Source organism: Triticum urartu, chromosome 2A (genome assembly GCF_056163025.1).
Source record: "Triticum urartu cultivar PI428250 chromosome 2A, HENAU_Tu73, whole genome shotgun sequence".
Taxonomy (NCBI): domain Eukaryota; kingdom Viridiplantae; phylum Streptophyta; class Magnoliopsida; order Poales; family Poaceae; genus Triticum; species Triticum urartu.
In genome coordinates this window covers 448,455,477-448,527,565 of record NC_141874.1, presented here as the reverse complement: position 1 = coordinate 448,527,565, position 72,089 = coordinate 448,455,477, and positions in this window count along the sequence as shown.

Here is a 72,089-nt window from a genome sequence, read left to right as displayed (position 1 = left end):
CGGTGAGTTGACCTAGGTAGGTAGCTCTTCGGATGATAGTAGGAAGATCAAATCTCATCCTAGAGTGTGACGTCGTGCCTAGCCGACCCTTATAAGTTTGGAACAAAAGAGCTTCTTTTGCCAGGTGTTCATCAATTTTTTTTCCATCCTCATCATGGAGGCAGGCAATGTTGTTTCTACGGTACCTCTCGATGGCCACTGCTTGAAAGAACTTAGTGTTATCGTCTCCAAACTTGATCCAACGAATTGTACATCATTTTTTCCAGTATTGGTTCTGGTACTGAATGATACGTAACAAGTGTTTCTTGAGAATTCTTCTGAAGTTGGCCTCAGGGTTAGTCGAAGCACACTTATTCTCCAGTTCATCCAGATTAGCCAGGGTTTTATTAGAGTTTTCAATGGCAATGGAGAGACGAGAGATGTGTTTGCTCCAGTTTTTCAACGCGTATTTGTCGGTGTACAAAAGTAGGGGCCCTTCTGTACCCCTTTACTTGTGCACGGGCAGTCGTAGCCACACCCGCGGCCGGGCTTGGCAGGGCAGAGGAAGAGAAGATACAAGGCTGTCGAGGCAGCACCCAAGCCAGAAGCATAAAGAACAAAGGGACAAGATGGGCTTCCCTCGGCAAGAGCCTTGCTGGGGCGGCCTGCATGGCCCCGGTAAGAGCCTTGCCGAGGAAACTTGCCCAACACCAGCAAGACTGCCACCCTTGAGCCTGAGAGTTATGACACCATCGACAACGTCAGGACCAAGGCTCGGGAGCGCCTGCATGGTGGCATGCAGATCTTTGAGAAAACCAAAGGCGTGCAGGCCTAGATGAGAACCAGAAGATGAAGACCTCCGGCAAGATCTTGTCGGGGACGACCGAAGACCCCCGGCAAGGCCCTTGTCGGGGACGCTCGCAAGCCCTCGGCAAGACCCTTGCCAGGATGCCCACGAGATCCCGGCAAGGCCCTTGCCAAGGGCGTCTGTGGGGCCGAGGCCAGGCCCGCACTTGCCAAAGCTTCGCTGCCCCGCACCCGTTCTGACGTGGCAACCAGCCTACCAACTAGGCATGCACTTGTGTGGCAGCATGCAGCTTCTAGGCCAACCAGCCAAGCACCTGCGTGGTGACATGTAGATCTTCGTGAAGACCCTGCCACCGCACCAGCTCAGCAGCCAGCCAGCCGGTGTGGTACTGCATGCCTCGTCACCTTGGATGCGTGTCGAAGCAAGGCGAGGCGGCGGTGGATGAGATGAGCTTCTTTACCGTCCCCGATAAAGCAAGAGTACACATAGGCGGCGCATTAAATGCGTTTGTCCTATGATGTCAGGAGATAAACTTGTACACTATACATACCTTTCCACCTCCCGTGTGCCTGTGGCAACCCCTTTGACATATAAAAGGAGGCCCAAGGCATACTGGGAGAGGATTCAGACTTTTTGGACTAGGCATGCACCGCAGCTAGTTCAAGAGCTCAAGAACACTAAATACACACAAAGCAGGATTAGGGTTTTACGCATCGCTTGCGGCCCGAACCTGGGTAAAAATCCCACCGAGTTGATCTTCTAGACCCGCTCTTTGCACAGCCCCACGCCCCGCAACCATAGAAGGGATTCCGTCGAGGGATCCCATAGGTGTCATTCCAGAACCCTGACATCTTTGGCACGCCAGGCAGGGGCGCTGAGGCTGTGAAAATTTGGTTTTGAAGCCAACTCATCGACTCCTTCGTCGTGATGGCTCCCAAGAAGAAGGCGATCACGGCGATCGGCTCGTCTGGGGCCGAACCACCCGTCCCAGCATGGGCAGGCGATGGAGCAGTCGCGGATGGTGGCGGAGACGTGGCCCGCGAGCATCCATGACACTCTAGCAATCGAAGCTAGGCGAGCGGCGTCGTGCGTGCCCGAGACGACGAGCCGCGCGCCGCTGGGCCCGGGGGCGGGGCTGTGCTGCCCACGGGCGGTGCGACGACCTCCTGGACACCCCAGCAGGTGCCCGCTCCGCGACCTTCCCAGGCCGCGCGTGATGAGCAATGCCACGACGTCGGTGCCTCCGGACATCGCCACAGGAAGAGCCCTTTGCGTCACTCTCAAGACGTACCAGGCCGGCATGCGCGCCCCAGACGCTGGTGTAAACGGTGCATGACAGCGAGACCATGATAGAGCTCCTTCTAACGTGGTTAGAAGTCAGGGTGTGTCACCGTGCACACAACTTTCGCCTCCACCCATGCCACCGGAAGCGTTGGCACACGTGCAACTACTCCTCGACTTCCCTCCAGCAGCGGAGAAGCTCGACGAGTGGAGGGCCACCATTCGAAGCCTCGTCAGCTTCGCCAACAAAGATGAGCCGCGCCTAGTGGGACCCTCGTGCTGGCGTTCTATCGAGCCGGCTCATGCCGACGGTGGGGGGACCGGGGACGCTGCGACCATGGTGCACTCCCCTCCCCCACGACCGCGATAGCAGCCGCCGGCTCGCGGGCCGATGCCCTCGACAACGTTTCTACAATGTCGTCTAACCCGCGAGCCCACCGCGACCAACGTCAAGTCCTTCAGGAGCGAGCTCAGGAAGACGCTCAGACCACTATCGAGCAGCAGCGAGACACGCGCCATCAGTTAGATAGGCATGCGGGACCCACTGTGGACCTTCTAGCGTCGAGGGGTGCCGGTGACCTACCTTATGAGGTGGGTTGTCCAGCCTTCACCTGTGAGCTACGACATTTCTAGTGGCCCACCCACCGCATGTTCAAGCCTGAGGTCGGAGAAAAATACAAAGGCAAGACTCACCCGTCGGAGTTCCTCAGCATCTACACCATCGTGATGCAAGCTGCCGGTGCTCGCGGCGATAAGGTGCTTGCCAATTATTTCCCGTTGGCACTTAAGCCCAACGTCATGTCATCGTGGATGCACCTGCCAGTGGATTCCATCTCTTCTTGGTCAGATCTGTGCCACGAGTTTGTTGGTGCCTTTACCGGAGGCCACCAAGCTCCTGGCCAGGCGACTGATTTGCATGTCATCCCCCAGAAGGATGGCGAGTCCTTGCACAAGTACATAAAAAGGTTCAACCATGTGCAGTACAACATCCCAGATGTTCATCCCACCGCTGTCATCAGTGCATTCCATCAAAATGTGCGCAACTGCAACATGCGCGAGGAGCTGGCGATGAACAAGGTTAAGGATGTAGCCGAGCTGTATGTTCTGGCCGATAGGTGTGCTCGGGCTGAAGAAGGAAGGAAGTACCCCCGTGAAGATGCCGGTGCGGAAACCGACTCCACAGATGAAGACGCTGTCGCCCCGGCAAAGAAGGGCCGATGCCAGAACATGAAGCGCAAGGGCAAGACCATGCTTGTCGTCGAGGAATCCGGCAACCCCGGCGCCGCCAAGAAGACCAAGGTTGACGACCCCGGGAAGGAAGTTGCCGGGTGCGCCACCTGCCGGGCTTGGTGGCTGCCGAGAAGCCAGGAGGCTCCGACAAGCAGTATTGCAAGATCCACCGCACCAAAGGCCATGATCTCCAGAATTGCTGGCAGGTTGAGCTGCTTGCAGAGAAGCAGAAAGCTGAATATGAGAGGCGTGACAAGGAGAAGGGCCAGGATGGTTCTGAGGGGTCCGGCAAGAAGCGTGGCGGTTGAGGAGGCCGCCGCGACAAGGATAATCAACAAGCGAGGCCCGCTCGGGGCTGTGACAAGAAGGAGGAAGATGATGATCATGATGAGGACAACGAGTCCGGCGAGCACGAGTTCCAGAAAGCAACGGAGGTCATGTGCGTCGACGGTGGTGCCTCGCTGCACACGTCTCACTGCCAACTGAAGCAGCGGGCGCATGAAGTCACTGTGACGGAGCCATCGTTCGACGCCCAGAGGCCACTGAAGTGGTCCAACACGCCTATTATGTTTGACACCGAGGATCACCCTGACTGCACAAAGTGCGGTCGGGTGTTTGCCATTGTTGGTTTCCCCAACAATACGCAACCTCAAGGTGACGAAAATACTAGTTGACGGTGGGGCCGGTCTGAACTTGATCTCGCCTGCTATGATCGAAAGGCTGCAGATCCCCAATGGAGATCTCAAGGAGACGGGCATGTTTTAAGGGGTCAATCCGGGGAGGAGTCGGCCGAAGGGAAAAGTCACGTTGCCCGTCACATTTGGGGGCGAGCTGAACTATCAGACAGAGAAGATCATTTTTGATGTTGCCAAGATCCCCTTGCCTTATAATGGGATCCTTGGCCGCCCAACACGGGCCAAGTTTATGGCGACATCACATTACGCTTACAACACGTTGAAGATGCCCGGGCCGATGAGCATCATCACCATCCCCTCTGACAAGAAGGACGCGCTTATCTGCGCCGACCAACTCTACCGGTAGGCAGTTGCAGCGGCTGCCGCCAAGACCTCTACCTCTTCCGGCAAGGCCCCATCCGGCAAGACTTCCGACCGCGACAAGGAATCCTACACCTCCTCTGGCAAACACGCCTCTTCGGAGCACTGCGTTACCGTTGAGGACATGCCAGAGAGCTCCGCCAGTGGGAGCAAGAGGTCCAAGGCAGCCCTGCTAGAAACTAAGAAGGTGCCCGTCAAGGAGGATGGCACGGGTAGATCTTTTACCATAAGCCCCACCCTCGAAAGCAAATAGGAAAGCGCGCTCGTCACCTTCCCACAGGCGAATGTCGACGTGTTTGCATGGCAAGCATCCGACATCCCCGGCGTTCCCAAGGAGGTGATTGAGCACCACCTTGCTGTCTGTCCCCATGTGTAGCCCATCAAGCAGAAGGTCAGAAAGCAAGCTTTGGAGCGACAAGAGTTCATCATCGAAGAGATCAGGAAGTTTGAGGCGGCATGCTTGGTCAAAGGAGTGCTCCACCCCACGTGGTTGGCCAATCCAGTGATAGTGCGTAAGGCAAATGGGAAGTGGAGGCTGTGTACTGACTACACAAATATCAATAAGGCCTGTCCAAAGGATCCTTTCCCTTTACCACACATTGACCAGATAGTGGACTCCACTGCCGGGTGTGACCTGCTGTCATTCCTTGACGCCTACTCAGGGTACCACCAGATCATCATGATGAAGGAAGACGAAGAGAAAACTACGTTCATCACCCCATGTGGTACATACTATTTCGTATAGATGCCTTTCGGGTTGAAGAGCGCGGGTTTGACATTTTCCCGGGCGGTCCAAATTGGTTTTGAGCCCCAGCAGCATAGAAATATGGAAGCCTATATGGATGATATAGTAGTCAAAACCAAAGACAAGGCCACGCTCGTGCAAGATCTGTACGAAACATTTGCCAACCTACGCAAGATCAACCTCAAGCTCAACCCGGAGAAGTGTGTGTTTGGCGTCCCATCCAGCAAACTTCTTGGGTTCTTTGTGTATCAACGTGGAATCGAGGCAAATCCTGACAAGATCAAAGCAATTGAGCAAATTGAGGTGCCAAGACGAGTCAAAGATGTCCGTAGGCTTGCCGTCTGCGTTGCTGCTCTAAGTAGGTTCATCTCCAAATCTGCTGAGCACGCCCTCCCCTTCTTAAAAGTTTTGAATAAGGCAGGTCCAATGAAATGGACTCCGGAGGCAGAGGCAACACTGCAAGATTTGAAGATGTACCTCTCCTCCACGCCAATACTAGTCGCACCTAAACCGCAAGAGCCTTTGCTGCTATATCTAGTGGAAATGAATCAAGTGGTTAGTGTTGTGCTAGTGGCACAGAGAGAATTTGAGGAAGAAGCAATGGTAGTAGCAGAGCCTTCGGATGATAAGCCGGAGCTCTCCCCGGCAGGGCCTGATGCCGGCAAGGCAGGACCCCTGGCAGAGTCTGGTCCCAGCAAGATGGAGTCCGCGCAAGCAGGCGAAGTCGAACAGAAGAAGAAGGTGGTGCAGCACCCGGTTTATTTTGTCAGTTCCCTCTTACAAGGGGCTAGATCAAGATATTATGGCATACAGAAGCTACTTTTCGGCCTTCTTATGGCCTTGAGAAAGTTGCGTCACTACTTCCAAGTGCACGAGATCATCGTCGTCACACGCCTCCCTTTGCAACGAATCTTGCACAATCCGGATGCCACTGGGAGGATTGTGGAGTGGGCATTGGAACTGTCAAGCTTCGGCCTCAAATTTGAAAGCACTTAACAATCAAGAGCCGAGCCTTGGCAGAGTTCATAGCGGAATGGACTTCAATGCCAGATGAAGAAGTTCGAGAGACCGCCCTTCCTGGCAAGGAGACGAGCCATGATTGGATCATGTACTTTGATGGAGCTTTCTCGCTGCAAGGTGCTGGTGCCGGCGTGCTGCTCGTCGCACCCATTGGAGAACGTATCAAGTACGTGGTCTAGATGCACTTTCCCCGAGAAAAGTCAATGAACAACACGACGGAGTACGAGGGATTACTTGCCGGTCTTAGGATCGCAGCAGACCTCAGAATTAGGAAGCTTATCATCAGAGGTGATTCGCAGCTCATCATCAGAGGTGATTCACAGCTCATCGTCAAGCAAGTCAACAAGGATTACCAGAGCCCGTTGATGGAGGCTTATGTCGATGAGGTGAGGAATTTGGAAGAGCGTTTTGACGGTCTAGAAGCGGAGCATGTTCTCCGAGCAGAGAACAGCATTGCCGATGACTTGTCGAAACATGCTGCCCTCAAGTTGCCTGTGGAACCAGGTACCTTTGTGCTTCAATTGACCCATCCATCCATTGAGCCATCAGCAGGACATAACAAGTGAAGGAAGGCAGGCCCCGGCAAGTACTTTCCCGCCGAGCTCCCAGGAGCCGCCGGCAAAGACGTTGCCGGATGCCCCAAGCTTGCCGGCTTGCCAATGGTTCTTTGGTCGATCAGAACTGTAATGCCCCGGACACACCCGCCGGTGGTCGTTACTCCTGGCGGGATCTAGACTGGCCCCACAAATCAATACTAGTCTTTTCTGCGCACTTTGTCCTCACTCGTGCGCACCCGGGAGCAACTTCCCGGTCGGTCACCCATCCTGACACTACTCCAAGCTGAGCACGCTTAACTTTGGAGTTCTGTCCAAATGGGCTCCCGGAAAAGAAGGAATTCCTTATTGATATGAGTAGTCTATCATCCTTAATAAGCCAGGCCATCACATACACCCCCACTTAGAGGAACCGACGTCCTCGTCGGGCCACAAGAACGTTCCCTCTTGGCACATACGTCTGTGCATCCAGTCCGGTACATGTGCCATGCCGGGTGCCACGACGGGTCACAAACGTCATGAACAACACGACCGCGCACCTGTCCGCAAACATCCGTGTAACCACGAGGGTCGACTCTGATACCAACTTGTAACGCCCCAGACACACCCGCCGGTGGTCGTTACTCCTGGCAGAATCTAGACTGGCCCCACAGATCAATACTAGTCTTTTCTGCGCACTTTGTCCTCACTCGTGCGCACCCGGGAGCAACTTCCCGGTCGGTCACCCATCCTGACACTACTCCAAGCTGAGCACGCTTAACTTTGGAGTTCTGTCCGAATGGGCTCCCGGAAAAGAAGGAATTCCTTACTGATATGAGTAGTCTATCATCCCTAATAAGCCAGGCCATCACAAGAACAACACCAAATTGAGCCACTGGCCAGACACCCTTTGCCCAGGTATACGGGGCAGAAGCAGTTCTCCCCACAGAACTCATATATGGGTCACCTTGAGTGCTTGCTTACGATGAGCTTGAGCAAGAGCAGTTGCGCCAAGATGATGCGACGCTCCTTGAGGAAGATCGTCTTCAGGATGTTGTGCGAGCCGCTCATTACCAGCAAGCCTCGCGGCGCTACCATAGCCACAAGGTTCACGCCCGAAGCCTTGAGGAAGGCGAACTTGTTCTTCGGTGGATCTAATCCACCAAGAATTGAAACAAGTTTATGCCAAAGTGGGAAGGCCCTTATCGGGTAACACGAGTCACCAGCCCCGGCGCGGTCCGCCAGGAGACCGAGGATGGCATTCCGGTGAGTAATTCCTGGAACATCGAACATCTTCACAAGCTTTACCCCTAAGGCGTGGTTGCCGGGAGCCCTGGCAACCCCCTTTTGTACTAGCCTTGCCAGCAAGGCATGTCCCTATGTACAAAGCCAGACGCAGACCCTGCATGCAGTCAGGGAAAGAAACCCTTAGTATGTACAGTTTCCTGTTGATTTCCATGATTATGTGTATACGTATATGCATGCTTATCCAGGGTATTGTACCACTTTTTGATTCCAACAAATATTAACGGACTGCCAGGGGTCCATGCTCTTTCCCTCTTTTCCTTCCAGCCATGACAAGGATGCCCGATCCCGCCAAGGACCCGGCTCCGGCAAGAAGTTGAGAAGACTGCCCGGCACGACGATCACTGGCAAACCAAACATGTAAAGTTTACCTCTTGCCCATCCATGTTCGTAACCTGTGACTTGTGCATTAGAAACCCTCGCCACTCTCTTTTGAAAGACTCGGGTACTCCCATTCCCGGCCCGAACGATGTTTCGGTCGGAGTGGTCGTAGTAGCCCTTTCTAAAAGGAGATGGACGGGGGGCTAGACCCTCTGTCTGTAACCTAGCATATGTGATTCTCCGGCAGGCGCAGAGGGCACCGTCAAGACGGCTTGCCGAGAGAACTTGTTTATTTGCGTTAAAGAGGCATTTTGCCTCTGCATAAACGTATCCGTGCACGGGTTCCCGGTAGGACTAGTCTTTTTCATTAAAATGCTGATACAAGTACGGATGTTGCGGAACATAAGTATGGGCTCGAGAGATTACATTACTTAGAAATTAAAATCCGGCAAATGCCTACAAGTTTAGGAAAAAAAGATAAGTGCCCCGTGATCTCCATTCTTGCCCCTTTCCTCCCAGGTGCGGCAGGTGAAGGCAAAGAAGGGGCGATAAGGAACGCGCCCATGGAGAGCATGGCGGGGATGTCCCTCGGCAAGGCGCGAGGCCGAGTGATAACCCACAAGTATAGGGAATCACAACAGTTTTCGAGGGTAAAGTATTCAACCCAAATTTATTGATTTGACACAAGGGGAGCCAAAGAATATTCTCAAGTATTAGCAGCTGAGTTGTCAATTCAACCACACCTGGAAACTTAGTATCTGCAGCAAAGTGTTTAGTAGCAAAGTAATATGATAGTAGTGGTAACGGTAGCAAAAGGCAACAATAGTAAAAGTAATGTTTTTGGTATTTTGTAGTGATGATAGCAATAGCAACAGAAAAGTAAATAAGCGAAGAACAATATATGGAAAGCTCGTAGGCAATGGATCGGTGATGGAGAATTATGCCGGATGCGGTTCATCATGTAACAGTCATAACCTAGGGTGACACAGAACTAGCTCCAGTTCATCAATGTAATGTAGGCATGTATTCCGAATATAGTCATACGTGCTTATGGAAAAGAACTTGCATGCCATCTTTTGTCCTACCCTCCCGTGGCAGCGGGGTCCTTACGGAAACTAAGGGATATTAAGGCCTCCTTTTAATAGAGTACCGGAACAAAGAATTAACACATAGTGAATACATGAACTCCTCAAATTACGGTCATCACCGGTAAGTATCCCGATTATTGTCACTTCGGGGTTAACGGATCATAACACATAATAGGTGACTATAGACTTGCAAGATAGGATCAAGAACTCTCATATATTGATGAAAACATAATAGGTTCAGATCTGAAATCATGGCACTCGGGCCCTAGTGACAAGCATTAAGCATAGCAAAGTCATAGCAACATCAATCTCAGAACATAGTGGACACTAGGGATCAAACCCTAACAAAACTAACTTGATTACATGATAGATCCCATCCAACCCATCACCGTCCAGCAAGCCTATGATGGAATTACTCACGCAAGGTGGTGAGCATCATGAAATTGGTGATGGAGGATGGTTGATGATGACGATGGCGACGGATTCCCCTCTCCGGAGCCCCGAACGGACTCCAGATCAGCCCTCCTGAGAGCTTTTAGGGCTTGGCGGTGGCTCCGTATCGTAAGACATGATGAATTCTTCTCTCTGATTTTTTTCTCCCCGAAACCAAATATATAGAGTTGGAGTTGAGGTCGGAGGAGCTCCAGGGGGCCCACGAGGTAGGGAGCGCGCCCTAGGGGGCAGGCACGCCCCCACCCTTGTGAACAGGTGGTGGGCCCCTGGCCTTCATCTTTTGCAAGGATTTTTTATATTTTCCGAAAAGTTGTTCCATGAAGTTTCAGGTCATTCCGAGAACTTTTGTTTCTGCACATAAATAACACCATGGTAATTCTGCTGAAAACAACGTCAGTCCGGGTTAGTTCCATTCAAATCATGCAAGTTAGAGTCCAAAACAAGGGCAAAAGTGTTTAGAAAAGTAGATAGGACGGAGACGTATCAACTCCCCCAAGCTTAAACCTTTGCTTGTCCTCAAGCAATTCAGTTAATAAACTGAAAGTGATAAATAAAAACGTTTACAAACTCTGTTTGCTCTTGTTGTTGTAAATATGTAAAGCTAGCATTCAAGTTTTCAGCAAATATTATGACTAACCACATTCACAATAACGCTTAGGTCTCAAGTTTACTCATATTAATGGCATAATCAACTAGCAAGCAATAATAATAAATCTTGGATGACAACACTTTCTCAAAACAATCATAATATGATATAACAAGATGGTATCTCGCTAGCCCTTTCTGAGACCACAAAACATAAATGCAGAGCACCTTTAAAGATCAAGGATTGACTAGACATTGTAATTCATGGTAAAAGAGATCCAGTCAAGTCATACTCAATGTAAACTAACAGTAATGAATGCAAATGACAGCGGTGCTCTCCAACTGGTGCTTTTTTAATAAGAGGATGATGACTCAGCATAAAAGTAAATAGATAGGCCCTTCGCAAAGGGAAGCAGGGATTTGTAGAGGTGCCAGAGCTCGGTTTTGAAATAGAGATGAATAATATTTTGAGCGGTATACTTTCATTGTCAACATAACAACCAAGAGATGGCGATATCTTCCATGCTACACACATTATAGGCAGTTCCCAAACAGAATGGTAAAGTTTATACTCCCCCTTCCACCAACAAGCATCAATCCATGGCTTGCTCGAAACAACGAGTGCCTCCAACTAACAAGAGTCCCAGGGGGAGTTTTGTTTGCAATTATTTTGATTTAGTTTGCATAAAGCATGGGACTGGGAATCCCAGTGACCAGCCATTTTCTCGTGAGTGAGGAGCGGAGTCCACTCCTCTTGAGAATAACCCGCCTAACATGGAAGATACGGACAACCCTAGTTGATACATGAGCTATTCGAGCATACAAAACAGGATATTTATTTGAAGGTTTAGAGTTTGGCACATACAAATTTACTTGGAACGGCAGGTAGATACCGTATATAGGTAGGTATGGTGGACTCATATGGAATAACTTTGGGGTTTAGGGAGTTAGATGCACAAGCAGTATTCCCGCTTAGTATAGGTGAAGGCTAGCAAAAGACTGGGAAGCGACCAGCTAGAGAGCGACAACAGTCATGAACATGCATTAAAATTAATCAACACCGAATGCAAGCATGAGTAGGATATAATCCACCATGAACATAAATACCGTGAAGGTTATGTTGATCTTGTTTCAACTACATGCGTGAACATGCACCAAGTCAAGTCACTTAGATCATTCAGAGGAGGATACCACCCTATCAAAGCACATCACAACCATTTAATAGCATGTTGGCATGCAAGGTAAACCATTATAAGCTCCTAGCTAATCAAGCATGGCACAAGGACCATGATCTCTAGTTGTTATTGCAAACATGTTTATTCATAATAGGCTGAATCAGGAACGATGAACTAAACATATTTACAAAAACAAAAGAGGTCAAGTTCATACCAGCTTTTCTCATCTCAATAAGTTCATCATATAATCATCATTATTGCCTTTCACTTGCACGAACAAATGATGTGAATAATAATAGTGCGCGTGCGTTGGACTAACCTGGAATCTGCAAGCATTCAATAAACAGGAGAAGACGAGGCAATATGGGCTCTTTTTGTCAGATCAACAATAATGCATATAAGAGCCACTTCAACAATTTAATTATGGTCTTCTCCTATCGACCCCCAAAGAAAAGAAAAGAAATAAAACTATTTACACGGGAGAGCTCCCAACAAGTAAAAGAAGAACATGAAATGTTTTTGGGTTTTCTTTTTAATTACTACTACAAGCATGGAAAGTAAACTAATTAAAAGCTACAACTAATTTTTTTGGTTTTTCTTAAGGTTTATCAAACTCACAAGAAGAAAGCATAAAAAGGGAAATAAACTAGCATGGATGATACAATGAAACAGTATGAGCACCGACATCTAGCAATGAGTGTGTGAACATAAATGTAATGTCGGTGAGAAATACGTACTCCCCCAAGCTTAGGCTTTTGGCCTAAGTTGGTCTATGGCCACGGTTGGCCTGGCTGATATCCATAGTAGAAGTTGGGGTCGTACTGAGATGCAGCGGCTACTGCCTCCTGAGCTGCAGCGTGGCGACGAGCGGCCTCCGCCCTTCTCTCGTACTCATCTGCCTCCTCTCTGGTAATAACATATCTTAGTTTGCCTGATAATCAAAGAAGGCAGGAGTAGGGAGAGTAATATGGACAGCACAGCGTCTGTCAAAGATTAGTCGATACTGGAGAGGTGATTCATTCCTCTCGACAAACTGGTGGTGAACCATAGCATTAAAGTCTAGGTAAGCAGGGGGTAATTCAATATCATCTTCGCGTATGGCTACACCAAGAAAATTAGCTATGCGGGTTGCATAAATTCCACCAAAGAAATCTCCATTAAATCTATTAAGATGCAACCTACGTGCAACAATGGCTCCCAAATTATAAGTTTTATCTCCTAACACAGCACTCCTAAGAATACTGAGGTCAGGGACACACATGTGACATGCCTCATCTTTACCATTAATGCATCTACATATGAAGAGAGCAAAATAATGTATAGCAGGAAAGTGAATGCTCCCTATGGTAGCTTGTGTTATATCTCTAGATTCCCCCACAGTTATACTAGAAAGAAAATCTCTAAATTCAGATTTGCGAGGATCCCTGATACTACCCCATTGTGGAAGTTTGCAAGCAGTGGTAAAATCCTCTAACTCCATAGTGTAAGAATTTTCATAAAGATCAAACAGGACAGTTGGAGAATTACGTGAAGATGAAAATTCAAACCTCCTCACAAAGGAACTAGTGAGATAGTGATACTGGCTGCACTTTTCTTCCTCGAAGCTCACAAGATCAGCGTTACGCAAATATGCGTTAAATTCTTCTTTAATTCCCACTCGATCCATAAAATTTTCCGAAGGCCATTCACAAGGACGCACTGGAGCGTCTCTTGGTGGCTCTTCATCAGCATCACGCATTGTAAGCCTGGCTCCTTGCTTCCTTGAAGAACCACCTTGGAACATTTTCCTAAGCATATATCTTCCTCTGAAAAATTTCTAAAATTTTTAGTAACTTCAAAATAAAAGTAAACCAAACTCAATAATATTGATAGCAACTACTCCTACAAGTGCCTAGGGCCTATATCATGCATCAAAACTACTTTTTGTTGGAAATATGCCCTAGAGGCAATAATAAATTGATTATTATTATATTTCCTTGTTCATGATAATCGTTTATTATCCATGCTATAATTGTATTGATAGGAAACTCAGATACATGTGTGGATACATAGACAACACCATGTTCCTAGTGTGCCTCTAGTTGACTAGCTTGTTGATCAAGAGATGGTTATGGTTTCCTAACCATGGACATTGGATGTCGTTGATAACGGGATCACATCATTAGGAGAATGATGTGATGGACAAGACCCAATCCTAAGCATAGCACTAGATCGTGTAGTTCGTATGCTGAAGCTTTTCTAATGTCAAGTATCATTTCCTTAGACCATGAGATTGTGCAACTCCCGGATACCGTAGGAGTGCTTTGGGTGTATCAAACGTCACAACGTAACTGGGTGACTATAAAGGTGCACTACAGGTATCTCCGAAAGTGTCTGTTGGGTTGGCACGAATCGAGACTGGGATTTGTCACTCCGTGTAAACGGAGAGGTATCTCTGGGCCCACTCGGTAGGACATCATCATAATGTGCACAATGTGATCAAGGAGTTGATCACGGGATGATGTGTTACGGAACGAGTAAAGAGACTTGCCGGTAACGAGATTGAACAAGGTATCAGGATACCGACGATCGAATCTCGGGCAAGTATCGTACCGCTAGACAAAGGGAATTGAATACGGGATTGATTAAGTCCTTGACATCGTGGTTCATCCGATGAGATCATCGTGGAACATGTGGGAGCCAACATGGGTATCCAGATCCCGCTGTTGGTTATTGACCGGAGAACGTCTCGGTCATGTCTGCATGTCTCCCGAACCCGTAGGGTCTACACACTTAAGGTTCGATGACGCTAGGGTTGTAAAGGAAGTTTGTATGTGGTTACCGAATGTTGTTCGGAGTCCCAGATGAGATCCCGGACGTCACGAGGAGTTCCGGAATGGTCCGGAGGTAAAGATTTATATATGGGAAGTCCTGTTTTGGTCACCGAAAGAGTTTCGGGATTTATCGGTAACGTACCGGGACCACCGGGAGGGTCCCGGGGGTCCACCAAGTGGGGCCACCAACCCCGGAGGCTAGCATGGGCCAAGAGTGGTGAGGGACCAGCCCCTTAGTGGGTTGGTGCGCCTCCCACAAGGGCCCATGGCGCCTAAGAGGTGGGAAGGGGGCAAACCCTAAAGGGGATGGGCCTTAGGGCCCATCTAGCTGCGCCTCCCTCCCCTCTCCCCTCTTGGCCGCCACCCCTTTGCCATCTAGGGCTGCCGCCCCCCCTAGGGGTGGGAACCCTAGAGGGGTCGCACCCTCCTCCCTCTTCCCTATATATAGTGAGGCATAGGGCTGCCCATAACGCGCGATTCGATCTCTCGTTGGTGCAGCCCTGCATCTCTCTCTCCCTCCTCTTCTGTGGTGCTTGGCGAAGCCCTGCAGGATTGCCACGCTCCTCTATCACCACCACGCCGTTGTGCTGCTGCTGGATGGAGTCTTCCTCAACCTCTCCCTCTCTCCTTGCTGGATCAAGGCGTGGGAGACGTCACCGGGCTGCACGTGTGTTGAACGCGGAGGTGCCGTGCGTTCGGCACTTGGTCATCGGTGATTTGAATCACGACGAGTACGACTCCATCAACCCCGTTCACTTGAACGCTTCCGCTTAGTGATCTACAAGGGTATGTAGATGCTCTCTCCTTCCCCTCGTTGCTGGTCTCTCCATAGATAGATCTTGGTGACACGTAGGAAAATTTTGAATTTCTGCTACGTTCCCCAACAGTGGCATCATGAGCTAGGTCTATTGCGTAGATTCTATGCACGAGTAGAACACAAAGTAGTTGTGGGAGTTGATTTTGTTCAATATGCTTGCCGTTACTAGTCTTATCTTGATTCGGCGGCATCGTGGGATGAAGCGGCCCGGACCGACCTTACACGTACTCTTACGTGAGACTGGTTCCACCGACTGACATGCACTAGTTGCATAAGGTGGCTAGCGGGTGTCTATCTCTCCTACTTTAGTCGGATCGGATTCGATGAAAAGGGTCCTTATGAAGGGTAAATAGCAATTGGCATATCACGTTGTGGTTTTGCGTAGGTAAGAAACGTTCTTGCTAGAAACCCATAGCAGCCACGTAAAACATGCAAACAACAATTAGAGGACGTCTAACTTGTTTTTGCAGGGTATGCTATGTGATGTGATATGGCCAAAAGGATGTGATGAATGATATATGTGATGTATGAGATTGATCATGTTCTTGTAATAGGAATCACGACTTGCATGTCGATGAGTATGACAACCGGCAGGAGCCATAGGAGTTGTCTTAATTTATTTATGACCCGCGTGTCAACATAAACGTCATGTAATTACTTTACTTTATTGCTAACCGTTAGCTATAGTAGTAGAAGTAATAGATGACGTGACAACTTCATGGAGACACGATGATGGAGATCATGGTGTCATGCCGGTGACAAGATGATCATGGAGCCCCAAGATGGAGATCAAAGGAGCTATATGATATTGGCCATATCATGTCACTATTTGATTGCATGTGATGTTTATCATGTTTATGCATCTTGTTTACTTAGAACAACGGTAGTAAATAAGATGATCCCTCATTAAAATTTCAAGAAGTGTTCCCCCTAACTGTGCACCGTTGCGACAGTTCGCTGTTTCAAAACACCACGTGATGATCGGGTGTTTTATTCAGACGTTCACATACAACGGGTGTAAGAAAGATTTACACATGCAAACACTTAGGTTGACTTGACGAGCCTAGCATGTACAAACATGGCCTCGGAACACAGAAGACCGAAAGGTCGAGCATGAGTCGTATAGAAGATACGATCAACATGAAGATGTTCACCGATGTTGACTAGTCCGTCTCACGTGATGATCGGACACGGCCTAGTTGACTCGGATCATGTAATCACTTAGATGACTAGAGGGATGTCTATCTGAGTGGGAGTTCATAAGATGAACTTAATTATCCTGAACATAGTCAAAAGGATTTTGCAAATTATGTCGTAGCTCGCGCTTCAGTTCTACTGTTTAATTATGTTCCTAGAGAAAATTTAGTTGAAAGTTGATAGTAGCAATTATGCGGACTAGGTCCGTAAACCGAGGATTGTCCTCATTGCTTCATAGAAGGCTTATGTCCTTAATGCACCGCTCAGTGTGCTGAACCTCGAACGTTGTCTGTGGATGTTGCGAACATCTGACATACACGTTTTGATAACTACGTGATAGTTCAGTTAAACGGTTTAGAGTTGAGGCACCGAAGACGGTTTTTGAAACGTCGCGAAACATATGAGATGTTTCGAGGGCTGAAATTGGGATTTCAGGCTCGTGCCCACGTCAAGAGGTATAAGACCTCCGACGTTTTTTCTTAGCCTACAAACTAAGGGAGAAAAGCTCAATTGTTGTGCTTGTGCTCAGATTGTCTAAGTACAACAATCATTTGAATCGAGTGGGAGTTGATCTTCCAGATGAAATAGTGATGGTTCTCCGAAGTCATTACCACCAAGCTGCTAGAGCTTCGTGATGAACTATGATATATCAGGGACATATATGATGATCCTTGAGATATTCGCGATGTTTGACACCACAAAAGTAGAAATCAAGAAGGAGCATCAATCGTTGATGGTTGGTGAAACCACTAGTTTCAAGAAGGGCAAGGGAACAAAGGGATACTTCATGAAACGGCAATTCAGCTGCTGCTCTAGTGAAGAAACCCAAGGTTGAACCCAAACCCGAGACTGAGTGCTTCTATAATAAGGGGAACAGCCACTGGAGCAGAATTACCCTAGATACTTGGTAGATGAGAAGGCTGGCAAGGTCGATAGAAGTATATTGGATATACATTGTGTTGATGTGTACTTCACTAGTACTCCTAGTAGCACCAGGGTATTAGATACCGGTTCGGTTGCTAAGGGTTAGTAACTCGAAATAAAAGCTACGGAATAAACGGAGACTAGCTAAAGGTGAGCTGACGATATGTGTTGGAAGTATTTCTAATGTTGATATGATCAAGCATCGCACGCTCCCTCTACCATCGAGATTGGTGTTTGCGTTGAGCATAGACATGATTGGATTATGTCTATCGCAATACGGTTATTCATTTAAGGAGAATAACGGTTACTCTGTTTATTTGAATAATACCTTCAATGGTCTTGCACCTAAAATGAATGGTTTATTGAATCTCGATCGTAGTGATACACGTGTTCATGTCAAAAGATAGTAATGATAGTACCACCTACTTGTGGCACTGCCACGTAAGTCATATCGGTATAAAACGCATGAAGAAGCTCCATGTTGATGGATCTTTGGACTCACTCATTTTTGAAAGGATTGAGACATGCGAACCATGTTTGTTGGTAGATATGCATGAAGAAACTCTATACAGATGGACCGTTTGGACTCACTTGATTTTGAATCACTTGAGACATGCAAATCATACCACATGGGCAAGATGACTGAAAACCTCATTTTCAGTAAAATGGAACTAGAAAGCAACTTGTTGGAAGTAACACATTTTGATGTGTGCAGTCCAATGAGTGCTGAGGCATGTAGTGGATATCGTTATGTTTTACTTCACAGATGATTTGAGTAGATGTAGAGTATATTTACTTGATGAATCACGAGTCTGAATTATTGAAAGGTTCAAGTAATTTCAGTGTGAAGTTGAAAGATCATCGTGACAAGAGGATAAAAGATCTATGATATGATCATAGAGATGAATATCTGAATTGCGAGTTTGGCACGGAATTAAGACATTGTGGAAATTGTTTCACAACTAATACAGCCTGGAACACCATAGTGTGATGGTGTGTCCGAACATCATAACTGCACCCTATTGGATATGATGCATACCATGATGTTTCTTATCGAATTACCATGATAGTTTATGGGTTAGGCATTAGAGACAACCACATTCACTTTAAATAGGGCACCACGTAATTCCGATGAGATGACACCGTATGAACTATGGTTTAGAGAAACCTAAGCTGTCATTTCTTAAAAGTTTGGGGCTGCGACGCTTATGCGAAAAAGTTTCAGGTTGATAAGCTCGAACCCAAAGCGGATAAATGCATCTTCATAGGACACCCAAAACAGTTGGTTATACCTCCTATCTCAGATTCGAAAGCAATAAGGGATTGTTTCTAGAATCAGGTCCTTTCTCGAGGAAAAGTTTCTCTCGAAAGAATTGAGTGGGAGGATGGTGGAGACTTGATGAGGTTATTGAACCTTCACTTCAACTAGTGTGTAGCAGGGCACAGGAAGTTGTTCCTGTGGCACCTACACCAACTGAAGTGGAAGCTTATGATAGTGATCACGAAACTTCAGATCAAGTCGCTCCCAAACCTCGTAGGATGACAAGGATGCGTACTACTTCAGAGTGGTATGTGATCCTGTCTTGGAAGTCATGTTGCTAGACAACAATGAACCTACGAGCTATGGAGAAGCGATGGTGGGCCCGGATTCCGATAAATGGCTCGAGGCCATAAAATCCGAGATAGGATCCATGTATGAAAACAAAGTGTAGACTTTGGAAGAACTACTTGATGGTCGTAAGGCTGTTAGGTACATATGGATTTTTAAAAGGAAGACGGACAATGATGGTAAATGTCACCATTAAGAAAGCTCGACTTGTCGTTAAGATGTTTTTCGACAAGTTCAAGGAGTTGACTATGATGAGACTTTCTCACTCGTAGCGATGCTAAGAGTCTGTTGGAATTATATTAGCGATTACTACATTATTTATGAAATCTTGCAGATAGGATGTCAAAACATTGTTTCCTCGACGATTTTCTTGAGGAAAGGTTGTATGTGATACAACCGGAAGGTTTTGTCAATCCTGAAAGATGCTAATAAGTATGCAAAGCTCCAGCAATCCTTCTGAGGACTGGAGTGAGCATCTCGGAGTTGGAATGTACACTTTGATGAGATGATCAAAGATTTTGGGTTTATACAAAGTTTATGAGAAACTTGTATTTCCAAAGAAGTGAGTGGGAGCACTATAGAATTTCTGATGAGTATATGTTTTAACATATTGTTGATCGGAAATGACATAGAATTTCTGGAAAGCATATAGGGTTATTTGGAAAGTGTTTTCAATGGAAAACCTGGATTAAGCTACTTGAGCATTGAGCATCAAGATCTATAAGGATAGATCAAAACGCTTAATGGTACTTTCAAATGAGCACATACCTTGACATGATCTTGAAGTTGTTCAAGATGGATCAGTCAAAGAAGGAGTTCTTGCCTGAGTTGTAAGGTATGAAGTTAAGACTTAAAGCTCGACCACGGCAGAGTAGAGAGAAAGGACGAAGGTCGTCCCCTATGCTTAAGACATAGGCTCTACAGTATGCTATGCTGTGTACCGCACCTGAAACGTGCCTTGCCATGAGTCAGTCAAGGGGTACAAGAGTGATCCAAGTATGGATCACAGGACAACGGTCAAAGTTATCCTTAGTAACTAGTGGACTAAGGAATTTTCTCGATTATGGAGGTGGTAAAAGAGTTCGTCGTAAAGGGTTACGCCGATGCAAACTTTGACACTAATCCAGATTATTCTGAGTAGTAAACTGGATTCGTATAGTAGAACAGTTATTTGGAATAGCTCCAAATAGAACGTGGTAGCTACATCTAGGAGATGACATAGAGATTTGTGAAGCACACACGGATCTGAAAGGTTCAGACCCGTTGACTAAAACCTCTCTCACAAGCAACATGATCAAACCCAGAACTCTTTGGGTGTTAGTCACATGGCGATGTGACCTGTGAGTGTTAATCACATGGCGATGTGAACTAGATTATTGGCTCTAGTGCAAGTGGGAGACTGTTGGAAATATGCCCTAGAGGCAATAATAAATTGATTATTATTATATTTCCTTGTTCATGATAATCGTTTATTATCCATGCTATAATTGTATTGATAGGAAACTCAGATACATGTGTGGATACATAGACAACACCATGTTCCTAGTGTGCCTCTAGTTGACTAGCTCGTTGATCAAGAGATGGTTATGGTTTCCTAACCATGGACATTGGATGTCATTGATAACGGGATCACATCATTAGGAGAATGATGTGATGGACAAGACCCAATCCTAAGCATAGCACTAGATCGTGTAGTTCGTATGCTGAAGCTTTTCTAATGTCAAGTATCATTTCCTTAGACCATGAGATTGTGCAACTCCCGGATATCGTAGGAGTGCTTTGGGTGTATCAAACGTCACAACGTAACTGGGTGACTATAAAGGTGCACTACAGGTATCTCCGAAAGTGTCTGTTGGGTTGGCACGAATCGAGACTGGGATTTGTCACTCCGTGTAAACGGAGAGGTATCTCTGGGCCCACTCGGTAGGACATCATCATAATGTGCACAATGTGATCAAGGAGTTGATCACGGGATGATGTGTTACGGAACGAGTAAAGAGACTTGCCGGTAACGAGATTGAACAAGGTATCAGGATACCGACGATCGAATCTCGGGCAAGTATCGTACCGCTAGACAAAGGGAATTGAATACGGGATTGATTAAGTCCTTGACATCGTGGTTCATCCGATGAGATCATCGTGGAACATGTGGGAGCCAACATGGGTATCCAGATCCCGCTGTTGGTTATTGACCGGAGAACGTCTCGGTCATGTCTGCATGTCTCCCGAACCCGTAGGGTCTACACACTTAAGGTTCGATGACGCTAGGGTTGTAAAGGAAGTTTGTATGTGGTTACTGAATGTTGTTCGGAGTCCCGGATGAGATCCCGGACGTCATGAGGAGTTCCGGAATGGTCCGGAGGTAAAGATTTATATATGGGAAGTCCTGTTTTGGTCACCGAAAGAGTTTCGGGATTTATCGGTAACGTACCGGGACCACCGGGAGGGTCCCGGGGGTCCACCAAGTGGGGCCACCAACCCCGGAGGCTAGCATGGGCCAAGAGTGGTGAGGGACCAGCCCCTTAGTGGGCTGGTGCGCCTCCCACAAGGGCCCATGGCGCCTAAGAGGTGGGAAGGGGGCAAACCCTAAAGGGGATGGGCCTTAGGGCCCATTTAGCTGCGCCTCCCTCCCCTCTCCCCTCTTGGCCGCCACCCCTTTGCCATCTAGGGCTGCCGCCCCCCCTAGGGGTGGGAACCCTAGAGGGGGCGCACCCTCCTCCCTCTTCCCTATATATAGTGAGGCATAGGGCTGCCCATAACACGCGATTCGATCTCTCGTTGGTGTAGCCCTGCATCTCTCTCTCCCTCCTCTTCTATGGTGCTTGGCGAAGCCCTGCAGGATTGCCACGCTCCTCCATCACCACCACGCCGTTGTGCTGCTGCTGGATGGAGTCTTCCTCAACCTCTCCCTCTCTCCTTGCTGGATCAAGGCGTGGGAGACATCACCGGGCTGCACGTGTGTTGAACGCGGAGGTGCCATGCGTTCGGCACTTGGTCATCGGCGATTTGAATCACGACGAGTACGACTCCATCAACCCTGTTCACTTGAACGCTTCCGCTTAGCGATCTACAAGGGTATGTAGATGCACTCTCCTTCCCCTCGTTGCTGGTCTCTCCATAGATAGATCTTGGTGACACGTAGGAAAATTTTGAATTTCTGCTACGTTCCCCAACACTTTTGACCATATAAATTTGACATGCAAGCTCAAGAACATGGTCGCCTAGTCAGCAAAAATTTGCAATGAATAAAGCACTAGAACAAAGACTAATTGGACCAATGGAGGAGTCACATACCAAGGAACAATCTCCCCAAGCAGTTTTGTGAGAGGTGCTTTGAGCAAGGAGATCGAAAATGGCAGCAAGATGAGCTAGAACTCGTGCTTGAGCTGGATATTCATGTTCGTGGGAGGAAGAAGTGTGTGGGTGCAGGAATAAGTGGAGGAGGGCCACCGTGGGCCCACGAGGCAGGGGGCACGCCCTCCACCCTCGTGGGCAGGTGGGTGACCCCCCTGCTGTGTTCTTAGTGCCAAATATTCTCAAATATTCTAGAAAAAGTCATATTTAAATTTCGGGGCATTTGGAGAACTTTTATTTTTGGGGTATTTTTATATTGCACGGATAATCAGATAACAGACAGAAAAATACTATTTTTATTTATTTTATATAAATAACAGAAAGTAAAAGGAAGGTACAGAAGGTCGTGCCTTCTAGTTTCATCCATCTCATGATCATAAAAATGAATCCACTAACAAGGTTGATTAGGTCTTGTTAACAAACTCATTCCGAATAACATGGAACCGGAGAAATTTCGAATAACACTATGTTACCTCAATGGGGATATGCACATCCCCAATAATAAGAATATCATATTTCTTCTTGACAGTAGGAAGAGGAAATTCAAAACCTCCAAATATAATCGATGGAATTTTTCCAATAGAGTTGATACTATGAACTTGAGGTTGTTTCCTCAGAAAGTGTACCCAATGCTCGTTACCATTAACATGAAAAGTGACATTGCCTTTAGTGCAATCAATAATAGACCCTACAGTATTCAAAAAGGGTCTTCCAAGAATAATAGACATACTATCGTCCTCAGGAATATCAAGAATAACAAAGTCCGTTAAAATAGTAACATTTGCAACTACAACATGCACATCCTCACAAATACCGACAGGTATAGCAGTTGATTTATCAGCGATTTGCAAAGATATTTCAGTAGGTGTCAACGTATTCAAATCAAGTCTACGATATAAAGAGAGAGGCATAACACTAACACCGGCTCCAAGATCACATAAAGCAGTTTTAACATAGTTTCTTTTAATGGAGCATGGTATAGTTGGTACACCGGGATCTCCAAGTTTCTTTGGTATTCCACCCTTAAAAGTATAATTAGCAAGCATGGTGGAAATTTCAGCTTCCGGTATCTTTCTTTTAATAGTAACAATTTCTTGCATATACTTAGCATAAGGATTCATTTTGAGCATATCAGTTAATCGCATACGCAAAAAGATAGGTCTAATCATTTCAGCAAAGCGCTCAAAATCCTCATCATCCTTTTTATTGGATGGTTTGGGAGGAAAAGGCATAGGTTTCTGAACCCATGGTTCTCTTTCTTTACCGTGTTTCCTAGCAACAAATTCTTTCTTATCATAACGTTGATTCTTTGACTGTGGGTTATCAAGATCAACAACAGGTTCAATTTCTATATCGTTATCATTACTAGGTTGAGCATCATCATGAACATTATCATTATATTATCACTAGTTTCAGGTTCATTACCAGATTGTGTTTCAGCATCAGAGATAGAAATATCGTTTGGGTTCTCAGGTGTTTCAATAACAGGTTCACTAGAAGCATGCAAAGTCCTATCATTTTTCTTTTTCTTCCTTTTAGAAGGACTAGGTGCATCTATATTATTTCTTTGAGAATCTTGCTCAATTCTCTTAGGGTGGCCTTCAGGATACAGAGGTTCCTGAGTCATTTTACCACCTCTAGTCATAACTCTAACAACATTATCATTATTCTTACTATTCAATTCATTGAGCAAATCATTTTGAGCTTTAAGTACTTGTTCTACTTGAGTGGTAACCATAGAAGCATGTTTACTAATAATTTTAAGTTGACCTTTGACATTTGCTATATAATCACCCGAGTGTTCAAGCATATTTGAATTGTATTTCAATTGTCTACCAAAATAAGCATTAAAATTTTCTTGTTTAACAATGAAATTGTCAAACTCATCTAAGCATTGTCTAGTAGACTTATAACGAGGGATGTCACCTTCATCAAATCTATAGAGAGAATTTACCTTTACTACTTGTGTCGGGTTATCAAGACCACGAGGTTCTTCAATAGGTGAAGGATTAAGATCATATGTTTCTTCAACAGGCGGTAAATTAAGACCATGTATTTCTTCAATAGGAGGTAAATTCTTAACATCTTTAGCTTTAATACCTTTTTTCTTTCATAGATTTCTTTGCCTCTTGCATATCTTCAGGACTGAGAAATAGTATACCCCTCTTCTTCGGAGTTGGTTTAGGAATAGGCTTAGGAATTGGCTCCGGAGGTGTCCAATTATTTTCATTTGTCAACATATTATTCAATAGAATTTCAGCTTCATCCAGTGTTCTTTCCCTGAAAACAGAACCAGCACAACTATCCAGGTAATCTCTGGAGGCATCGGTTAGTCCATTATAAAAGATATCAAGTATTTCATTTTTCTTAAGAGGATGATCAGGCAAAGCATTAAGTAACTTGAGAAGCCTCCCCCAAGTTTGTGGGAGACTCTCTTCTTCAATTTGCACAAAATTATATATATCCCTCAAAGCAGCTTGTTTCTTATGAGCGGGGAAATATTTAGCAGAGAAGTAGTAAATCATATCCTGGGGACTACGCACACAACCAGGATCAAGAGAATTAAACCATATCTTAGCATCACCCTTTAATGAGAACAGAAATATTTTAAGGATATAAAAGTAGCGAGTTCTCTCATCTTTAGTGAACAGGGTGGCAATATCATTTAATTTAGTAAGATGTGCCACAACAGTTTCAGATTCATAGCCATGAAAAGGATCAGATTCAACCAAAGTAATAATATCAGGATCAACAGAGAATTCATAATCCTTATCAATAACACAGATAGGTGAAGTAGCAAAAGCAGGGTGAGGTTTAATTCTAGCATTAAGAGATTGCTGATTCCATTTAGCTAATAACCTCTTGAGTTCGTATCTATCTTTGCAAGCTAAAATAGCTAAAGAAGCTTCTTTATCAAAAACATAACCCTTAGGAATAACAGGCAATTCTTCATCATCACTTTCATCAGTATTATCAGATTCAATATTTTCATTCTCTCTAGCCCTAGCAAGTTGTTCATCAAGAAATTCACCAAGTGGCACAGTAGTATCAGGCATAGAAGTAGTTTCATCATAAATATCATGCATAGCAGAAGTGGCATCATCAATAACATGCGACATATCAGAACAAATAGCAGAAGCAAGTTTAGGTGTCGCAAGCTTACTCAAAACAGAAGGTGAATCAAGTGCAGAGCTAGATGGCAATTCCTTACCTCCCCTCGTAGTTGAGGGATAAATCTTGGTTCTTGGATCTTTTAAGTTCTTCATAATGATAAGCAGATATAAATCCCAAGTGACTCAAAGAATAGAGCTATGCTCCCCGGCAACGGCGCCAGAAAATAGTCTTGATAACCCACAAGTATAGGGGACCGCAACAGTTTTCGAGGGTAAAGTATTCAACCCAAATTTATTGATTCGACACAAGGGGAGCCAAAGAATATTCTCAAGTATTAGTAGCTGAGTTGTCAATTCAACCACACCTAGAAACTTAGTATCTGCAGCAAAGTGTTTAGTAGCAAAGTAATATGATAGTAGTGGTAACGGTAGCAAAAGGCAACAATAGTAAAAGTAATGTTTTTGGTATTTTGTAGTGATGATAGCAATAGCAATGGAAAAGTAAACAAGCGAAGAACAATATATGGAAAGCTCGTAGGCAATGAATCGGTGATGGAGAATTATGCCGGATGCGGTTCATCATGTAATAGTCATAACCTAGGGTGACACAGAACTAGCTCCAGTTCATCAATGTAATGTAGGCATGTATTCCGAATATAGTCATACGTGCTTATGGAAAAGAACTTGCATGACATCTTTTGTCCTACCCTCCCGTGGCAGCGGGGTCCTTACGGAAACTAAGGGATATTAAGGCCTCCTTTTAATAGAGTACCAGAACAAAGCATTAACACATAGTGAATACATGAACTCCTCAAATTACGGTCATCACCGGTAAGTATCCCGATTATTGTCACTTCGGGGTTAACGGATCATAACACATAATAGGTGACTATAGACTTGCAAGATAGGATCAAGAACTCTCATATATTGATGAAAACATAATAGGTTCAGATCTGAAATCATGGCACTCGGGCCCTAGTGACAAGCATTAAGCATAGCAAAGTCATAGCAACATCAATCTCAGAACATAGTGGACACTAGGGATCAAACCCTAACAAAACTAACTCGATTACATGATAGATCCCATCCAACCCATCACCGTCCAGCAAGCTTATGATGGAATTACTCACGCAAGGCGGTGAGCATCATGAAATTGGTGATGGAGGATGGTTGATGATGACGATGGCGACGGATTCCCCTCTCCGGAACCCCGAACGGACTCCAGATCAGCCCTCCCGAGAGGTTTTAGGGCTTGGCGGCGGCTCCGTATCGTAAAACGCGATGAATTCTTCTCTCTGATTTTTTCTCCCCGAAACCAAATATATAGAGTTGGAGTTGTGGTCGGAGGAGCTCCAGGGGGCCCACGAGGTAGGGGGGCGCGCCCCCACCCTCGTGGACAGGTGGTGGGCCCCCTGGCCTTCATCTTTTGCAAGGATTTTTTATATTTTCCGAAAAGTTGTTCCGTGAAGTTTCAGGTCATTCCGAGAACTTTTGTTTCTGCACATAAATAACACCATGGTAACTCTGCTGAAAACAGCGTCAGTCCGGGTTAGTTCCATTCAAATCATGCAAGTTAGAGTCCAAAACAAGGGCAAAAGTGTTTGGAAAAGTAGATACGACGGAGACGTATCACCGAGGGAGGAGGGCGATGCAGATGACAACGCTGCCACCGACGATCATCCGGAGTTGGAATCGGCGTCCTCCCGCTCGATCCCCTTCTCGTCGCCGTCACTCGAGGAGGAGCTCTCGTCGTTGGTCAAGCTCTCCGCGCAGCACCCTAACCTATGTCCCTAGCGCCCAAAGACCTTGACGGAGAGCAGGTCGCTCTCCACTAATTTGAAGTGGAGAACGTGCCCCTTCATCAAGCAGTGGCGCGTGCGAAGGTTTTCCAACCCCGGCGAAGAAGCATTACATGAGGGACGGGGAACCTTGTGTTCGCCCATATGTCGCCATTGTACCACCCCTTCATGTGAAGCCTCAGCCTCGGTGGCTAGTCGATCTCCAGCACCCTCGCGAACGCCTCGGGGAGGCAAAGGTGGCTACGCGGCGGCTCGCGCAACTGCAAGATGAACTCCAGTGCCGTGTCCCCGACATGTCCGCTCGACGAAGCAGGAGGAGATGGTGGTGGAGATGGTGGCGGAGATAGTGATGTCGCAGGTGTCCCCCTTCCGCGCCCACCTCTGCCTCGACCGCCTCGCCGACCGCGCCCCCGTCCGGTGCCTCCACCTTGGGCTTCTGGCTCTTCCTTAACCGCCGTGGCTCTCTGACGAGAGGAAGATCTAGTCGCCTCCGCAGAAGGATGGCCGCGGCCGCGCCCTCTCGACATGGTGGTGGATGGAGAATGGAGGCGATGTGAGGGGATGCCTCTCCTCCTCCTCATGGGTCCCCTTTTTATAGCCAAGCAGGAAGGCAGAAGATTGGCTTTACTCCTGTGAAGATCCCTTTCAAGTCTGGCTCATTAAGTTGGCGATGAGTGAGGTTGTAAACCGCCCTCCCCATGCCAATCAAAGGTGCATGGGTATCGGCCATGGCGCGCCTTCCCATATCCCGCGCGTCTGTCACCTACCACACACCATGCATGCGGCATACATGGCGAAAAAGACGGGCGTGGTGGGAAACATGGAACGACGGTTCCAAGGTTGAGAGAGGCGAGGAGAGTAAATGAGCAACAGACCTACAATTTCCCCCTTTTTATGGGGAAGACGTGGGCCGCCTCTTTACTATTCACCGCACAGTGACGCAAGCATGTTGCAGTCATTCCATGCACGACCCCCACATCACACACTCAATGCGGGTCATGGGGAAGCACAACTGGCGAAGGAGTTACCACAGTTAAAACTCTGCCACGCATACCCGCGCACCGTTATGGGCCTAGCCCAACAACGCTCCACGCTTATGTGTGGCCCAAGCCCGGGGCTCCTGTCGGTGTACAAAAGTAGGGGCCCTTCTGTACCCCTTTACTTGTGCACGGGCAGTCATAGCAACACCTGCAGCCGGGCTCGGCAGGGCAGAGGAAGCAAAGATACAAGGTTGCCGAGGCAGCACCCAAGCCAGAAGCATAAAGAGCGGAGGGATAAGGTGGGCTTCCCCCGGCAAGAGCCTTGCCGGGGCGGCCTGCATGGCCCCGGCAAGAGCCTTGCCGGGGCAACTTGCTCAACACCAGCAAGACCGCCACCCGTGAGCCTGAGAGTTATGACGCCATCGACAATGTCAGGACCAAGGCTCGGGAGTGCCTGCATGGTGGCATGCAAACCTTTGACAAATCCAAAGGCCTGCAGGCCTAGATGAGAACCAGAAGACGAAGACCCCCGGCAAGATCTTGCCGGGGACGACCGAAGACCCCGGCAAGGCCCTTGCCGGGGACGCTCACAAGCCCCTGGCAAGACCCTTGCCGGGGACGCCCACGAGATCCCGGCAAGGCCCTTGCCATGAGGGCGTCTGCGGGGTCGAGGCCAGGCACGCACTTGCCAAAGCTTCGCTGCCCCGCGTCCGTTCTGACGTGGCAACCAGCATACCAACTAGGAACACACTTGCGTGACAGCATGCAGCTTTTAGGCCAACCAGCCAAGCACCTGCGTGGTGCCATGCAGATCTTCGTGAAGACACTGCCACCGCACTAGCTCAGCAGCCAGCCAGCCGGGGTGGCGTTGCATGCCTCGTCGCCTTGGATGCGCGTCCAAGCAAGGCGAGGCGACGATGGACGGGACGAGCTTCTTTACCGTCCCCGATAAAGCAAGAGGACACATAGGCGGCACATTCAATGCATTTGTCCTAGGATGTCAGGAGATAAACTTGTACACTGTACATACCTTTCCACCTCCTATGTGCCACTGTGGCAACCCCTTTGACATATAAAAGGAGGCCCGAGGCGTACTGGGAGAGGATTCAGACTTTTTGGACTAGGCATGCAACGCCGCTAGTTCAAGAGCTCAAGAACACTAAATACACACAAACCAGGACTAGGGTTTTACGCATCGCTTGCGACCCGAACCTGGGTAAAAATCCACCGAGTTGATCTTCTGGACCCGCTCTTTGCGCAGCCCCACGCCCCGCAACCGTAGAAGGGATTCCGTCGAGGGATCCCATAGGTGTCATTCCAGAACCCCGACAGTATTGAAGGGCTTTAAATTTATGGCCAAGAATAGCTGCAGCATTCGTAGAATGGACAAGTTTTGACCAGACATCCCTGACTAAATCCATGAAGCCCGGGTGAAGTATACAAAAGGGTTCAAAGCGGAATAATTTACTTCTAGGGATCTTTGTTTCAATGGAGACGACACATGGGATATGATCAGATACCGACTTACCAAGAAGTTGAACAAGTGTCTTGGGGTAGATGTTCGTCCAATGCAGTGATGTAAAGAACCAATCGAGTTGTTCTAACAGTGGATCATGCTGCATATTACTCTAGGTGTAGGCGCGATGTTTAATAGGGAGTTCAATCAAGTTTTGTGAGCGTATAATATCATTGAGCGTGGTCATGTCCGATATGCTACCGCCAGGTTTATTACGATTGTCAGGGGCCTTGATATAATTGAAGTCACCGAGAAGTAGCCAGTCGCTCGTGCTCGGGATATCTAGGTCGTATAGCCAATTGGTATATGTGTCGCGTTCATCACGCGAACAAGGGCCGCAGATGTTAGCCAGGGTCCATGTTTGTGGGCTTTGCGTACTGACAAAGTTAATAACCAAAGCGAAAGATTCATAGAACATGAAAGTGCCCGTAAACATAGAACTTTTCCAAATAGTAACTAGGTCGCCCGAAGATCCATGAGAGGGTACATAAGCGAATTGGTCGAACTGATGCGGACAACATGATTTGATAAACGCAAGATCAAAAGAAGTCTTTTTAGTATCTTGCAGACAGACAATAGAACACCCACTAGCCTTGATCGCGTTATTAATAGCTAGTTGCTTGTCTTCAGAGTTTAAACCCCTAATGTTCCAAGATAGGACATTCTAGCAACACAAAAGTGGCATAGGAAATAATTCAATCAAGCAGAGCTACGAGAAGCATCAGTGCCCCCCTCCTCTGCCTGTGTTGTACCTGCCTGAGAGGATTCTTCAGCAGTGGGAGGAGCAGCCAGCAGAGCTTCAGAAGTAAGCTCATTAACAGTGACAACACAACGATGAACACCAATGGTCTGGTGAGTAGCAATAGGAGTTGGTGGTGGGATTGCAGTATGTTCATCCTCCATGGCCGTAGAGGAGGAGGCAAATGAAGGGATCACACGAGGCTTGACTTTTGAGGTCACCACACAGCTATCAGAGGGAGGAGGCGCATGGAAACCGTTGTACTTGTTGATACGATTGCTGCGTCGAACTTCGATCTTGGAGATTGGAAATTGGAGCTCGTGGGCGACGACCACAGGTCACCAGAGGACCAGTGGGAGCAAGAGCCATCTCGACAGAAGCAAGACCCAGTCCTTCAGAGGCCGGTGAAGCAAAGTGACTAGCATCAGGAGCAGGTTGAGCAGCAACCACAGCAAAGTTGTTCGAGTGGCAAGTATCCATAGGGCGTGTAGGAGTAGGAGGAGCCTCCTCATCAGGCAGTTCGGAGATGATCACTAGAGAAGCTGTAATGGCAGGTGCAGCAAACTGTGGGAATTGTATGCCTGAGGAGGTGGAGTCCACACGAACATAAACTACATCTGTGGTGTCCTGCATGCCATACTATGTCTCCAGGGGCCAATAGTAGCAATCAGAGGGCGCAGAGCATTGAGCAAAACCAAGTTGAGCTGTTGACGAGGAACAGGTTCAGCAATAAGCATAGTCGTGAGATCATTCCCTTGGGCGGAAAGAGAAAACTGAATCCCTTTGTCGGTGTCAAAACTGGCGGATCTCGGGTAGGGGGTCCCGAACTGTGTGTCTAGGCGGATGGTAACAGGAGGCAGGGGATACGATGTTTACCCAGGTTCGGGCCCTCTTGATGGAGGTAAAACCCTACGTCCTGCTTGATTGTTCTTGATGATATGAGTAGTACAAGAGTTGATCTACCACGAGATCAGAGAGGCTAAACCCTAGAAGCTAGCCTATGGTATGATTGCATGTTGTTCGTCCTATGGACTAAACCCTTCGGTTTATATAGACACCGGAGGGGGCTAGGGTTACACAGAGTCGGTTACAAGGAAGGAGATCTACATATCCGTATTGCCAAGCTTGCCTTCCACGCCAAGGAGAGTCCCATCCAGACACGGGACGAAGTCTTCAATCTTGTATCTTCATAGTCCAACAGTCCGTCTAAAGGATATAGTCTGACTGTCCGGATACCCCCTAATCCAGGACTCCCTCAGTAGCCCTTGAACCAGGCTTCAATGATGATGAGTCCGGCGTGCAGATTGTCTTCGGCATTGCAAGGCGGGTTCCTCCTCCGAATACTTCATAGAAGATTTTGAACACGAGGATCATGTCCGGCTCTGCAAAACAAATTCCACATACAACTGTAGAGAGAATAATATTTCCACAAATCTAATCTACCGAGGCATTCCGCAGTGTGATACCACACCACAGCCAGGTCACCATTCGAATCGTTTTTCACAACCAACCTCGGCGTGTTTCGCGAGGCGGTTTCCTTGGCACGTCTTGTCGAAGCAGAGATCGTGTCCCCTTATTATGGGATTCCCATCAATACGGACGTGGGTAACCCAACCACGCCATCAATTACGGCTCTTGGGGGATAACCGAGTTTTACCAGGTTGGTGGGGGCGCATAGTTTAGTCCACCCTTATAAAGGGATAAGGGTTCACCTTTTTCTACCCACGCCTTCTTCCTCCTTGCTCATCCATTCTCACGCACTCGAGCTCCAACGCCCAAGTCCACATCCTTCTCCTCAACCCTCTCCAAACATGTCCGGAGCGGGAGGCAAGTGGATGGTCTCCTCCGTTACGGAGGGAGACATCAAAAAGCTGCGCAGGGCCGGATACTTAGCCGCGGATATCACGCACCGGCTGCCAGCCGCGGGGAAGATTGTCCCTACCCCGGAACCTCACGAAAGGGTGGTTTTCCTCACCCACTTCATCCGCGGACTGGGGTTTCCCCTTCATCCATTCGTCCGCGGCCTTATGTTCTATTATGGGCTGGACTTCCATGATCTGGCCCCGAATTTCATCCTCAACATCTCGGTGTTCATCATCGTGTGTGAGGCTTTCCTCCGCATCTGGCCCCACTTCGGCCTGTGGCTGAAGACCTTCAATGTCAAACCGAAGGTAGTAGGCGACCAACAAGCGGAATGCGGTAGAGCCATGGTGGAAAAAATGCCCAACGTTACATGGCTCGAGGGATCCTACGTGGAGACCATAAAAGGGTGACAATCGGGGTGGTTCTACATCAGCGAGCCGCGCGACACCAACTGGGCGGCGGCCCCCGAGTTTTGATCCGGAGTCCCCACTCGGCTCACTTCCTGAAAGGAGAAGGGCCTGTCCTGGGGCTCATCGGTGGAGCTGGATGGACTCCAGAAGTGTATCCGGAACATGATAGGAAAGAAACTCAAGCTTGTCAACATAGTCCAGGTCATGCTCTTCCGCCGAATCCTCCCGTGTCAACAACGGGCTTTCAACTTATGGGAGTTCGACCCGGCCCAGCACCAGACTCTATGCGAGCTCTTCGGCACGACGCATAAGGACGTCCGGAAGGTGCTATTCAAGGGCTCCGAGGTCCCCCCTTCTCTTACCGAGGACCGCGGGCTAAGCGCGAAGCGCCCTGCGAATCAGGTAAGTTCTGTACATCTGGTAGGGTATTTATTTCCCATAGCTTAACCATGTGCGGGGTCTGAGCTCCCATGCCTTTGACAGGACTGGGTGGAGACATCGGAGCAGATTAATTGTCCGGCCCCTCTGCCCGAAGACCCTGCAGACGCTCTCCTGACGGAGATGCGGACTCTGGCTCCTTATGAGGTGCCGGAGAAGACCAAGAAGAAGGCCACGGGAACCCGAAAGAGTTCCCGGTGCCAGGTGGTATCGGACTCATTGTCCGATAACTCCGAGACGCACTCCTCCCATGAAAACGAGGAGGAGGAAGATGAAGATTCTCCCCCTCCAGACGGGGGAGACAAGAAAAGGAAGGCCGCCCCAACCGGGGAGGCCGAAGGGTCCAAGAAGGGAAGGACTCTCCTTCCGGATTGTTCCACCACCACCGCCGACGGCGAAGACGAGTGGTTACTCAGGGCCAAGCCCCTTGCGAAGTCATAAGTATTCGGATACCAGAGTAACTCATAGCATACTTGCTGGGAGCGGACAACCTGCTGGGAGCGCTTCGCGACGCTTCCATCAATGAAGAGCACCGCACTATTGTGAGTGCGGTGATCAAGAAGGTTCAGTCCGCCAAGAGCGGACTGACTGAAGCCTGTGCCAGCCTTCTAATAGGCTTTGAGGTAAGTATTTAAAATATAGGAAAATATTACCGCATAGACAGTAGCCCCTGATGCTCTATTTGGTGTTCACAAAGAAAAGCCGAATAGAGGATCAAATAATATCTGCAGGAGTCTAATATAAGTATGTCTGTATGCGTATGCAGGCTTCGCTGCTAACCTCTGCCGCACTGACTGCGGAGGTCACCACACGGACTGCAGAGGTGACCGCACTGAAGAAGAACCTCGAGCGGTCCGAGAAAGAGCTCGGCCTTGCCAAGAGGCAGCTCGAGGAGAACAAAGGTAAGTAATACCTTGTCTATATACATATATAAAAAAGATGTGGTTGCAAAATGATAGGATCATCATGGATGTGCCAGGGGCCACGACTGAAGTGGCGACCCTGAAGCGAGCGCTGTCCGAGGCCGAAAACAAAGAGGCAGAGGAGCACATCGAGCGGGAGAAACAAGAGGCACGGGTGGGTGAGGTGCAGCAAGAGCTCCAGGCTCTCGTGAAGAAGCACGAGACTTTGGAGCTTGACTCGAAGAAGTGAGAGTCCGAGATTGCCGCGGCCCTCGAGAGCACAAAGCATGCCAAGGCTAAAGCCCAAAAGGCCCTCCAGGAAATTGAGGCGATGAGGAAGATGGCGGCGGGTAAGGCATTCAATATGCAAAGTAAGCATGTGAAAGTAAATTACTTGTTACTTACCCGAGTCCGGAGCTCTCCAGGAGCATTTGCAGATTTGCCCCGCATCGTGTCGGATGCCGCGAAGTATTACCAGGCCGAGGAGGGAAGCTCGACAGAGAAGTTGTTCTGGTCTCAGTATACTGGGACCGAACACCCGATGCCTGTGAGCGACCAGCTGAAGCAACTGGTCGAGCTGCACAAGGCAGCCGAACAGGCCATGAGGGGCCTTATAGTCCGGATGTGGCCTGGCGACTCCCTTCCCAACAGCTACTTCGGCCTGGTGAGGCGGCTTGTGGATGCCTGCCCACGGCTGGAAGTCATAAAGCGGTCCGTCTGCATCGAAGGTGCACGTCGGGCTTTTGCCCGTGCGAAGGTGCACTGGGCCAAGATGGACGCCGAGAAGCTGGTGAAGGAGGGGCCGCCGCAGGGCAAGGAGCATCGCCACCCCGAAATGTATTATGAGGGTGTCCTGAAGGGTGCCCGTCTTGTGGCGGACGAGTGTATGAAGGATGTAATTTTTGAATGAACTTGCTCGTGTGATCCTGTATTATGAAAACTTGTTCATATGCGCTATGCAACGCTTGTTTGAATTTAAAATATTACCTTCTGTGCGGCTGTTTATTAAATCTGAGAGATGGCCAGTCATCAGCTTCTGCCCCCATGCCACGAGCGCTGGGGTGTTCAGGATAAATCTGAGCACTCTTTTTCCCATTGTTGGGTCCTTCGAGGGAGGTGCTTAGCACAACGAACAAGGCAATCAGACTATAATGCTTTGTCACTCTCACTTAGCCATAGAAGTCTACAATTTTAAATTTTGGCGAAGCCCCTAGTATTCGGAAGGCCGAATTCGAGGCGCTATACACGCCTTAAGCCAGACAAAGCCGACTCCTTGCTCTAAGCGGCATAAGTCTTTAGGGACTCGAGACCTCTCGAACAGCGACCAGCTCTCTCCTTATCATGACAGTCAGTTTTAGCTTTCTCTACTGAGGTGCTTGCCCAGATGAACCGGGGCACAATCGCAGTAGTTCTCCCAGTGCTACCTTAGCCGATATAGCGGAACGTAAGGTACCAAAACATGGGAGCCAGGCAAACCCAACTATTGACCCAAGACATGATTCGGAGCTGATGCATATAATGCTATAAGTTCGGGGTGCCGCACTATCAAAAGTGTTCGGGCTTCTTACGCCGTATTATGGGGTACGCTTAAGCCCCTGGCGTATTGGCCGTACCAGAGTGTACGGGTGCTGAATGTCATGAATGAACATATATAAAAAAGAATAGAGAATGCGGTAATAGTCTAGTGCTATGCATTGTTTATTCAAAAAGGTGCGTCGAAGCAGAATGATACAAGTAGTGCGATAAGCAAAAAGTAGGACTATTTGACATGTCCCCTCCAAGGGCAAGCTGAGGAATGGTATTTAAAGCAGGTATTTCACTCGTTATCAGAGACCACCTGGGAATTCCATGATGCGACGTAGCTTTCTGCCTCCTTGGTTGTTGTATCATGTGTCCGGCAATCGTACTGCCGGACGGGGTTTCCAGAGAGTAAAGTCCTGAAAGAGAGAAAAAATAATAAGGCGGGAAGCCCCTAGTGTGGTTGAGCCACGTTTTGGGGCGTGCCGTAGTCGTGCCCCCACCTATGCCCATGGTATTTTCAATGCGTAATTATGTATGCATGGCACGGATTTCGTCGTTTGGCGGGGACTGGGGTGGGGGCCGCATTGCTATGCGAGCTCAGAGCATGCCAGGTGGTCTTGTTGCAGATTACTCCGGGCGCGCTTGACGGTGTCCGGGTGTTTAATCACCGAACTGGTGGATTACCCGAAGAGGCTGCTTTGTGCTTCTGCTGCGAGGGCCGCAGTGTGCTCCTCCGTGCGGAGAGAGCGCTCTGTGTTTCCATTGACTGTGATGACCCCCAGAGGTCCTGGCATCTTGAGCTTGAGGTACGCATAATGCGGTACCGCATTGAATCTCGCAAATGTGGTTCGCCCGAGCAGTGCGTGATAGCCTCTATGGAACGGGACTATATCAAAGATTAACTCCTCGCTTCGGAAGTTATCCGGGGATCCGAAGACCACTTCTAGTGTGACTGAGCCTTTGCAATGGGCCTCTACACCTGGTATGATGCCTTTGAAGGTCGTTTTTGTGGGTTTGATCCTTGAGGGGTCTATACCCATTTTGCACACTGTGTCCTGATAAAGCAGGTTCAGGCTGCCGCCGCCGTCCATAAGGACTCGAGTGAGGTGAAATCCGTCGATGATTGGATCTAGGACCAGTGCGGCGAATCCACCATGATGGATATTGGTGGGGTGGTCCCTGCGATCGAAGGTGATCGGACAGGAGGACCATGGGTTGAACTTTGGGGCGACTGGCTCCAATGCATACACGTCCCTTAGCGCACGCTTTTGCTCCCTCTTGGGGATGTGGGTTGCGTATATCATGTTCACCGTCCGCACTTGTGGGGGGAAACTCTTCTGTCCTCCGGTGTTCGGCGGCCGGGGCTTTTCCTCGTCATCGCTATGTAACCCCTTATCTTTGTTTTCGACATTTAACTTGCCGGCCTGCTTGAACACCCAACATTCCCTATTGGTGTGGTTGGCTGGCTTGTCGGGGGTGCTGTTTATTTGACATGAGCGATCGAGTATACGGTCCAAACTGGATGGGCCCGGAGTGCTTCTTTTGAATGGCTTTTTCCGCTGACCGGGTTTAGAGCCTCTCAATCCGGCATTGACTGCCGTATCCTCGGTATTGTCGCTGTTGACGCGGCGCTTATGTTTGTTGCGACGTGACCTGCCATTGCTATCCTTGGTATCTGAAGCACCATGGTTCTTTGATATGTTATTGCTGCGAGCCAGCCAGCTGTCCTCTCCTGCGCAAAAGCGGGTCATGAGTGTTGTGAGGGCTGCCATAGATTTTGGCTTTTCCTGGCCAACGTGCCGGGCGAGCCACTCGCCGCGGATGTTGTGCTTAAAAGCTGCTAGGGCCTCTGCATCCGGACAGTCGACGATTTGATTTTTCTTTGTCAGGAACCGTGTCTAGAATTACCTGGCCGATTCCTCTGGCTGCTGAATTATGTGGCTCAAGTCATCGGCATCTGGTGGTCACACATAAGTGCCCTGGAAGTTGTCGAGGAATGCGGCTTCCAGATCTTCCCAACGTCCAATGGATTCTGCTGGCAGGCTGTTGAGCCAATGCCGAGCTGGTCCTTTGAGTTTAAGTGGGAGGTATTTGATGGCGTGTAGATCGTCACCGCGGGCCACGTGGATGTGCAGGAGGAAGTCCTCGATCCATACCGCAGGATCTGTTGTACCGTCATATGATTCGATATTTATGGGTTTGAAACCCTCCAGGATTTGGTGATCCATTACTTCGTTTGTGAAGCATAGGGGGTGTGCGGCGCCTCTGTACTGGGCTATATTGCGATGCAGCTCAAATGAGTCTTGTCCGCTGTGTTTGGCCTGGCCGGATTTACTTTTACTGTATCCGGTGTGACGGTTATCGTCTCGCGTAGTGGCGCGCCCTCGTGATCCGTAGATCGGTCTTGCGTTTTTTGCTTTGTCCTCCAATACGTCTCGCAGGTCTAGCGTGTTTCCCCGTGCCTTGACATTTTTATTTGAGTGGCGTCGGGGTGCGGGCTGAGCTTTTGGCTGGAATGCCTCTCTGTCGTGGCCACGAGGTGGCCGATCAGCCGCGTCATACGCTGGAGATGTAGGTTTTAATGCTTCCTCCTCCAGTCGGGATAGCCACCTGCGCTTTGGGTAACTCCTGGAGGGGCGTTCGAGTTCATATTCCTCGGCTGCAAGGACTTCAGTCCATCTGTCAGCTAGCAAATCTTGATCAGCTTGAAGTTGTTGTTGCATTTTCTTAAGGCTATTTGCCGTGGCTATAAGCCGGTGCTTGAAGCGCTCTTGCTCGACGGGATCCTCAGGCACGGCAAATTCATCATCGTCGAGGCTTGACTCATCTTCGGAGGGAGCCATGTAATTATCATCCTCCGCCTCTCCATTTGCCGCTCTCTCGGGAGGGCTGGCTTCTCCATCCTCCTGCTCTAAATCTTGCTGGAGGGGATTGTCGTTATCTTTGGCACTGTCCGGAGTGCTATTATCTCCTGTGCCGGTATCACCGCTTTTGCTTTGGCGAGACTTAGATCGGCGCCGCTGACGTCGGCGCTTGGGTTGCTTCTTGGAGAGGTCATCCTCCGCTGTCCCGTCGCCATTGCCTTCTTTGGGTGTGTCCACCATATATATATATATCATATGATGAGGTGGTTGTCCAGTGCCCTGTGGGCAGTGGTTCTTGTTCGTCTCCTGCATCGCCGTCCATACCGTCGATGTCTTCGGAGTCGAAGTCAAGCATGTCGGTTAAATTGTCGACAGTGGCTACTAAGTGGGTGGTGGGTGGGCGGCGAATTTCTTCGTCATCCGCATCCCAATCCTGCCGGACATAGTTCGGCCAGGACTCTCCTGACAAGGAGAGAGACCTTAATGAGTTCAGTATGTCGCCAAAGGGCGAGTGCTGAAAGATATCCGCGGAGGTGAACTCCATGATCGGCGCCCAGTCGTATTCGATAGGCACGGGCGCAGGCGGTTCGGAGTCCGTGGGCGGGGAAGAATCTGGCAGTTCGGCGTCACGGCTCCTGTGAAGGGTAAGGTTGATACTCGGCTCGATCGCCGCTGAGGATGCGGCCTCCGTGGCGGGGTCTATCCACCCGTCCATGGATGGCGCAATTGGCTCCGAATTGAGGGTCGGAGCGGGTGCCGGTGCGATCTCCTGAACACTGTGCGACGGTAGAGCTAAATCATGCTCATCGTGACCGTGTGGCGCACTCGGCAGGGGCTCGAATCCGTCGAAGATCAAGTCTCCGCGGACATCGACCGTGTAGTTTAAGCTGCCAAACCTGACCTGGTGGCCAGGGGCGTAACTCTCGATCTTCTCCAGATGGCCAAGCGAGTTGGCCTACAGTGCGAAGCCGCCGAATACAAAGATCTATCCGGGGAGAAAAGTCTCACCCTGGACTGCATCACTATCGATGATTGAAGGAGCCATCAAGCCTAATGATGACGAAACAGAGGAACTCTCAATGAAAGCACCAATGTCGGTGTCAAAACCGGCGGATCTCGGGTAGGGGGTCCCAAACTGTGCGTCTAGGCAGATGGTAACAAGAGGCAGGGGACACGATGTTTACCCAGGTTCGGGCCCTCTTGATGGAGGTAAAACCCTACGTCCTGCTTGATTGTTCTTGATGATATGAGTAGTACAAGAGTTGATCTACCACGAGATCAGAGAGGCTAAACCCTAGAAGCTAGCCTATGGTATGATTGTATGTTGTTCATCCTACGGACTAAACCCTCCGGTTTATAGAGACACCGGAGGGGGCTAGGGTTACACAGAGTCGGTTACAAGGAAGTAGATCTACATATATGTATTGCCAAGCTTGCCTTCCATGCCAAGGAGAGTCCCATCCAGACACGGGACGAAGTCTTCAATCTTGTATCTTCATAGTCCAACAGTCCGGCCAAAGGATATAATCCGGCTGTCCGGATACCCCCTAATCCAGGACTCCCTCACCCTTGGTTGTGCAAAGTCACATAAATGTTGAGGTGATCCTGGGTCGGTTGTTGTTCCATCAGAGGCTGGGGCTGTAGAGGAACCAATGCCAAAACTGAATCTCCTAAATTGTTGTCATCAAAAACTGTAATGGAGTCATTCCAGGCACCAGTTGGGCTATCAGAGGTGTTATTCTCAGGCACTAGACCATGCTGAACTGTCAAGCCCTGGGCAGCCAACCAAGCATGATAATTAACTAGATGAGGGGAAGTGTAGGCAGAGGTGGTGCAGGTGGAGCAGGCCAAACACCCCAGCCAACATTTGCATGATTATGATTTGTAGCAGCACCATTGTTACCATTATTGGCAACCTGCGGCGCTGCATTCTGGACCAGCCAATTGTGAACCTATTGCTGGTACAATTGCTCTGTAGTTAGCTCAGGACCAAACTGGGGGTGCGGGTTACCATCCGGAGGAGGAGGTTCTTCACCTGCAGGCAGGACTTCGGGCAGCAATCTATTCCAGTCGGTTGCTGTGTAAGATGGTGACCTGAATAGTCCAGCAATCACGAGCCCCACCAAGTTGCTAGACCATGAAGCTTTTCGGGATCAGACGCAAACGGATCACATGAGCCTTAAGCAAAATGAAACGCCTATCCTGCCTCGGATTGTACCAGGATACTAAAGATCCATAACCACCCAGAGCTTTGGTGAGATAGTAATCAGTCTGGAAGTCATAAGGAAAACCAAAGAACATGAGCCAAACTTTAGGGCCAAACAAGGTGGTGCACCTATTTAGAGCTTCATTATGCGCAACAAAACTGACTAGTAAATCTTCATCTTCTAGTTCAATAGGAGTGTTCACAGCAGTATCCCTCATGAAAGAGTCCACGAAGCCAAAAATCCCAATGCCAAAGGGGTGATCGCTAACCTTAGTTGTGAACACCTGGGATTCATGGAGCAGACCGACGATGGTGTTGCGGATGGCGGCCCGACGATGCAAGGGGACGTAGTGGCTCGTCTCAGCAATGGCCAAGAAGTCATGGTTGAGCGGCGGGATTGGGCCGACCACCATCCCGCTGCGCACAATGCAGTCCGCCAGACCAGGCTCGATGGCGAATCCCAGTGGACGAAGGGGAGCGAGTTGAGCGGGTAGTTCGCCTTGGGAGAGGAGCACAGGCGGGGCGGGGACAGAGGCTATGGAAGAGAGATGGGACGGGACGAAGGCGTTTGAGTTTTCGAGGTGGAATTTGGAGCGTGAGGGGTAGAAGAGGAAGGTTGCGTGGTCTTGGGGATCCATTGCCATTTAGTTGCAAATTTCCTTTGAAATTTGGATCGTTCCGTGTGCCCATATCTACCACAGGCAGCACATCAGACGGTTGGTTTAGATGTACGTGGCTTGGTGCACAAATGGGAAGGTGGAGAAGATCCGGCGGCAGGGGTGAGATTATTGAGCAGGGGGGTTAGACCATAAACTGGAAAGACTTACCAAGAGCGGGGCAATGAAGTGCCTTGTGGTTAGGTGCAGAGTAGTTAATGCAGATTAGGCGATTCTGGCACGCTAATTTCTAGTGACCCCATTGTAGACATTTAGAGCATAGAGCTTCCCAATTATCTGATAAATTGAGGATTTCCTCCAACAAGTAATGGGCCTGGGCCAAGTCAGCTTTGTGGCAGGCTATAAGCAAAGGAGGCCAGATACCATGGGCCGGAGCATATTTGAGTGTTGAGGACAAAAAGCAGCGTGGCGGAGCTGGATATGGCACGTTCAAAGGGCATTTAATGTTCCCAAATCGAATAAATTCCGCAGACTGTTTGTCCTCCAGATCAGCCTGAGCCATAAAATGCTCCATTAATGCTAGGTGATCAATCTTGTCCGCAGGCATCAAGTAGATACCCAGCAATTGAGCTTCTTGCATCGGAGGAGTAATGGAGCCAAATTGAATGTATGAACTCGGTGATTGCTCATGGGTAACCATGTTCTTGATCGAGGAAGATGAGGCCTCAATAACATGCTTATTTGAAAATTGCATATGATCTAGATGGACCAAATGAGATTTTTGAAAAACCGCCCGTGAAGAACACTACAAAAAAAGACACATCCATGACATTTTGGGCTGAACGAAATTTTTTTCTGTCATACATATGACACTTCTATGACGATAATTGTGACAAAACCCGGCATCATCATAGATGTGGTGGGCTCCTACTTCTATGACAAAAAATCATGACAGAAAATGGGCTTTTCGTCCTGGGCGGACCGGAGACGCAGCTGCATGACATTCTTTGGGCCGTCCATGACGGAAAAAATCGTGGTAGAAGCGAGGGGGAGGAAAATTTCGGGGAGTTCCCGGTAACGGTGGGAGGTCGGGGGCCGAGCGATGCGCGTTTCTCTCGTACACGCACGCGCGTGTGTGCGAGGCATTGGCTCTAACTGAACCCGAGCGAGGCGTTGGGCTCTAACTGAACCCGAGCGATCGCACTGCAGGCTACGCGTTACTGAACCCGAGCGATCAATCGATGGCTGTTAACTGAACCTGATCGAGCGATTCCTTCGCTACTGCTGCTAACTAAAGCCGATCGATGGGATGAACAGTGAGCGTTGCGGGGGGCGGGGGGGGGGGGGTTGGATGAATAGTGAGCGGTGGCGTTGCCTCTGGATAAACAGGACCCCGTGGTGTGGTGGAGGGCTGGATGAACAGTAGACGGTGGAGGGGAGCCCGTGGAGGGGTGGATGAACAGGACCCCGTGGTGTGGAGGGCTGGATGAACAGTAGACGGTGGAGGGGTGGTTGAACAGGGCCCCGTGGTGTGGAGGGCTGGATGAACAGTAGACGGTGGAGGGGTGGTTGAACAGTAGCCGGTGGAGTAGTAGGCGGTGGATGCTGGATGAACAAGAGCCCGTGGAGGCTGGATGAACAGGAGCCCGTGGAGGCTGGAGGAGGTCGACGGTGGAGATGAACAGTATCCCGTGGAGTCCCATTTTGCGGTACGCCACACCCCTCCTGATGAACAGGACCCCCGTTTCGACCGTAGTGCCCCAACACAAGTCTGTTTCCTCCGTTTTGCGGTATGCCACACCCCTCCCGATGAACAGGACCTCCGTTTCGACCGTAGGAGGTCCGTTTCCTCCATTTTGCGGTACGCCAGACCCCTCCCGATGAACAGGATCCCGTTTCGAACGTGGCCGGTCGAACACAAGGCCTTTTCCTCCGTTCTGCGGTACGCCAGGCCTCGTTTCCATCGCGTGTTCCGTCCAAGCCCTCCCGATGAACACGGCGCATTCCGTTGCCTCCCCATGAACACGACGCATTCTGTTGCCTCCCCATGAACACGACGACGATGCTATTTCTCTATTCCGACCTAGCCATGTACATGAGCCCTAGACGTACGTATGCGCGAGTAGGCGTTCGAGACCCCGCCCGTATGTACACATACGTGGACGTATTTTCTTTCTTGCACCCTGGCGCTGTACGTACGTGTAAATGCTACGTGCGCGCCTCTACTACGACACGTGCACGCCTCTACTACGACACGTGTGCGCCTCTACATTGACCAGTATGTACGTACACGTTCGCGACCAGAATGACAACGCTACGTATGCTTCGACCAGGTGGGTCCCGACTGTCAGGCACTTCCTTGCCTGCGAAGATGTAGCTGGTCGGTCCAAGCAGTCAGGGGGCGAATCGTTTTTTTTGCCCGGACGCACTTCCTTACGTGCGAAGATGTAGTTGGTGGGTCCCAGCAGTCAGGGGGAAACGTTTTTTTCGCAAAATATAGTGGCCCGTCCGGTGGGTCCCAGCTGTCAGGTGGAGGAATCATTATTTTCCACGTAATAAGGAGGCACTTCCTTGCTGCGGCCGTGGACCCAGCTGTCAGCCTCTCCACGTATAGTCCACGTCCGATGGAAGTCGTTCCTTGACCACGTTGACCATGTCGCGCCGAGAGCACCAGGGCGGTGGACGACGGCGAGGCCTAGGAAGGGGACGACATGGAGGCAGGGAAGACTCGGCAGTTGTTTCCCACGCGGAGGGGAGTACGACTGTACGAGGGTTTACTGGTTCGTCTGCCGTCACCGGAGAATAACAGCAGGTGTGGGTGAGTAGAGGGATGGCTAGGCCAGCGATGGGAGTACGATCGGGCGGTGAGGCCTGCGCGGCAGCACAGCCGGCCGCAAGGAGGAGGGTGCAGGCAGTCCCGCCGGCGCTTGTTTGAGCGGCTGGAGCAGGAAGAGCAGAGATTGAAGAAGCACGACGGCCGTTAGATGGACATCCAACAGTCAGTGCTTGTGCGCCAACCTTTTTTTAGGAAAGCCTCAAATCTGTGAAAAACAGCATACAGCCCATCTGCCATTATTTCTAATAATTTACAGCCCATTTGCTAATTCTTAAGGTTTTTTTGGAGCCCATATTCTTTTTGTTAGCATTACAGCCCATATTGTGGCAACGGTTAAAACATTATACGAAAATTTGCATATTTCGGTGCGGTCCGAACTATTTTTAATCCTGAAATTTCGACTCACATTCAAACTGATTTAAAAAATAAATGTATATCAATATAAAATCCAACAAATTCTCCACACATAAAAATTAATGGAATTTAAAATCTTGAAATGAAAAAAAAAGATATTTGAAACTAATTACCGATTTGATGTGTTTTAAAAATGTACAACCCATTGCTCATTACTGATGGGCCATTTTCTCGGCCAGCCGAATGAAAGCCCTCCTCGTCTTGAAAGATTTGCAGCCCAACAGGCCTGACAAAGCGACTTACTTGGCAAATCACAAAAAAACTAGGCTATGGCCGTGGACCCAGCTATCAGCCTCTCCACGAACAGTACTCTTCCGATGGAAGTCGTTCCTTGACCACGTTGACCATGCCGCGCGGAGAGCACCACGACGGTGGACGACGGCGAGGCCTAGGAAGGGGACGACGCGGCAGTGGAAGCCCGTGCGGAGAGGACTACGAGGGTTCACTGGTTCGGCAGCGGTGTGAGGCTGTCGTCGCCGCAGGGCCTGGCCAGCGGTGGGAATAGTAGGGGGCGGTGAGGCCTCTGCTGAAGGAAATATGCCCTAGAGGCAATAATAAAGTTATTATTTATTTCCTTATATCATGATAAATGTTTATTATTCATGCTAGAATTGTATTAACCGGAAACATAATACATGTGTGAATACATAGACAAACAGAGTGTCACTAGTATGCCTCTACTAGACTAGCTCGTTAATCAAAGATGGTTATGTTTCCTAACCATGAACAAAGAGTTGTTGTTTGATTAACGGGATCACATCATTAGGTGAATGATCTGATTGACATGACCCATTCCATTAGCTTAGCACCCGATCGTTTAGTATGTTGCTATTGCTTTCTTCATGACTTATACATGTTCCTATGACTATGAGATTATGCAACTCCCATCTGCCGGAGGAACACTTTGTGTGCTACCAAACGTCACAACGTAACTGGGTGATTATAAAGGTGCTCTACAGGTGTCTCCAAAGGTAGATGTTGGGTTGGCGTATTTCGAGATTAGGACGACGCCTTATGAACAGTGGTTTGGCAAGAAACCAAAGTTGTCGTTTCTGAAAGTTTGGGGCTGCGATGCTTATGTGAAAAAGCTTCAACCTGATAAGCTCGAACCCAAATCGTAGAAATGTGTCTTCATAGGATATCCAAAGGAAACTATTGGATACACCTTCCATCATAGATCCGAAGGCAAGACTTTTGTTGCTAAATTCGGAAACTTTCTGGAGAAGGAGTTTCTCTCGAAAGAAGTGAGTGGGAGGAAAGTAGAACTTGACGAGGTAACTGTACCTACTCCCTTATTGGAAAGTAGTACATCACAGAAACCTGTTTCTGTGACACCTACACCAATTAGTGAGGAAGCTAATGATAATGATCATGAAACTTCAGAACAAGATACTACTGAACCTCATAGATCAACCAGAGTGAGATCCGCACCAGAGTGGTACGGTAACCCTGTTCTGGAAGTCATGCTACTAGATCATGATGAACCTACGAGCTATGAAGAAGCGATGGTGAGCCCAGATTCCGCAAAATGGCTTGAAGCCATGAAATCTGAGATGGGATCCATGTATGAGAACAAAGTATGGACTTTGGTTGACTTGCCCACTGATCGGCAAGCAATTGAGAATAAATGGATCTTCAAGAAGAAGACTGACACTGTAATATTACTGTCTACAAAGCTCGACTTGTCGCAAAAGGTTTTCGGCAAGTTCAAGGGATTGACTACGATGAGACCTTCTCACCCGTAGCGATGCTTAAGTCCGTCCGAATCATGTTAGCAATTGCCGCATTTTATGATTATGAAATTTGGCAGATGGATGTCAAAACTGCATTCCTGAATGGATTTCTGGAAGAAGAGTTGTATATGATGCAACCAGAAGGTTTTGTCGATCCAAAGGGAGCTAACAAAGTGTGCAAGATCCAGCGATCCATATATGGACTGGTGCAAGCCTCTCGGAGTTGGAATAAACGCTTTGATAGTGTGATCAAAGCATTTGGTTTTATACAGACTTTTGGAGAAGCCTGTATTTACAAGAAAGTGAGTGGGAGCTCTGTAGCATTTCTGATATTATATGTGGATGACATATTACTAATTGGAAATGATATAGAATTTCTGGATAGCATAAAGGGTACTTGAATAATAGTTTTTCAATGAAAGACCTCGGTGAAGCTGCTTACATATTAGGCATTAAAATCTATAGAGATAGATCAAGTTAATTGGACTTTCACAAAGCACATACCTTGACAAAGTTTTGAAGAAGTTCAAAATGGATCAAGCAAAGAAAGGGTTCTTGCCTGTGTTACAAGGTGTGAAGTTGAGTCAGACTCAATGCCTAACCACTGTAGAAGATAGAGAGAAAATGAAAGATGTTCCCTATGCTTCAGCCATAGGCTCTATCATGTATGCAATGCTGTGTACCAGACTGATGTGTGCCTTGCTATAAGTCTAGCAGGGAGGTACCAAAGTAATCCAGGAGTGGATCACTGGACAGCGGTCAAGAACATCCTGAAATACCTGAAAAGGACTAAGGATATGTTTCTCGTTTATGGAGGTGACATAGAGCTAATCGTAAATGGTTACGTCGATGCAAGCTTTGACACTGATCCGGACGATTCTAAATCGCAAACCGGATACGTGTTTACATTAAACGATGGAGCTGTCAGTTGGTGCAGTTCTAAACAAAGCGTCGTGGCGGGATCTACGTGTGAAGCAGAATACATAGCTGGTTCAGAAGCAGCAAATGAAGGAGTCTGGATGAAGGAGTTCATATCCGATCTAGGTGTCATACCTAGTGCATCGGGTCTAATGAAAATCTTTTGTGACAATACTGGTGCAATTGCCTTGGCAAAGGAATCCAGATTTCACAAAAGAACCAAGCACATCAAGAGATGCTTCAATTCCATCCGGGATCTAGTCCAGGTGGGAGACATAGAGATTTGCAAGATACATACGGATCTGAATGTAGCAGACCCATTGACTAAGCCTCTTCCACGGGCAAAACATGATCAGCACCAAGGCTCCATGGGTGTTAGAATCATTACTGTGTAATCTAGATTATTGACTCTAGTGCAAGTGGGAGACTGAAGGAAATATGCCCTAGAGGCAATAATAAAGTTATTATTTCCTTATATCATGATAAATGTTTATTATTCATGCTAGAATTGTATTAACCGTAAACATAATACATGTGTGAATACATAGACAAACAGAGTGTCACTAGTATGCCTCTACTAGACTAGCTTGTTAATCAAAGATGGTTATGTTTCCTAACCATGAACAAAGAGTTGTTGTTTGATTAACGGGATCACATCATTAGGTGAATGATCTGATTGACATGACCCATTCCATTAGCTTAGCACCCGATCGTTTAGTATGTTGCTATTGCTTTCTTCATGACTTATAGATGTTCCTATGACTATGAGATTATGCAACTCCCGTCTGCCGGAGGAACACTTTTTGTGCTACCAAACGTCACAACGTAAATGGGTGATTATAAAGGTGCTCTACAGGTGTCTCCAAAGGTAGATGTTGGGTTGGCGTATTTCGAGATTTGGATTCATCACTCCGATTGTCGGAGAGGTATCTCTGGGCCCTCTCGATAATGCACATCACATAAGCCTTGCAAGCATTGCAACTAATGAATTAGTTGTGAGATGATGTATTACGGAATGAGTAAAGAGACTTGCCGGTAACGAGATTGAACTAGGTATTGAGATACCGACGATCGAATCTCGGGTAAGTAACATACCGATGACAAAGGGAACAACGTATGTTGTTATGCGGTCTGACCGATAAAAGATCTTCGTAGAATATGTAGGAGCCAATATGAGCATCCAGGTTCCGCTATTGGTTATTGACCGAAGACGTGTCCCGGTCATGTCTACATTGTTCTCGAACCCGTAGGGTCCGCACGCTTAAGGTTTCGATGACAGTTATATTATGAGTTTATGAGTTTTGATGTACCGAAGTTTGTTCGGAGTCCCGGATGTGATCACGGACATGACGAGGAGTCTCGAAATGGTCGAGACATAAATATTGATATATTGGAAGCCTATATTTGGATATCGGAAGTGTTCTGGGTGAAATCGGGATTTTACCGGAGTACCGGGAGGTTACCGGAACCCCCCGGGAGGTATATGGGCCTTAGTGGGCTTTAGTGGAAGAGAGGAGAGGTGGCCAGGGCTAGGCCGCGCGCCCCTCCCCCTAGTCCGAATAGGACAAGGAGAGGGGGCCGGCGCCCCCCTTCCTTCTCTCTCTCCTCTTTCCCCCCTCCCGAATCCTATTCCAACTAGGAAAGGGGGGAATCCTACTCCCGGAGGGAGTAGGACTCCGACTGGCGCGCCCTCCCTGGCCGGCCACACCTCCCTTTGATCCTTTATATACGGAGGCAGGGGGCACCCCTACACACACAAGTTGATCCATGTGATCATATTCTTAGCCGTGTGCGGTGCCCCCTTCCACCATAGTCCTCGATAATATTGTAGCGGTGCTTAGGCGAAGCCCTGCGACGGTAGTACATCAAGATCGTCACCACGCCGTCGTGCTGACGGAACTCTTCCCCAACACTTTGCTAGATTGAAGTCCGGGGATCGTCATCGAGCTGAACGTGTGCTAGAACTCGGAGGTGTCGTAGTTTCGGTGCTTGATCGGTCGGGCCGTGAAGACGTATGACTACATCAACCACGTTGTGCTAAGGCTTCCGTTGTCGATCTACAAGGGTACGTAGATCACACTCTCCCCTCTCGTTGCTATGCATCATCATGATCTTGCGTGTGCGTAGGAATTTTTTTGAAATTACTACGAAACCCAACATCTGCGGCAGCATAGCCGGGCACGGGAGGCAGGAGCATGCGGCACGACCGGCGCTGCTTTGGGCGGCTGGAGCAAGAATACCAGAGGTTGAAGAAGCACTACGGCCGTTGGATGGACATCGTACGGTCACTGGAGCTAGAATCGTTCATATTGACTAAGTTGACAAAGCCCTTCGTCCCTGTCAACTTTGTAGGCCCACAAGTCGGCCTCCCAGCAAGGTGGGTCCCAGCTAGTCGGGGGAGTATTCATTTTTTTGTGCGTAATAACGAGGCACTTCTGGTGGGTCTGAGCTGACAGCGGGGGGAACATTTTTTCGCGAAATACGGTGGCCCGTCCAGTGGGTCCCAACAGTCAGGGGGAAACGATTTTTTTCGCAAAATACTGGTGGCCCGTTCGGTGGGTCCCCGCTGTCAGGTGGAGGAATAATTATTTTCCGCATAATAAGAAGGCACTTCCTTGCGACTGCCGTGGACCCAGCTGTCAGCCTCTCCACATACAGTACTCTTCCGATGAAATTCGGTCGTTGACCACGTTGACCACGCCACGCCGAGAGCACCAGGGCGGTGGACGACGGCGAGGACTATGAAGGGGATGACTCGGAACCGGGGAAGACGCAGCAGTGTGTTAGGGGATCGTAGCAGAAATTTAAAATTTTCTACGCATCACCAAGATCAATCTATGGAGTAATCTAGCAACGAGGGGAAGGAGAGTGCATCTACATACCCTTGTAGATCGCTAAGCGGAAGCGTTCAAGTGAATGGGGTTGATGGAGTCGTACTCGTCGTGATCCAAATCTCCGATGATCCTAGCGCCGAACAGACGGCACCTCCGCGTTCAACACACGTACGGAACGGAGATGTCTCCCACGCCTTGATCTAGCAAGGAGGAGGGAGAGGTTGAGGAAGAGAGTCAAACAGCAGCACGACGGCGTGGTGGTGATGGAGTGGCAGTTCTCCGGCAGGGCTTCGCCAGGCTCACGCGGAGGAGGAGAGGTATTGGAGGGGAGGGGCTGCGCCAGGTTCAAGGGTGTGGCCGCCCTCCCACCCCTCCACTATTTATAGGTGGGGAGAGAGGGGTCCGGCCCCCCTTAGATCCCATCTAGGGTTGGGGGTGGCGGCCAAGGGGGGAGGAGTGCCTCCCAAGTCAAGTGGAGGCCCTCCCCCTTAGGGTTTCCCCTCTCCCATGCGCATGGGCCTTGGGGGGGCTGGTGCCCTTGGCCCATTAAGGTTAGGGCGCCCCCCTACAGCCCATGCTGCTGTATTGGACGTGGTGGAACATTTTTCGGACCTACGGACCCCTCCGGAATCCTCCGGAACCTTCGGGAAGCTTCCCGGTACAATACCGGAAAAAACCGAACTTTTCCCGGAACCCGAACAACAACTTTCCATATATAAATCTTTACCTCCGGACCATTCCGGAACTCCTCGTGATGTCCGGGATCTCATCCGGGACTCTGAACAACATTCGGTAATCACATACAAGTCTTCCTAATAACCCTAGCGTCATCGAACCTTAAGTGTGTAGACCCTACGGGTTCGGGAACCATGCAGACATGACCGAGACAACTCTCCGGTCAATAACCAACAGCGGGATCTGGATACCCATGTTGGCTCCCACATGCTCCACGATGATCTCATCGGATGAACCACGATGTCAAGGATTCAATCAATCCCATATACAATTCCCTTTGTCTATCGGTACGATACTTGCCCGAGATTCGATCGTCGGTATCCCGATACCTTGTTCAATCTCGTTACCGGCAAGTCTCTTTACTCGTTCCGTAACACATCATCCAGTGATCAACTCCTTGGTCACATTGTGCACATTATGATAATGTCCTACCGAGTCAGCCCAGAGAAACCTCTCCGTTTACACGGAGTGACAAATCCCAGTCTCGATTCGTGCCAACCCAACAGACACTTTCGGAGATACCTATAGTGAACCTTTATAGTCACCCAGTTACGTTGTGACGTTTGGTACACCCAAAGCATTCCTACGGTATCCGGGAGTTGCACAATCTCATGGTCTAAGGAAATGATACTTGACATTAGAAAAGCTTTAGCATACGAACTACACGATCTTTGTGCTAGGCTTTGGATTGGGTCTTGTCCATCACATCATTCTCCTAATGATGTGATCCCGTTATCAACGACATCCAATGTCCATGGTCAGGAAACCGTAACCATCTATTGATCAACGAGCTAGTCAACTAGAGGCTTACTAGGGACATGGTGTTGTCTATGTATCCACACATGTATCTGAGTTTCCTATCAATACAATTCTAGCATGGATAATAAACGATTATCATGAACAATGAAATATAATATAATAATAACTAATTTATTATTGCCTCTAGGTCATATTTCCAACAGTCTCCCACTTGCACTAGAGTCAATAATCTAGTTCACATCGTCATGTGATTAACACTCACATGTCACATCGCCATGTGACCAACATCCAAGAGTCTACTAGACTCAATGATCTAGTTCACATCACTATGTGATAAACACTCAAAGAGTTCTGGGTTTGATCATGTTATGCTTGTGAGAGAGGTTGTAGTCAATGGGTCTTGCCATATTCAGATCCCTATGTATTTTGCAAAACTTTATGTCATATCGTAGATGCTGCTACCACATTCCACTTGGAGCTATTCCAAATTGTTGCTCCATTATACGTATCCGATATATCTACTCAGAGCTATCCGGATAGGTGTTAAGCTTGCATCGACATAACTCTTTACGTCGAACTCTTTATCACCTCCATAACCGAGAAACATTTCCTTATTCCTCTAAGGATAATTTTGACTGCTATCTGGTGATCCACTCCTAGATCACCTTGGTACCCTCATGCCAGACATGTGGCAAGGCACACATCAGGTGCGGTACTCAGCATGGCATACCGTATAGAGCCTATGACAAAAGCATAGGGGACGACCTTCGTCTCTTTTTCTGCCGTGGTCAAGCTTTGAGTCTTACTCAACTTCACACCTTACAACTCAGGTAAGAACCCCTTCTTCAACTGATCTATTTTGAACTTCTTCAAAAACATGTCAAGGTGTGCGTTCTTTGAAAGTATCATCGGGCGTCTTGATCTATCTCTATAGATCTTGATGCCCAATTTGTAAGCATCTTTATCCAGGTCTTCCTTTGAAAAACACTCTTCAAACAACCGTTTATGCTTTCCAGAGATTCTACATTATTTCAGATCAACAATATGTCATCCACATATACTTATCAGAAATGTTGTAGTGCTCCTACTCACTTTCTTGTAAATACAAGTTTCTAGCAAACCTTGTATAAACCTAAAAGCTTTGATCACTCCATCAAAACATATATTCCGATTCCGAGATGCTTGCTCTAGTCCATAGAAGGATTGCTAGAGCCAGCATACCTTTTAGCATCCTTAGGATCGACAAAACCTTTTATTGTATCACATACAACTTTTCTTACGAAAACTTGGTAAGAAAACTTGTTTTGACATCCATCTGTAAGATTTCATAATCGAAAAATACAGCTAATGCTAACATGATTCCGACGGACTTAAGCATCGCTACGGGTGAGAAATTCTCATCGTAGTCAACTCCTTGAACTTGTGAAAAGATTCTTTCCCACAAGTCGAGCTTCATAGACAGTAACAACACCGCCCACGTCCGTCTTCTTCTTAAAGATCCATTTATCTCAATGGCTTGCCGATCATCGGGCAAGTCCACCAAAGTCCATACTTTGTTCTGATACATGGATCCTGTCTTGGATTTCATGGCTTCTAACCATTTGTCGTAATACGGGCCCACCATTGCTTCTCCATAGTTCGTAGGTTCATTGTTGTCCAACAACATGATATTTAAGACAGAATTACCGTACCACTCAGGAGTAGTACATATCCTTGTCGACCTATGAGGTTCGATAGCAACTTGATCTGAAGCTTCATGATCACTATCATTAACTTCCTATTCAACAGATGTAGGCTCCACAGAAAACATCTTTCTGTGTTGCATCACTCTCTGGTTGAAATAAAGGTTCGACAACCTCATCAAGTTCTATCTTCCTCCCACTCAATTCTTTCGAGAGAAACTCCTTCTTGAGAAAGGACCCGTTCTTAGCGACAAACAATTTGCCCTCGGATCTGATATAGAAGGTATACCCAACTGTCACCCTTGGGTATCCTATGAAGATGTGTTTGTCCGCTTTTGGGTTCGAGCTTCTCCGGCTGAAGCCCTAAGCATCGCATCCCCAAACATTAAGAAACGACAAATTTGGTTTCTTGCCAAACCAATGTTCATATGACGTCGTCTCAACGGACTTAGATGGTGTCCTATCTAAAGTGAATGCAGTTGTCTCTAACGCATAACCTCAAAATGAAAATGGTAGATTGGTAAGAGATATCATATATCGCACCATATCTCATAGGGTTCGATTACGACGTCCGGACACACCATTACCTTGTGGTGTTCCAGGTGGCTTCAACTGTGAAACAATTCCACAATGTCTTAAGTGATTGCCAAACTCATAACTCAGAAAGTCCCCTTTTGATCAGATCGTAGGAACATGATCTTATTGTTATGATGATTCTTAACTTCACTCTGAAATCGCTTGAACTTTTCAAACGTTTCAGACTTGTGCTTTATTAAGTAGATATACCTATATCTACCCAAATCGTCAGTGAAGATGAGAAAATAGCGATATCCACCGCACGCTTCAATTCTCATTGGATCACACGCATCAACATGCATGAGTTCCAACAAGTCACTTGCCCGTTTCATTGTACCTGAAAACGGGGTCTTAGTCATCCTGCCCATGAGGCATGGCTCGCATGTGTCAAGTGATTCAAAATCAAGTGACTCCAAACATCCATCGACATGGAGTTTCTTCATGCATCTTACGCCATTATGACCTAAGCGGCAGTGCCACAAGAAAGTGGTACTATAATTATTAACTCTACATCTTTTGGCGTGAACATGTGTATTACCACGACCGAGATTCAATGAACCATTCACATAGGGTGCATGACCATGAAAGGTATTATTCATGTAAACAGAATAACCATTATTCTCTAATTTAAATGAATAACCGTATTGCAATAAACATGATCTAATCATATTCATGCTCAACGTAGACACCTGATAACATTTATCTAGGTTCAATACTAATCCCGAAGGCAGATGGAGTGTGCGATGGTGATCTCATCAACTTTGGAAACACTTCCAACACACATCGTCCCCTTGCCCTTAGCCAGTCTCCGTTTTAGTTCGTAGCTTTTGCTTCAAGTCACCAATAATAGCAACTGAACCGGTATCCAATACCCAGGTGCTACCAGGAGTACTAGTGAGGTACACATTAATAACACATATATACTTTGTTGAAGTTGCCAACCTTCTTATCTACCATGCATTTGGGGTAATTCCGCTACCAGTGACCGTTCCCCTTACAATAGAAGCACTTAGTCTTGGGTTTGGGTTCAACCTTGGGTTCCTTCACTGGAGCGGCAACTGGTTTGCCATCCATGAAGTTTCCCTTCTAGCCCTTGCCCTTCTTGAAACCAGTGGTCTTGTTAAACCATCAACACTTGATGCTCCTTCTTGATTTCTACCTTTTGCGGTCTTAAGCACCGCGAACAGCTTTGGGATCAACTCCATCCCTTGCATGTCATAGTTCATCACGAAGATCTAGTAGCTTAGTGATAGTGGCTAGAGAACTCTATCAATCACTATCTTATCTGGAAGTTTAACTCCCACTTGATTTAAGTGATTGTAGCACCCAGACATTCTGAGCACATGCTCACTAGCTGAGCTATTCTCCTCCATCTTGTTGGCAAAAGAACTTGTCAGAGGTCTCACACCTCTAAACACGGGCATGAGCCTGAAATCCCAATTTCAGCTCTTGGAACATCTCATATGTTCTATGGCGTTCAAAACGTCATTGGAATCCCGATTCTAAGCTGTAAAGTATGGTGCACTAAACTATCAAGTAGTCATCAGGACGTGTCTGTCAAGTGTTCACAACATCCACAGACGACGTTGTAGGGGTTTGCACATCGAGCGGTGCATCAAAGACGTAAGCCTTTTGTGTAGCAGTGAGGACACTCCTCGAACTATGGACCTAGTCCGCATCATTGCTTACAATATCTTTCAACTTAATCTTTCTCTAGGGACATATTGAAACAGGGAGCTACAACGTGAGCTATTTACCTACAACATATTTGCGAAGACAATTTAGACTATGTTCATGATAGTTGAGTTCATCTAATCAAATTAATTGAATGAACTCCCACTCAGATAGACATCCCTCTAGTCATCTAAGTGAAACATGATCCGAATCGACTAGGCCGTGTCCGATCATCACGTGAGACGGACTAGTCATCAACGGTGAAAATCTCATGTTGATCGTATCTTATATACGACTCATGTTCGACCTTTCGGTCTTCCGTGTTCCGAGGCCATGTCTGTACATGCTAGGCTCGTCAAGTCAACCTAAGTGTTTCGCATGTGTCCCGAGGCCATGTCTGTACATGCTAGGCTCGTCAACACCCGTTGTATTCGAACATTAGAATCTATCACACCCGATCATCACGTGGTGCTTCGAAACAATGAACCTTCGCAACGGTGCACAGTTAGGGGGAACACTTTTCTTGAAATTTTAGTGAGGGATCATCTTATTTAAGCTACCTTCGTTCTAAGCAAATAAGATGTAAAACATGATAAACATCACATGCAATCAAATAGTGACATGATATGGCCAATATCATTTTGCTCCTTTTGATCTCCATCTTCAGGGCTCCATGATCATCATTGTCACCGGCATGACACCATGATCTCCATCATCATGATCTCCATCATCGTGTCTTCTTGAAGTTGTCTCATCATCCATTACTTCTACTACTATGGCTAACGCTTTAGTAATAAAGTAAAGTAATTACATGATGTTTATGTTGACACACAGGTCATAAATAAATTAAGACAACTCCTATGGCTCCTGCCGGTTGTCATACTCATCGACATGCAAGTCGTGATTCCTATTACAAGAACATGATCAATCTCATACATCACATATATCATTCATCACATCCTTTTGGCCATATCACATCACAAGGCATATGCTGCAAAAACAAGTTAGACGTCCTCTAATTGTTGTTGCAAGTTTTTGCGTGGCTGCTATAGGTTTCTAGCAAGAACGTTTCTTACCTACGCGAAAACCACAACGTGATATGCCAATTTCTATTTACCCTTCATAAGGACCCTTTTCATCGAATCCGATCCGACTAAAGTGGGAGAGACAGACACCCGCTAGCCACCTTATGCAACTAGTGCATGTCAGTCGGTGGAACTAGTCTCACGTAAGCGTACGTGTAAGGTCGGTCCGGGCCGCTTCATCCCACGATGCCGCCGAATCAAGATAAGACTAGTAACGGCAAGTAAATTGACAATATCGACGCCCACAACTGCTTTGTGTTCTACTCGTGCATAGAAACTACGCATAGACCTAGCTCATGATGCCACTGTTGGTGGATCATAGCAGAAATTTAAAATTTTCTACGCATCACCAAGATCAATCTATGGAGTAATCTAGTAATGAGGGGAAGGAGAGTGCATCTACATACCCTTGTAGATCGCTAAGCGGAAGCGTTCAAGTGAACGGGGTTGATGGAGTCGTACTCGTCGTGATCCAAATCACCGATGATCCTAGCGCCGAACGGACGGCACCTCCGCGTTCAACACACGTACGGAACGGAGACGTCTCCCACGCCTTGATCCAGCAATGAGGAGGGAGAGGTTGAGGAAGAGAGTCCAACAGCAGCACGACGGCGTGGTGGTGATGGAGTGGCAGTTCTCCGGCAGGGCTTCGCCAGGCTCACGCGAAGGAGGAGAGGTATTGGAGGGGAGGGGCTGCGCCAGGTTCAAGGGTGTGGCCGCCCTCCCACCCCTCGACTATTTATAGGTAGGGAGAGAGGGGGCCGGCCCCCCTTAGATCCCATCTAGGGTTGGGGGCGGCGGCCAAGGGGGGGAGGAGTGCCTCCCAAGTCAAGTGGAGGCCCTCCCCCTTAGGGTTTCCCCTCTCCCATGCGCATGGGCCTTGGGGGGGCTGGTGCCCTTGGTCCATTAAGGTTAGGACGCCCCCCTACAGCCCATGCTGCTGTATTGGACGTGGTGGAACATTTTCCGGACCTCAGGACCCCTCCGGAATCCTCCGGAACCTTTCGGAAGCTTCCCGGTACCATACCGGAAAAAACCGAACTTTTCCCGGAACCCGAACAACAACTTTCCTTATATATAAATCTTTACCTCCGGACCATTCTGGAACTCCTCGTGATGTCCGGGATCTCATCCGGGACTCCTAACAACATTCGGTAATCACATACAAGTCTTCCTAATAACCCTACCATCATCGAACCTTAAGTGTGTAGACCCTACGGGTTCAGGAACCATGCAAACATGACCGAGACAACTCTCGAGTCAATAACCAACAGCGGGATCTGGATACCCATGTTGGCTCCCACATGCTCCACGATGATCTCATCGGATGAACCACGATGTCAAGGATTCAATCAATCCCGTATACAATTCCCTTTGTCTATCGGTACGATACTTGCCCGAGATTCGATCGTCGGTATCCTGATACCTTGTTCAATCTCGTTACCGGCAAGTCTCTTTACTCGTTCTGTAACACATCATCCCGTATCAACTCCTTGGTCACATTGTGAACATTATGATAATGTCCTACCGAGTGGGCCCAGAGATACCTCTCCGTTTACACGGAGTGACAAATCCCAGTCTCGATTCGTGCCAACCCAACAGACACTTTCGGAGATACCTATAGTGAACCTTTATAGTCACCCAGTTATGTTGTGACGTTTGGTACACCCAAAGCATTCCTACGGTATCCGGGAGTTGCACAATCTCATGGTCTAAGGAAATGATACTTGACATTAGAAAAGCTTTAGCATACGAACTACACGATCTTTGTGCTAGGCTTAGGATTGCGTCTTGTCCATCACATCATTCTCCTAATGATGTGATCCCGTTATCAACGACATCCAATGTCCATGGTCAGGAAACTGTAACCATCTATTGATCAATGAGCTAGTCAACTAGAGGCTTACTAGGGACATGGTGTTGTCTATGTATCCACACATGTATCTAAGTTTCCTATCAATACAATTCTAGCATGGATAATAAACGATTATCATGAACAATGAAATATAATATAATAATAACTAATTTATTATTGCCTCTAGGGCATATTTCCAACACAGTGGATGCCCACGCGAAGAGGAGTATGAGGGTTCACTGGTTCGGCTGCGGTGTGAGGCTGTTGTCGCTGCAGAATAGCAGGGGGTGTGGGTGAGTAGAGGGATGGCCTGGCCAGCGGTGGGAGTAGTAGGGGCGGTGAGGCCTCCGTGGAATCACAGCCGGCCACGGGAGGCAGGAGCATGCGGCACGACCGGCGCTGGTTTGGGCAGCTGGAGCAAGAAGACCAGAGGTTGAAGAAGCACTATGGCCGTTGGATGAACATCGTACGGTAACAGGAGCTAGAATTGTTCATATTGACTAAGTTGACAAAGCCCTCCGTCCCCGTCAACTTGGTAGGCCCACAAGTCAGCCTCCCACTATGCTGGGTTCCAGCTAGCAGGGGGGATATTCATTTTTTTGTGCGTAATAAGGAGGCACTTCCTTGCGTGCGAAGATAGCTGGTGGGTCCGACATGTCAGCGGGGGGGCACTTTATTTCGTGAAATACAGAGGCCTTTCCGATGGGTCCCAGATGTCAGGTGGAGGAATCATTATTTTGCGCGTAATAAGGAGGCATTTCCTTGTGTGCGGCCATGGACCCAGCTGTCAGCCTCTCCACGTACAGTCTATTTCCGATGGTGTCGTTCATTGACCATGTTGACCATGCCGCGCGGAGCGCATCCAAGGTGGTGGATGACGGCGAGGCCCCGGACAGCAACGAGCCGGAGATGGGAAGACGCGGGAGTAGAGTCGTAGACAGAGAGGTGTACAAGGGTTAACTGGTTCTAGTGCGGTGTGGTTCGGCAGTCGATGGAGAAGAACAGGAGGTGTGGAGGGGTGGAGGGATGGCCTGGCCAACGGTGGAGTAGCGCTTCATAGCGAAGCGTGCTAAGCAGAGCTGCTAGCAGCAGGAGGCGGGAGGTGGTCCCGACGGCGCTGGAGGAAGAAGACGAGAGATTGAAGATGGATGTCGGTCATTGGATGTAAATCTAACGGCTAACATGTCAGAATCATTTGTTGACTAAATTAACAACGACTTGCATTGGCTTCGACCTATTGGCCCACATTTCAGCCTCCAAAAATGTGGCATGTATTCAACCCACTTTTTTAGAATTTACAGTCTTTTTTTGCGCAGTAGAATTTACAGTCAATTTGATCTTTTTTTTGAATTACAACCATTAGCTGGGCTGGGTGAACAAATAATGTAGCGTCCATGCGGCCCGTTTATTTTATTTCCTAAAAAATTACAGCCCATTTGCACTTTCTCGAAATACACGATTTTGCTGGGCTGATTCTAATTATAATGTTGGGTTGGGCCAGCAATGTTATCAAAAAATAAAAAGGGGCTGAGCATTTTGTTATAAATATATTTAAATAATAAGTGATATTATTACATTCATCCTTAAATTTACAGTCTTACCAAGCTTTATATAATAACATATAATTTTTTTTTAGAAAAACAGGGAGCATCTCCCCGGTTCCATTGTTGAGAACGAAACCACAACATATTCTGATACAGCAGCTCAAAGAGCAGTTCGAAAGCAAAGGTAGAAAAGCTACAAACTAGGGGGGTGGATGAACAAGTTCTCTGAATAACACAAATCACCCGAGCGGTGCCAAAGGCAGAGTGGATAGAGCACTCAAATGACACAAGGAGGGTCCAGCGAAGCCTTCATGGTCTTCAGCCGAGGGGCCGTGTCAGCCTGCGGCGACCAGTAAGCAAGCGGAGACACCGGGCTGGAAGGCGTAGCATGGTGGATGTCCCTCTTTTTCGGCGCCAGGTGCCCATCATCTTCATCAGAGATCTTGAGACGAGCCCACGGGTCTAGCCCCAGAGCAGGTCGAGCCTTGTTCAGCCACAAGTGATCGCCAACGGTTTCTGGAGGGATCTTGTTAGGGTTTCCACGAAGCTCATCAACTTGTCCTTGTCCGATCCGGAGGAGAGAATCGCCCAGTTCCTCACCATGTTCCTGATCAACCTCAAGACCTGCGGAATGGAAATCCAGGAGGTGTTACTGAAAATCATAGCATTTCTATATTTCCAGAGGCACCAAAGGACAGCTAAGCTAACAGTGTTCAAAACTAAGCACTTTTTGGTAGCAATCCAGAATCTGGCAACAGATTCGAAGGATGAGCCAATCTGACTAGAGAAATATTCCTCAATGTGGGCCCAGAGATGTTTAGCAACTATACATTCAAAAAATAGGTGAGAACAAGACTCTTGTTCCAAACAATAAACACAATCAAGGGGTTTGATGATGTGTCTCTTCCTAAGGTTATCCCTAGTCATCAATTTGTTTTTGGAGAGAAGCCACAGAAATACATGAATTTTAGGGGGAACTCTCAATTTCTAGAAAGCAGGGATAAACACGGGTTGAACCCCTCTAAAGTTGATAACATGATAGAGGGAGCTGGAGGAATACTTCCCCTTATTGTCCAGCTGCCAAATCAGGGCATCCGGCTCGGCAGTAAAGGTAATGCTTTTGGCAATTTCCTCCAACTGGAACCATTGTTCCATGAGACTATCACTAAAGTTCCTTCTAAAAGAGAGTTTTAGGCATTGACTGTCCCAAACTTCATTGACACTTTTGTTAAGCTCATTGCAGACAGAGTAAATAGGCCAAAATTGGACTGCTAGGGGGATGTGCCAAACCAAGTATCTTCCCAGAACCTGGTTCTGCTCCCATCCCCTATGTTCCATGTGTAGCCAAATTTCACAGCATGCATAATAGATTTTAATCCTTTCCAGAATCTAGAGGTCTTAGGGTTGGAGGAAGGGACAAAAATATTAGGTTTATTTCCTAGGTATTTATGGGCAATAAGAAGCTTCCAGGGTTTCAGGTCTTCCTCATAGAATCTTTTAATCCAAGACCCTAGAAGACATATGTTAATTTCTTGGAGGTTAGGTATGCCTAGGCCTCCAAAATCTTTTTTCATAGAGACTAGGGCCCAATTAGCAAGGTGTAGCTTCCTATTTCCCTCAAAATCATTCCACAAGCAATGAGACATCTGAGAATTGATGAGGTTCACTGCCCATTTAGGGAACTTGAAGAAGGAGAGGAGATACACTGGAATGCTAGCCAAACAAGCTTGTATGAGGATCAATCTACCTCTGTAAGAGAGAAGTTTGCCCCTCCACCCAACAATCCTTTTAATAATTTTATCCAGAAGGGGTTGGATATCCTCTCTCCTTAGTTTATCATAGTGGAGAGGGATACCTAGGTACTTAATGGGGAAGTTACCTTTATTACAGACTAGAATAGAGAGGAAGTCAGCTAACTGATGATCATCCATGTTGATAGTGATGAGTTCACTTTTAGAGTAGTTGATTCTCATGCCTGAGACTTGTTCAAACCAGGTTAGAACAGTTTTCAGATTGCTAGCATGTGTGGAGTCATTGTCTAAGAAAAGGATGGTATCATCTGCATATTGAAGGCAGATGATGCCACCAGGGCAGACCACAGGACAGAGCCCTAGAATCAGACTATGATCAGCAGCTTTGCTCAGCATTTTAGTAAGAACGTCCACTACTAAATTAAACAAAAGCGGGGAGATGGGGTCACCTTGCCTAAGGCCTTTACCAACAAGGAAAAAATCACTTTCACAGTTATTTAACTTGACCCCAACAGACCCCCATGAGTAAGTTGTTGGATCCAACTCTCCTCTATGAAAGGCTTGGAAAAGATCTAAGAGATCATTTTTCACCAAGTCCCAAAAATGCTGGTAAAACAAGAAGGGAATCCCATCAGGACCAGGAGCCCCATCAGGATAAGAGCTAAAAATGGCTTCCTTCACATCTGTCTCTGAAAAAGGGGCTTCTAGCAGCTCATTTTCAGCAGGAGAGACTTTTTTAGAAGCAAAGAAAACAAAATTGTAAAGAGAACCCAGAAGGGTTTTCTTTCTTAAACAGGTCTTTGTAGAAGTCACTAGCCACTTTCAGCATCTCATTTACCTCAGTAACAGGGCCATTAGGGCCATCAAGGGAGTGAATGAGGGTTTTCCTCCTCCTCTGGTTAGCTACTGCATGGAAGTAAGCAGTATTTCTATCACCCTCCTTAATGTTCCTATCTCTAGACCTTTGTTTGGCTTTGATTTATTCTTGAAGCCAAATTTTCTTGAGCTCTCCATGGACAAAGTTTAATCTATTAGTCTTAGCCTCAAAGAGGTCAGTGGTTTCTGCCTTAATATCTAGAGAATCAAACTCAAGGAGGAGAAGCCTTTTGTATCTTCTAAGATTAGCTTCCTCATTGGAGTTCCACCCTTTGGTAGTTCTTCTAAATCTCCTGATTTTGATCTGCCAATTTTCTAGGGGGCAGTAGCTCCCAGTAGGCCCATTCCAGATTTTCCTGACTAGCTCAGTAAAATCTTCTCTAAGCAACCACCACTTTTCAAATTTAAAACTATTGCTCTTTGGAGTTTGGTTAAGACCAGAGTCCCATAGCAAAGGAGTGTGGTCACTACCACATATGGGCAAAGCTCTACAACTAGAAAAGGGAAAAACTATCTAATTATGTGTCACAGAAAATTCTGTCAATGGTGGACATAATCCTGGAGCAGCACTTCCAACATATCTAGCAGAACTGTGGGTTTTCCTTCTGACAGGGCAATTCTCAACTTTATGGGTAACCATTTTGCAGATAAAACAACTCTTGGGCTTGACACATTTATCCAAATGATGCCCTGGTTCCCCACAGTTGTAGCAGATCACCTCAGAGTATGCCATAAGGCCCGAAGCAGGGGCAGGAGCAGTTTTCTAGATGTCCTATCTCTTCTTTTGCTGATTCTTGCCTTGAGATTTCCCACTGATCTGAGAGTCAGAACCACCAGCAGATTGATCTTGGGAAATTACAGGAGCCTGCCAAGATTGTGCCCCCATTTGGGGCGGAGGTGGGCCGTACCACTGCCCAACCAGCGCTCCTCCATTATGATAGGGGAAATTCATCGGAGTTCCTGGTTCCTTCTCATCCTCTAGCCAGATGTTGTCTCTCGGGAAGCAGAAATAACCACCAGACAACTCAGTTGAAGCAGATTGCAAGCCTAATTTCAATCTTTTGCAGGTTTGGGTGAGAGGTAAGGTAGGGGATCCACCTGCTCCGGCTCCGGTGGCGTGCTGGTGGGCAGGAGTCCAGTCAAGCATTCCCATCTCGCAGCACGGCGTGGATCTCCTGAATTCACTTCTCCTTTCGCCCATCGAACGAACGCAATCGGCGGCTCACTGGGGTGGGGCATCCTATGCTTCTCCGAGAAATCTCCTTCGAAGTAGATCCGCAGGGCTAGATTCAGCAGCTCCCAATCCACATGATCCTTGAGCATCCGAGCATACCTGCGCGAGTGAGAGAACGGATTCGGTCCCTCCTTGTCTTCCTCCCTCGCAGCTTCCTGCTCTGCTTCCCTCCACTCGCGCGTGCACTGGGTCCAGGAGAGAGTGTCGTCGCGGATCCGCATCGCCTGCTCCCTCCATCTCCTCCCTCGAGCCTCCCGCAGCACCGCCGGCGTGACGGAGTCGAGCGGCTGGAGCATCCGCGGGACGGCTTTGTAGACATGTGGGAGATGCATCTTGTACATCTGCCTGTCTTCCAGCCATTCCCCCGTGGATATGGCCGGCGACTCCATGGGGCACGCGAGCGGACTTGCTGAGGGGGGCAGGCGCGCCCGGAGTCAGGAGGCGGGGGGTGGCGGCGAGATCTATGGCGGCAGCGAGGGTGGAGGTAGTGGCGGGGGCGGCGGCGAGGGTGGAGGTGGTGGCGGGGGTGAAGGGGATCGCGAGAGCGGTCATCCATTTGCCAATTATGTGAACTAAAAAGTCAACATATAAAATAATTTAAATATATATAATATAGTTAGAAGGGAAACATAAGTTGGACCTGGCGTTCCTATTCTTATATAGAAAAATAGAACAGACCTCTGCGTTTTCTTCAAAAAAATACATAAATTGGGCTGCCAAAAATAAAACCTCGGATGGGAGGTCTATAGGCCGGTCGATACATGACGGCCCTAAGAAAATACAAACAGGCCTATGGACCTCCCATCCGAGGACGTGGCCTGCACATGTTAAAAATGAAAGCCTAGACGGTGCAGCCCAAAACCACGTCCAACACTTGCCAAAACTTCGTCCCTCGTTTTCTCTGTGTTTCGCACACTCGACATTGTGTGGGCATGTTGACTGTGCATCATATGAAGATGTGCTATGCATGAATGTTGATCAGCATGATGTTAACTGGCTGGTAGTTCCATTTTCGACCATGAATAAAACTTCCAACATGATGTTAACCCTGTTTGAAAAGGCCGTTTTAATATAAATGCTCTGCCTCTAAAAGTTGCAGTTCCTTATCTGAAACTGAACTTGCAGTTTCTTATCCGAAACTGAAACTTGCAGTTTCTTCTCTGAGAATCACATTGTCTGCACTTTTATACTCCTATGAAACTACATTTTTTAAGTGCTAAAAATAGATATCTAGAATTCATAAAATACTTCATATGCCCAATACTGCAAATCTGAAATTCAAAAGATATTCATATCTGAAAGTACTCTCAAAATACACAACACAAAACACAATTCACAACCTACAAATACTGACAACCCTAAGCTCCTCCTGGCAATTCACAACCTTCCTGACTATTGGGCTAGGGGGCAGCCCCCTCCTATTCCTCGGCGGCAGACAGCCGCCTCATGAGACGATGTGAACAGCGAGGGAGACGATGGCGGGGAAGCTACGTCGGGCCAACTGCTTTTCTCCTCTTGCAGTTGGGTTCGGTCGACGAAGACTCCACCGGCTCGCTCTGGCAGGACACCCTCACAAACGGCACCCTGTAGATGCTCGATCCTTCAATCTCTGGAGGATGCTCCATCTGGGATCGATACTCCCACCATCGCTCCCTCATGATCGGATTCGGTGAATCTATTTGCTCCATGGCCCAGAGGAGCAGCTCTATGTACCCCGGCGCGACTCCCTCCGGGAGTATCGCTGCCTTTTCGCTCTGTTGCAGATATTTGGCCATGGATGTCACCGTCGCCGCTAGTTGGTCCTTGTTGTCAAACCAAGACTGTATCTCCAACATCCTAGCTAGCTTCACAAGGTCGCCGTCTGCGATCCTCATGTATCGGTTGTACTCCTCCATAGATCTACTTCTCCACAGCACCTTCACTCGCCGGCGGTGGTTTTTGAATGGAAGAGGAGAGGAGTAGCGCTGGTTTTGGATTAGAACAGGAGAGGAGCGACGCTGGTTTTGGACTGGAACAGGAGAGGAGGGGCGGTGGTTTTGAAATGGAAGAGGAGAGGAGCGGCGCTGCATTTAGATTGGAACAGGAGAGGAGCGGCGGTGGTTTAAGAGGAGAAGAGCGGAAGAGCGGCGCTGGTCTTGGAAGTATTTTTTTGTTGTTTCGCGTATTTTGGGTCAAAGTTTGACCACGTACTGTATTTGACAAGCAAAATGTGAATGCATGTCACCAAAAATTGTATCGTTTGGTTCATGTCTGAATGTACTTTCAAATTATACTCCCTCCATTTTTGTATACAAGGCCACAAACTCATATTACAGGTACCAAGGTAAAAATCAATGCTATGTTTAAGTCAATGTTGCAAGCTAGCTTTTCACCTTGATTGTCGTGTTAATTAATGTGGTTTTTCTCTCCCAAGCACAACAAGCCAACCCTCTTACTCCTCATTGGTTGATTAATGTTGGGAATGCAAGCTAACCTTCTCACTCCCGCATGCACACAAGGGATATTAATGTCCTCGGGTGCTAGTATGAGGCAAACACCATCAATTTTGCCTCGATTAATGTTAGTGGCCTTGTATAGTTGCAAATTGTAATTTTGATAGTGGCCTTGTATACAACGTATAACATATATTTTATGTGCGAAAATCATGGTCAATTATGACCCAGAATAAAAGGGAGACTAGTTAATGTGGGGTCGCTTTCTTAATTGAAGGGTAAATTGATTTTGATTTTGATCCAGTCAGAGCGCGCCGGCCCTCTCGTCCAATCCTAAATCGCTACTGCACGCTCCTCTCCCTCTTCTCCATTGCAAAACCACCTCCTCTCCTCTCCATCATCTCCATTCCAAAACCACCATCTCGCGTCTCCCTCTTCTCTATTGCAAGACCACTGTCTCTCCTCCGTTTTCTAGACGCTTTGCTCCATGGTGCGGGCGCAATCCATGGATACAAAATTAGTATACTGTATACTATTTAAAAGTCGAGGGCGGGGCTTTTCCTGCGCGGTAGGCGGCGGGGCAGTTCCGCCTAGTCGGTTCGACAAAGACGCGAGAAGACGAGGGAGTAGGCTGCTGCAAACGTAGGGCTGTGTGATTTGACAGCGAGTTACTGCTGGACAGGTGGGGCCCCGTGATTTGACTTGCCATTATCATTTTAACTGCGGCGCTACGACCGGTGTGAGTCTCCCAGATTCCTGACCACCTCCATACAGGTGCCTCTCCCAATGCTCCACCATGTAGTAGAGGCTGGCTCTTGCATGAGAGCCCACTTCTCCACTTTTTCCTTGCCTCTCTTTCCTCCACATATGCAAAAATGCCATGTAAAGCGCACTATTGTACTTACTTTTACTTTCTCCTACAGGTGCTTAAGCTTGCCACATAAGCATAAAGTCTGATGTGGCAAGTTAATCAAGAAGAGAGAGACTAGTTTGGTGACCCAAGGAAGAAACGGTGCTAAGCGCGTGTACCTAGGTGAAAAGACAATTTTGAGTCTATAGCTAATTAAATGAAGCAAACTTAGCAACACCATTTCATTGGAAGAGGTCACTCCTTGGCAAATGCAATAAATACACGCGCTTAGCACCGTTTCTTCCTTGAGTACGAAGAAAGAGATAGAGAGGAGTAAAAAAATACACTTATAGCCAACCTTGTTGTAGTATGAGTGACTAAGTGATGACTATGTATGACATGCCAACATCAGATAGCCTAACGCACCGTGTTAAATCTCCAAGGGCGCGACTGCACGAGCGACGCGACGGTCGTGGTAGGCGCGACCCTGATACAGGCTGCTGGCAGCCCTTGGATCTGAGATCAAACGGTCGCATGCTAAGTTGCTAAAAATTTGCAGAATAACCCTCCAGGATAGGATATTCACCCATAGGTCTAGAATCACACCATGCAACCGTTCGATCTCAGATCCAAGGGCTCTCGGAAGCCCGTATCATGGGAGAATGGAAAGCCACTACCCTGCCGCTCTCACGCTGGCAGCTCGCTCCTTCTCATCCCCGCACGTCCTTCAATACTACGGCGGTTCACTCCTAGTCGTCCCATCCATTCACATTACGGAAGTTCTACTAATCCTAACCCTCCTCCCAAATCCATGGTGTCCCAAATCTCCACGATCGGCGGTGAGTACAAGGTTAGAACCATCACCGGTGATGAGTTCGACGTCATCTACACCCGTTCTTCCGCGACGGTGAAAGGATGCCTTTCTCGCTTCAGACGCATGTTCGAAGACTCAGATGATGAGTGGGTCGCTGGGCTAGATGTTGAGTACACCACAGTCCTGGGACGAGAGAAGGATCTAATGGACGAAGAGAGGAAGAAGCCCGCCGTGATCCAGGTTTGCGTGCATGACTTATGCTTGGTCTACCACATATGCCATGCCGACGTTGAGTGCCAGGATTTTAAGGACTTCCTCGAGAGCAACCTAGTCAAATTCATTACTGTAGACTTTGGTAACGACAAAGAAGTCCTGCATCGGATAGGCCTCGTTGTAGGCAACACCTTCGACCTCCAGAAGAATTGGCTGGTGTCCTCTCGTCAGCCTTCAATGCTGACCCTGGCAGGAGCCATGGTTCATCCTTCGTACGGTAAACTAGAGAAACCTCATTACACGTTTCATCATCATGCATGGCAGCGGAATGTACTAGATATAGACCACATCCACTACACTGCAATGGATGGCTACCTTTGCTTCAATTCTACAAGGGTTGGATGAAGAGCAACAGCCAAGTGTGCGGTTCAAGCAAAGAAGTATCGACCAAGAGGAAGAGGGACAAGGACGAAGTCGAGGACGTGGACAAGGACTCCGAGTAAGGTGGCAGTGTCATTGCTCATGGTGGTTCTAATGCAGTGTCTACCGGAATAGTTGCAAAGTTTAATTTCAGGTGTGCTTAATTTAATTTGAGGGGTGTGTTGTGCTGAGCCCCCAGCAGAACTATGGTATGTTTCTTCTCGTTACTTTAACTCTTCAGTACGTACATACTAGTATTTCTTACATTTCATCTTTTAGTTGGTATAGTACTACCACTCATTTCTTCACATTATATACGTACAATATATATGGCCAACATCATATAGCCAGCAGTTTAGTTGTCAAAGAATTTCAGGGTGCTTAGTTTTGTCAAAGGATTCCAGGATGCTTAGAGGGTGCTTGGATCCAAGGGACTTATTTTAGTCTGACTAAAAATAGTCTCTTTAAGAGGCTAAAGTTCCAAGCACCCCTGACTAAAGAGGGGCTAAAACTAGTATTGAGACTAAATTTTTTTAGTCAGGGGTACCCCTACTAAAATGTGGATTAGTCATCTCTCTACTCATTTAACTCCTCTCCTTTAACACAGGCGAGTTCTGGATTGGAGGGTTTGGAGGATAATAAATGCTCATTAACTTGATTTCAGCCTTTTTAGTATTTGGATCCAAGCATGGGTGAGGCTAGCATGTTTTAGTCCCACTACTTTTAGTCATGGGACTAAAACGTATCCAAGCACCCTCTTAGTTTTATTTGAGGGGTGGGTTGTGCTGGACACCATTATTGTGACTAGCCTTTTTAATAGTACTATATGCATAATTTGGCGACGAGCGCTCTCTATATGTACCACCTTTTTTAATTTCAAGTTTTGCTCCATGGCGCAATCCATCGATACTACTGCTGTACAAAAGTATACATTTTTAAAAAGGCTAGAGGGCGGGGCAGTCTAGCTTGGTCTGTTTCACGAGAGGCGAGGGCCTTTGTGATTTGACGGCTCATTACTGCTGGAAGGAGGGGCCTTGTGATTTGACTGCTCGTATAAATGCGCCGACGACCTGATCGAGGAGGAGCAAAGAACCGTGCGGTATACTCAAGTTTTCCACTGGAGTAGTACTGCGACGGATGAGCACGAAACACGGCAGCCCAGTGCCATATGGCGATAAAAATGATCTAATTTGCTAGTCATCTCATAGTTAGCATTGTTCTATTCATTCCCTCAAAAAAAACATTGTTCTATTCATGCCTCGCAGAGAACGTGACACGTGCGGTGAAACACCCGAAGCAAAAGATGAAACACAGGAGCAAAAGAAGAAGGAAGATTATCACCCCAAATGATCTAATTCGCCGCGGAGTCGTAACTGCTTCTTCATTGCCTCCACGACCTCCATCTCCTTGCGCGTCTCCTCCGCCATCTTCATCATTGTGTCCATGACGCGGCATTTCTCGACGCGAGCCTTCATCATCTGTTCCACGGCCATATTACGTACCTTGACAGCAGCCGAGTGCTCGATGCGGAGCTTCGCCAACTCTACCTTCTGTTCCATGATGAGGGCCTGCAGCATCTTCATCGAGGAACTACTATTATCATGCAGCTTCTTCCAGCCGGCGTTCTTCTCCTTCAATAGGTCGATCTCATGGAAGAGCTTCGCATTGTCCTCCCTAAGTCGCAGGATTTCGCCGGTCGCCTTCTTCTCCGAGGCAATGCTCTTCTTCAGCAGCATCACCAAGCCGGCGGTCAACTCCCCTGCTGATTGAGCTCAGCGGGCATGTCGTCGAGGCTCTCCTTCAGCAACTCCATCAAGCCTTGGATGAACTCCTTCTGCTTATTGAGCTGATCGGGCATGTCGTCGAGGGATAACGACTCCAGCTCCGCCGGCTCGGCATGTTCGCCTCCGCGGCTAGGGCGCTCCTGGGAGCCATCGCCTGCCCGTGAGAGATCTTTTGAGGTCTCTGCGTGGCGGCGAGCCCTCTCTTTTTTTCCGCAGCCTTGGTTGCTGCTCCCTTGTTACGAGTAGTTCTCAACCTAGAGCTCTGCTCACTGGCCATGGCAACGACGGACGAAGAAGAAGCACTTATGAGGAGGAAAGGTAGAGTGATTTTCGGTTAGGTAGTTCCCCTTTTTATAACCTAAGTACTAGCACTAGTACTAATACCTGCATAGTGGGAACACGTTCAGGTTTGGTACGTACTACTAGTAGGTGTGAGCAGGCTTTCGAATGTGATGGGAACAAGGTAAAGATTAATTGATGGTTTTGGTTTCGAGGCCCGAAACGGCTCCCGATGAGTTTAGCGGAACATAAATTTCAAGTACTACACTGCTCAAATGCGTAAATATTATGTTACTGTCAAAAATTGGCACAAAATACGAAGGAGGCCAATGGAAGTACTACTAGCAACCCACGATTTAACTACTCGCATGCGCGCAGTGGAGTAATAATGTCTTTCTTCCGCCCTCATGTCCACTCAATTTGCATGCGCTGTATTAATTGACTATCAATGAAGTGAACGACTTTACACGCGTCAAATTATCACATGGGGTGGATCTTGGTACAAAATTGCGTCCGCCCGTGTACCCGCGTGTGCGTGCGAGGAATGAGTGCATGCATGGCGTGCGTGCACATCTTCGCTTCGTGCTTGTACCGCCAGTATGGCTCAGGGAGGACAAGTACATTCTTCTGGAACCAGCAGCACGTCAATGTGATCAATCCACGCAAGGAGGTCGCGACAACACCTACACATGTGCCACGTGGCTTCATGAACTGTAAGAGAGACACTGTGTAGCGTGCCATTGGTATTCTAATTTACGTGTTTTGCACATACTCGAAGTACTAGTAAGGTACACGTGCATTGCACGCATCAGATTTTGCAACCAAATTATGAATAAATACCACACTATAGCATGTAAGCTCTGAGTCATATATGCCTGATGTAGCCCTTCGTTTAATTCTTATAGTTCATCTCATTCAAAATTAGTTAGTTTTTATAAAAAAGCTAAGAACGCAGGAATAGGAAAAATATGGGATTATAGTGGAATGTCGTCTTGAATCCTACAGGATTGTACAAGTGTTTGATTGTGCATAGAAAAAACATAGAATTCTTTCAAAGAGGTTTGAGTGGATGGGATGTTTCCTATGAAATCTAGTGCAAATGAATCATATGAAAAAAATTCCTATGGTTTACAATCCTACGAATCAAACAACCAAGATAGGAAAAATTCCTAATGATTAGAATCCTCCAAAATTCCTTTGAATTATGGGATTGTTACCCTTCTTCCCAAGACTGTTGGTGCCAATAAGATACAACAATTTTGTTTGATATACTTACTTCGATGCATTTATAAACTGATCACTAAGGTGCTTACTATTAGACTGGAACCTTTTGTTGATATCCTGTTCAGTAGACATCAAAATGCTTTTATCAAAAAGCAGGATATCATGGATGGGATTATGTCTCTGCATGAAATTCTTCACCATACATATGCTAGAAAAAAACTGGGATTGTCCTCAAACTATATTTTGATAATGCATGAAATTCTTCACCATACATATGCTAGAAAAAACTGGGATTGTCCTCAAACTA